At 36.6% G+C, this 60,948-nt stretch overlaps 2 protein-coding genes across 2 annotated transcripts; both read right to left on the reverse strand.

The window, feature by feature from the left end:
- Positions 1–7,990: 7,990 nt before the first annotated feature.
- On the reverse strand, positions 7,991–10,911 carry LOC137722389 (uncharacterized). The gene is made up of 8 exons (XM_068461380.1): positions 10,681–10,911; positions 10,493–10,570; positions 10,334–10,402; positions 9,971–10,045; positions 9,824–9,892; positions 8,850–9,458; positions 8,629–8,700; positions 7,991–8,436 (listed from the first exon to the last, which is right to left on the reverse strand). Exons 1-8 carry the CDS (start codon positions 10,792–10,794, stop codon positions 8,203–8,205), a joined length of 1,320 nt encoding a protein of 439 aa, XP_068317481.1. The 5' UTR covers positions 10,795–10,911; the 3' UTR covers positions 7,991–8,202.
- Positions 10,912–18,766: 7,855 nt separating this feature from the next.
- Positions 18,767–60,015, reverse strand: LOC137722422 (uncharacterized). Its single transcript, XM_068461419.1, has 64 exons — positions 59,816–60,015; positions 58,325–58,428; positions 56,758–56,892; positions 56,621–56,671; positions 56,141–56,235; positions 55,936–56,053; positions 55,297–55,398; positions 54,619–54,807; positions 54,368–54,528; positions 53,745–53,915; positions 53,281–53,373; positions 52,836–53,160; positions 52,628–52,732; positions 52,459–52,554; positions 51,921–51,988; positions 50,409–50,529; positions 50,112–50,330; positions 49,804–50,007; positions 49,537–49,646; positions 49,028–49,124; positions 48,835–48,933; positions 48,171–48,335; positions 48,023–48,097; positions 47,401–47,820; positions 46,972–47,319; positions 46,754–46,885; positions 45,938–46,051; positions 45,670–45,854; positions 45,420–45,528; positions 45,075–45,218; positions 44,611–44,904; positions 42,427–43,077; positions 42,134–42,325; positions 38,245–38,348; positions 36,827–37,116; positions 36,635–36,719; positions 36,134–36,469; positions 35,463–35,822; positions 34,862–35,351; positions 34,148–34,311; positions 32,462–32,624; positions 32,068–32,337; positions 31,650–31,844; positions 31,157–31,199; positions 30,495–30,619; positions 29,840–30,340; positions 28,100–28,864; positions 27,915–27,988; positions 27,459–27,807; positions 27,279–27,377; positions 27,055–27,210; positions 26,521–26,702; positions 24,861–25,364; positions 24,002–24,179; positions 23,768–23,904; positions 22,990–23,116; positions 22,611–22,832; positions 22,171–22,530; positions 21,659–21,817; positions 21,278–21,559; positions 20,989–21,201; positions 20,816–20,868; positions 20,063–20,171; positions 18,767–19,507 (listed from the first exon to the last, which is right to left on the reverse strand). Exons 1-64 carry the CDS (start codon positions 59,910–59,912, stop codon positions 19,160–19,162), a joined length of 13,032 nt encoding a protein of 4,343 aa, XP_068317520.1. The 5' UTR covers positions 59,913–60,015; the 3' UTR covers positions 18,767–19,159.
- Positions 60,016–60,948: the final 933 nt, after the last annotated feature.

A 60,948-nucleotide genomic window follows, 5' to 3' on the forward strand; every position in this document is an offset into this window, starting at 1 on the left:
TTTGTAGTAACAAATACTATCTAAATGTGCCAAGAAATGAGGAAAAAAAAATGAAAGGATCTAAAATGTCGACGTAGAATTTCGTTTAGCCCAACAAGGGCATTTTTGTCCTTCTGCAAAATAAGAAAAAATTACGCTGAAAATCGAAACATGTTGTGACAATAAGGAATATGAAATACGAAATTTAAATAGTGAAATTTTGAGACGAAATTTCAAACTGATACCTATGATATTTGGCAAGAAATTTGGTAGATATAGACATATATGCATCATTATTTTCTCATAAAATATTTTTTTTCAGATCATTAGTTAGCATATAAATTCACATATCTACTAGTATTATAATAATTATTAACCTCCAATAAATTAATGGATTCTGATTAATTTCAATTTTATCCCCCATCGGTGAACATTAAATACATATCACTTTGCACCACTGTATATACCCTTATGTTACAAATATCTTATTTAAGTGTGATTGTGTAAATCCTAGATTAGATTTGATGCTAGTTATTCTTCCCTATCAGGACTTGTATTCCTTGGAGGAGAAGAATTTCTTCTCTCTTATTACTATAAATAAAGGCAATGTGTAGGGGGAATAACACATCCTCTGCACAACCCTACAAACACATATTTCTCTATATTTTCTTAGTTCCGCCAGCCCTTCTTTCCTTGTCAGTTAAATAGGCCACAACAAGTTATTAGCACGCTCCTACGACTGCGCTTAGGAATCTGATGTGGAAGTTTTCTACATCAAACAAGTTCACCAATATCATCATGCAATCATGTTCTTTCAAAACAATGGTTTTTATCTCAATATTTTTGCAGCTCTGATAGCATGAACATTCACCTTAATGAATGACCCAACTTTACATTTTTTGAATTTTAGATTCTACATAAATTGCACATGCATTATATCCATAATTGTTAAATTATGTGAATTGATATTAGCTTGAATTGCATCCTATATATGTTCATTCATTAAATTATTTAATTGAATATGCATTGAATTAATTGAAAAAAAAATCAAATTTTTTTTAGGGTGACCTGAGCCTACACCAGAGTTAGAAGCTCCATGCCTTTGGAACCTAGACCCACGACGTCGTCCACCTGCCAAACTCCGACGCCCTTCACACGCATAGCCTGCAGCCATGCCTTACCATCCCCGACGACCTGTAGTCATCATCGACTTTGACTTTAACCAAGATTCATATGAATCTCCATGGATTCAAAAACCCCAAATTCGAATTCGAGGGTTTTTGGTTTATGGACATCAAAATTTCCCTTTTATTTCTCTATCACACCATCGAATTCCATGTCAAACCTTTGACTCGCACCGAGTTCTTTTGACCAGAACACGGCCGCCTGAAGAGGCGCCGCCGGCCTTCGTCCCAAGTGACCACACCTAGTGATGCTATGATGTTCTTTTGGCTGAAACCCAAGCCCAATTGGGCTGGCCTTCTCAAATTGCAATGGAAATTTGTTCAGACTGGACTCGTTTGATGCGGCCCAAGTCCACGGCTCAACCCAAGGCACGATACTAGCTTGTAGGGCTATGGTGCCCTTGCGCCCGCGATGCACCATATCCCAACCTTATGTTGGTGCATTCGTGTTCCACATGCATGCGATCCCAACCTGCAACTGGTAGATCGGTGCACCTGCACCGCGCTGCATTTGATCAGCGCCCATCTAGGCCTCTGTTTTTGGACCTGGTTCTTGCAACCCGTTTACTGCTACTAGGCTCATAGCCCAAAATTTTGTTTGGGGCCTAATCAGCTCGTGTCTATCTAAGCCCAGTTTTTAGGCTTGGACCATGGTACAAATTTGATTAGCCCACTCGTGAGCTTTGGCCCCTTATTTTGGGCACTGAATTTAATTGCCTAATTATTTTTTAGGCCTTATGGGTTTTATAATTTTTCACCCACACTTTAATCTTTGGCCCGAAGTTCAAATAATTAATTCAATTATTATAATAGACCTTGAAGATCTATTTGCATATTTTTTTTGTTGCACATTTCTGTACATATATTTGTGTTTTGTCTGCAGGAACATATGAACCTGAAGTTTCTAGAAACATGCCTTTTTTAAAAACCTAAAGTTTTCCTTAAAAACATCACCCATGAAAACCTGAAGCTTTTTTTATGTAAAGTTAAACCAATACATGTCTACTAGGACCTGAATGCTCTATTCATATATGAATGGATTAATTTTTTTTTTTTCTCCATTACACTAACCACATCTTGTCCATTTATTTTGTGATAGGAACATGTCAAATTTGAACAAACTCAACTTCACCGCTTTAGAGGTCATTGGAAGGAACTACCTCAGGTAGGTCCAAGATGTGAAGCTTCACCCTACCGTAAAGAATTTGCAGCCCGCCATTAGAGATGAGATGGACAACCTAGTTGGCAAAGCTGAGAAAGCCACTACCATGATCTTCATCTGAAGATACATTCATGATGCATTGCAAACCAAGTACCTTGCTGATGAGGATCCACGAGCACTCTGTGTTGCTTTGGCTGATCGTTTTGATCACCAAAAAGACATCTACTTGCCTAAATCAAGGCATGACTGGCAACATTTTCGCTTCCAAGACTTTTAGTCTGTGAATGAATATAATTATGAAGTTTGATAAATCCGATCACTTCTCAAGTTCTGTAACTAGACCTTGACATAGAGGATTTCCTGGAAAAGACCTATTTGACCTTCTCTTCTACTAATATTGTCTCGCAGCAATAATATATGGCTCAGAAGTTCACTAAGTTTTCGGATTTGATCTCTGTTTTACTTCTCGCTAAAAAGTAGAATCAACTGTTGATGAAAAATCATCAAGCTCGACCTACTAAGGTGACTGCTATGCCTGAAGCACATTATAGCACAAAACAACGCTCAAAATGCCAACATAGGCGTGGTAGGGGCTGCCAGAAGCCACCCCTTCAAGGTCAAAAGAGCTAAGGTCCATAACCAAGCCCATAAGCGCCCTGACCTCGCTCCCAAGGCCCTAAACTTCAAGAATAAGAGCAAAGCACCTGAAGCCATGGATGTGAACATGTGTTATCACTGTGGTTCAAAGGACCATTGGTCCCGTGTTTGCCGTTTATGAGTCCATATTTTACTATATATTTTACCCTATTCTTAGTTATAATTTATTGGTTATTTTGATAGAATTTTGATACTTTGTTATATATTTTCAATGTGACACTCAACTTCCTCTATAGCAAAAAGTGATCAACGGATGTTTTTTGGAGTGATTCCAATTAGAGGATGTTCGTAAGTCTTTCAAGATGATTGTATCAAAGTTTCAGATTTTTCTACCAAGCCGTTTGACCGTGGCAATGAAATAAAGACCTAGCGCACAACTTTCTCAGATTGACATTTATGGACGTTTTGGATATTTTGAAGGTCAAGATGGCATATTTTGAGGAAGATTCTTTCTGAACATTTGTTAGGGACGTCTCAAACTTTAAAATGAGACCTTTTGGGACCAAATAGGAGTTGATTTAGTTGGTCAAAGGTCTAATTTTCTGAGAAATCTGAATTTCAGTTTAAATAGGAAACCTTTTATTTCCTAGTTATTTTATTCTATTATGTTTCCTAGTTTTTAGAAGACCTTTTCTAGGTAGGATTTTATTTTGTAGTAGTATAAATAAGGCTTTTTAGCCATTAGGAACATGGGGGAGGCATTAATTTGGAGAACTAGCTAGGCTTTGACATTTTGTATTTCAAGGTGTTTTCTATCCTTTTTCTATTTCAATAAAATTCCTTTTGTTTTATGGTTGTTCGTAACTAATTTTTGTTTGCTAGGGTGATGCCTTGAGCCTTAGCATGAATATGTAGTCTTTATTTAATTGCTTATGATATTATGCATGCATACTTTGAATTATTAATCACTGTATTTAAACTATCTCTATATCTTAATGCTTAGCTACCATTAGGATGTTTAGATAAGTAATCGGATGCAATTCGATCGGAATGCCACCGGAGGATTGAGTATTGCTTCTTGTGATTGATAGTTGTAAGTTCACCTACGGCGAATGCCACGTCTTAAAGCGTAATGAGTCATGCATGTTTATATTTGATATGAATGCCACAGACGGATTGCATGTTTGATATACTTCTAGCTTGAATGCCACAAGTAGAATATGCATTAGGAAAACCCAACCTTCAAAGTTGCATGGGTAATTCATAAGTTATTTGGTTTTCAAAACGTTTTCTTTACTTTGCTAATTTCTTTAATCATTTTAATTAAATTCATTTTTATTATTTTTAAATTCAAAATCAGCCTTTTCCAATCTTTGTTTTCAAATAATTAATTAAGATTTGGTATTTACATAAATTATTCATTCAATCCCTGTGGAAAACGATCTTGTTTGAGCCATTTATACTACAACTACCTTATTTTCTTGCAGGTATTTTTAAGTGTTTTTATCCCTACTTTGGCATATGGTAAAAATCCTTATCAGCCATGCTCCCCAAGAGGTTGTAGCTGAATATCATTCTCATCGTAAGAAGTTTGAATCAAACTTTGTGCAAGTGAATGAACCAGAAAGTACCAAGATGGAGGTTTTTGACTTTCAGGCAATGTTCTAAAAAACAACCTAGGCTGCCGCCTAGGCGCTGGGCAGGGATCCGAGGTGTTTTCTTGCAAATTGGTTGGAAAAATCGGCTGGGCTCTAGGTGGGCTAGGCAGGGTACGTGGTGCTAGGCAGTTAGACGATTTTTTTTTTTTTTTGAAATTAAAAAAAAAAAAAAAATCTTATCTAAGTCTAAGTTGGGAACTTGGAGCATGTTGGAAATAAGAAATTAATGAGTAAAGAAGAGACCGATGCATTTTACCTTTGTGCATCGACAAACCGTGATGGCTGAAATAGGTGAGCTGGGATCAGGTATGAGGTTTGTGTTGATGTGAGAGAGGGTGGAGATAAATGAGAAACTTATTTCGATTTCTAGAAAGAGCGAAGCTTCTGATTTTCTTGGGAGATGTCTCCCAAGAAACCTCAGACCAAGTTAGAAGTAAGGCTTGTAATTGCCTGATGTACGAAAAATAGAACCAACCTTCTGAGATTTGATATATTGAATTTCAGCTTGCAGCCGCTTTGCTGCTTCATCATTTTTTTGTTTCTCCTTTAAAAGTTAGACCTGGTTTTCTTGTTTAATTAGAACCAACATTCACTTATCAACACAAAAGCAGCATGTGACTTTAATTAGAAATGAGAGAGAGACCTAAGGTTTCTCAATTTAATCATAAATGAGGGAAGGGCATTCAAATGCATGACACGTGTGCGCATCTTAAGCCTCTGTGCTACCCCGCAATGGTCTGAATTAGACAGAGGGAAAGCCGTTTGGGCTCTGTGCCCGAGGTCATCAAAAGCTGAAATGAGAGTGGGTGTAGCTGTTAGGATTTTTCAAATCTCAAATGAAGCTACTACACCAGCTTATATTATACCTGTTGCAAATGATTGACATAGGTGTGGCCTTCTGTGTGTTGGTCAGCACGTCGTCATCAGTTTTCAGATCACGAGTTCGATTCTTCGCAGTGGTTGTTTTATGTTTCTTTTTCATTCTTTTTCCCGAGTATATTTTTCACGCCTGTCATCTTACAATACTCCTCACTATGGTTATATGGCATATATGCTTAATGTGTTTTTAAATTTTGGACTTGTTGGATACTCTTTTTTTGCATTTTATCATTTTTTTATTATTTTATCCATGGATTTCATACAAGTACAATTTTTTGTAAGTGTCAATATGCAGTTATTTACAAGAAATTTACCTAAATCTGCTTAGGCCACCTAGACCCCGCCGCCCGATTAGCGCCTAACGTTTTTTAGAACCTTGCTTTCAGGAGGATACCAATCCTATGGAAGATTAGAATCTTAGACATGAACTATTTCTAGTTAAATTTTTAGAATAATGGGTCGAATTCCACATAATGGCCGAACCCCCCCTTGTTTTTTGGTTTAATTTTGCACAATTTTCCTTTATGTTTGGATTATTTGTTGGTGATTTATTTTTTGATATTAAGTTTTAATTAATTACCATCCTTGAATACTTAAATCATTTTGAATGGATATTTTTTTTAGAACTTTTATGCATGTGACCGATTCAAATTAATTTTTATTTCTAGGTATGACTAGTGGGAAAGTTAGTTGCTTGACAGATAATGCAACCATGCACACCATTTTGCGTGAATGCATCTATTTCACTAACTTCATACCTAAGAATGCACCTTTAATAACCCTCTCCGGACTATCCAACCTAATCAAAGGATACGGTTACGCACGTATAATGTTGTCTAATGGTACAATCTTGACCATTGATGAGGCACTTTATTCTCCACATTCCGGAAGAACGTTGTTGAGTTTCAAGGACATTAGAGATAATAATGACCACGTTGAAACCTATGTAGAAAATGGAGTTGAATTTCCATGCATCACTTCCTACAAATATGGCCAAAAGCGTATTCTAGAGAAGATAGAACGTATCTCGAGTGGTCAATATACTACGACCATACGCCTATAGAAAGCCATATGTATGCATATTTTTACGGGATGCCTTATTCATATTTATGGCAGTGAATAGTATTATGTTGACGTAAATTATTGATTTACCATTTTATGATTTTGTTTACGTTATTTGCTCATCGTTACTGCACTGGTGTTAGTACTCACTCGGGCCAGGGCCAGGCTTTCACATGTATGTTCACATCGAACCGTACGCTCACTTTGGATCCATTGTAGGTGTCAATCTTGTCCTAAATTGTTCTTGGCATTTAGGACTTGTATGTGATGCGCATAGCACCAGTCTTCACGTGATTGTAGTGCTAGAACATATATCATTATTACATCCGGGTTAGTTCATGTCAGAATACCTTTGCATGAACTTGTGTGTCAACATATGTCGATGAGCACTCGATATGATATGTTTATGTAAGCGAGATTATGTGATTACCGGAGGTTAGATGTCTATTTAAGAAATATTATGACCTATGGAATTCTTGAAATATTGCAGACTACGGTAATCATTTTCTTACTATACGTAGTATGTATATTTTGGAAACTATACTTGTTTTACGGTGAGGGGTTATTGCGTTTTAAAAAGATTTTTACAAAACTTTATTTTTAGGCCCACTCACCCTTATTTTTCGCCCCCTCAGAATTTAGTGGCAATGTTTGTGTCAACGAAGATTTCTGGCAAACGCTGATATCGGAGACTACTCCCGATGGTATAATTCTTATTCTAATTTTATTGTACTTTACTTATGCTCTAACATCACTAGTCAAATGGGTTCATTCCCGCTCACAAGTGCACTCTTTCATTTAGGCACCTTTAGGTTAAATTTACTCACATTTTCCACATCAGTACACTTTATGGCTTCGTCACCCTCTTGCTGTCGGCCATCACATCTTTATTCAGAGTCCAAGTGGACATTCCGGGTCGAGGTGTGTCACAACCCATTAAGATATTGGGTATATCATGAAAACGAACGAACACAGAAAACACGACACGAATGTCAAGTCTACTTAAAACACCCCAACTTTTCAAATCAGTCTCAACCTTTCTAACATTCCAAACTAACCTACCGTAAAATTGGCATCTGTCATGTCTGAAGTTAGTTTCATCATATTCTTAAGGAAATAATGGAAAATAAAAATAAAAACTAAAAAAATTTAAAAAAAAAAAAAAAAAAAGCTGGCCTAATTTTATTTTTTTATACAACAGTCTATTTACACAAAGGCATAAAAGAATAAATTGGTATCAAACTCCTTGCCTATAGGATTCAAATCTAAAATTTGGCACTTACAGGTGAAGAGATATAAGTGAACATTTGGTTGGATTCCCATTATCTTGTTCACTACCAAGGATTCTTGGTCACTCGCCCTTGAATTTTTTATCCTCTTAACACTTATGTTTAACCTTGTTCGTTATTTCTGTTTGATTTATTCAATCCTATGGCAAAAAATAAAGAGTGCATGTGAGAACCCAAAAAGAATGAAAATCATATCCCTAAATTAAAATACATTTCCTGGTCATTGAATAACGTAATCAACAGAAAATTATTGTCTTCTGACCTTATGCATTCCCTTATTCCATTCTAGCCATTCGAACAATACAACTCAAGAGACAATTAATGGACAAAATTAAGAGATAGAAAAGGGAGTGTGGAAACCACTCCTCTGAGTGAGTCTTTTACCCTTGATTTCAACACTCTGCCATGGGAAACACAGACCCAATTCTTTCTCCAAAGCTATAGCATTTGATGTTGACTTGGTATGGACCCAGCTCAATACGGTTGTCCTCCCCACCCATGTAGAAACACAAGGTGTACAATGCAAGTTCAAATTCTGGGCTCACTCCAACTAATGTGCTTGATACCGCTTTCAAAACACCATTCCACTCGAACTGGATCGTAAGCAACTGGGTTTCAGAGTCTGGCTGCCATTTAGTAAACATAAGTTTCCAATGTCAGAGTAGTAAAAAGACTCAGATTCTAGCAAGGCAGTTGTCAAAACAAATAGAAAACGATGAGACGATGCTGAAACAGTACGGAAGTAATTTAAGAAACAAATACTATTGTTTCCACTATCTCGTAGCCTTGCAGGCGGAATATAGGATAGATTTACTTACAGTTTGTCCGCGTCTACGGGGAAAAATATAACCTTGATAGTCTACCCTTCCTTTTGCTTCTTCAAGGTAAAACTGGTAAGATATGGTAAAGGTACTTAGCATTTTCTAAGGGTAAATAAAAGTCATCAACTGGTTTGTCAACTAACATCATATTCATCTTGACATAATAAGATATGACAGGAATAAAAGTTATAGGCAAAGAATAAGTCATAAAAGACAACCTGAAGCCAATTGTGGAAGCCAGAAACCTCTTCTTCACCACGTTGTTTAATTTCTCCGACAAAAACATGCTCAAAAGCCGAGGAGGAAGCAGATGTACCACCACGGCCGTAAAGATCAAACCAGAGAGTGGACAATGTTCTTTTGAATTCCTGATAGCTCTCAGATACAATGCCCTTACGTGAGAGATACTTGTGAAGATATTTAATGGGGGCAGTTCTGCTGATTTCTTCTATGAATGCAGCTTGCTCTTGCTTCTCCTCGGATGTGATAACTTCTTTGCAACCCGCATTTGGGTTGTAGTTATCTAAAAGAGAACAGAAACGAGAAAAGGTAGGCCTCCGAAATATATCTTCACTCAGCCAGGTAAATAAGCTTGCTTCTGCCAAGTCTTCTCGTTGGTGGACCTTCTTCCCTCCACCACAGTCAATTTCATAGTCCTTTCCAGGCACTAGACGGTTTAAATCAAGTTCCCAGAGTTTATTGCAAGCTTGTGACAGATCAGAAAGCTCTTCTCCAGAAGGTTCTATGTTAGCACCTACTTCAGCCTCATCGGAGTATTCTTGCTCAGTGGCAGGCCGCTTATATCCATTCCACTGGCCCATCTGAATCTGTTGATTTTTATATCTAGTGAGAATTACATAGTGTGGCAGTACAAATTCATTTCATGTTACTTAGAACTAGTAAGGCAAGGTTAACTAACTTCGTCAGATTGATTTATTACAAGGATATTCTATAAGATTAAACAGAATCTGTGAAATCAAGTATTTGATCAAACTGTTTCAATGTTATGGTTCCAAATTTTCTAAAAAAACAGCAAGTTAAGCTAAGAAGCCAATCTATTGACAAAACAAACTATAACCCAACATCGAAAAGTTAAAGACCAAACTTTTGACAGTGCTGTCCCCAAATATGAAATGCAACTAAGATCTTCAGGTGACCTTTTTAATGTTTGGTAAACTCAAAGAAAACAAACCTTGTGTGGTTGTTGCCTTGGAGGCTTCTTGCCGACAGTCTCCCAACGATCCTGATTTTCCTCTTCGTCCTTCACCATGGATAATCAAATATAACGAAAATAGCCCCACTAAATTATAATTAAACAGATAATTTTAATAAGACAAACCTTCCTGCGCGAGTAGTTTTGGTTATAACCATGTTGTCCACCATCATTATTCGTTTCATATCCTTCATGCGAAGCCTGCATTTGAGATATCATTGAGAATAGGACATATCAAGCCTTAATCACGAAGTCTTACTTTATTGCCACATCAGATGGTTTACAAAATGCGATTCAAAAAGATGGTTTCCCTAGCATTCTCCGATTATGAAACTACGAATAAAGTCCTCTCATTATATATCCGTAGAATTTCCGATGCAGAAGTCTATATGTTTTTTTTTTTTTTTTTTTTCCCTTACGCTTCAGATGTTTACTTTTCTAGAAAATGTTGTCTTGAGATTTAAAACAATGATGAAAAACAAAATTCACCTTGTGAGGTCTCCTTGAAGGTTCCGAATCCACATTGTATCCCCCTGTGTTCCCCAAATGACTCTGTTCCTGCAACATCACACAAGCAAATCACATCAATTACACACCAAACAAACCGCGATAATCCAAAACCCCAATCCAGTCCAATCCAATCCAAACCTGTCTATTCCATTGATTTTGGTTTAACCCATGTGGGCGATCACGATCACCCTCATCCTGCTCCTCCCCGGACACAACCTGCGAATTTTAGCACGCACCAGCAGCAAACTTCAACTCTCTGACTCTTAATCAAAATTAAGAAATTCAAAAGGGTTTTGTTTTGAAGAATACAAGGGGTGGTAGCTAACCTGCGCCCAAGTGGATCTGGACTGTTCCTCCCGGTCCCGTGGACCGGGTTCTTCGTCCCTGTTGTCATCGTGACCGATCGCCACGTCGATCAGACCCTTGATCAGACCCTCCATTGAATACTAGAGAGAGAAAGGTTTTCAGAGAAATACTAGAGAGAGAAAGGTTTTCAGAGAGACAGAGAGAGATCCGAAAAGTTGAAGAAGATGACGAAGGTCGTTGAGACTGAAGGAGTGGCGCGTAATGGCAAACTTTATAAATAAGGAAATTGTAAAGTTTGATCGATTTGATTGGATTGGATCGCGTTTGACGTTTTTGCCAATTATTTAATGCATTGGATATATAGTTCAAATAATAAACAAATTTTTAAATGCCACTCCAATAAAATATTTCTCAAATCATTATTCAGAGAGATTTTAAAGTGCATTCAGAACATAGGATGTTACAGTTTATGATGTTATATAAGTGGAATGAATTTTTTTTTATTTAACTATCCCTTTATTTTATAATAACATATAACGTATGTTCTCGTATTCTAAACAAATTGAAAAATCTCTGCATTATCCATAACAAACTTAGTTACAAAAAATGGAAATGCTCCTTCAATACAACGATATTGGAAGGACTTGTGCTAAGTTACACTATAGACTAGCAATAATTTTAAAATATATATATATCAGTAGACCGTAACATAGCATTATAACGAAATTATAAAAATAAAGGATACAAAATTTTTTTTTTTTTTGCTTTTATGATAAAAAAATATGTGGTCTACAGGAATTACCTAACTCACACGATGAGTCATCAATGATTTGACCAAACACACTATTCTGCGAGTTGAATTTAAAATTTTCACTAATAAATAAATAAAAAATTAATAAATTGTAATACTGATGACAAGTTATATACTTAATTGAATTAGAGATTTTGTCAATTCAGTACTATGATATGATAATATTTCTCTACATTTATAAGTAAGATATTTTAGATTCAAATATCGTTGAATGAAAAAAAAAAAAGCCTTTTGAACCTTTTATATTCTTTAATAAAGGGCAATTCTTTTAAAATTGTTTTATTTTTTGCCGACACATTTCCACCATACGAGTGTTGACACGTGCGTGGTGTAGAAATAAACACATTCTCTTTTTCCAGATCGAAGTCGAAGTGCTTCTGCAATATACTTTTAGCCACTACGATCTACGACAACGTGTTGGGTCCTCTTATAATGAACTCTGTCATATATTCGGAGCCTTCATTTTATTTTTCAATTTGTTTTTTTATTTTTTTAACCAATGATAGTATCTACATTAAATAGGAGTATGATTGGCCTTATAATAAGCTAATAATAGTATGGTTCAAATTCATATTTGATGAAAACGAACCTAAGATCTCTCATTTATAAATAAAGAGAAATATCACTAAATCGTAATACTAAATTGCTTTTTTTTTGTTAAAGTCTTTATTTTGGTCATCATCATCTTTTTACTTTTTTTTTTTTTTAAGGATTTATTTATCATTGTTTAAAGATATTCTTAAAATTATTCATTAATTTGGAAACTGTTTAACTATGCATATAGGGTGGAGCAAATCAACGAGAAATTTTTTGGGGTTTTGGTAACATTAGCTGAGCTGGTGTTCCCAGTCCTTAAGAATTTTACACCTGTTTGTCTATTTTTTTACATTTGATGAAAATGACTCCTATGTCATTTATTAACTAGGGTATACTCTTATAAATATATGCTTTTAAATTCCTACCGTCTAATAGATCAAACAAATAATATCTCATTACTATCTTACGTTCTCTATCGAGTCTCAATGATTTTAAATCCAGATCCTACTTCTTTTGTAGAAAGACAATCTTAAGGAGAAACGGATAAAATTTAGGGAAGTTTAACGAAAAACTCCCGGAACTGTTCACTTTAACTAAAAACCACATTTTTACACTAAAAAGTCAATCCTAGTACTATTCATTTTACCCTTTATTTTGTCCTTATCGTTAAAACTCAAAGTTTTCAAGCTATTTTCATTAATTTTCCTTAAAAATTATGGATCGCTTTTTGGTTCTTCCAAAGACTAAAATTGCAGGATTCAGCGGTTTACAAGTTTTGTTTTTGTTTTTGCTGTGTATCAAACAACAGTTACAAATTTGGTCATTACCAAAAGTGAGATACAAAGTGAATAAGCAAAAGAAGAAAGAAAACATTGAAGCAAATGAGCATGAATCTAATAGGTATAATTTTCATATCCATAGTTTATGTAGGAAGTTGTGGTGTTGTATTTTAGCCGACCGGCACTACAAGAACCGGCACTACAAGAAAATATCATTTTGCCAACGAATATGAGTGTTTACACCACATCAATCAATACCTCTGTGTAACCAATTGAATATGGGGTCAACTTTAACTAAAAGCTAGTATTATATTCTGTAAGAGTAACAGTTTTGAGAAGATCAGCTTAAACGCGTCCCCCTAGTTATAACAGTAGAGCAATTTTTTTAGGTATTACTGCAAGAAAAGTTCACCTTCTCCTGATTTACTTTCGTTTTGAAATGTTACTTTATGGTGCCTCTATAACTTATTTTTGGATTGTTGGAATAACATTTGAACTTGGTAAATGTTGCAATTTTCCATATGTAGCTGTTTTTGCTTCATTAATCGGTAGTTGGTAATTATTTCGCTTGTGGTTAACTTATGTAATTTCCACTTTGCTATTTTATAAAAATTAAAATATTAACTATAGATATTTTTTAATACAATCGATATTTTACCGTAACCCTACTTTGATTGAAAAAGTGGAGTTGGCAATACGATAGGATGAAGCAAAAAATCCTATCCATATGGCAAATCAGGGCCGGCTGAAGTACACACCCACCTAGGCCCCCAATTTTTTTTTCTTAAAACACACACACACACACACACACACACAGATATATATATATATATATATATATATATATCTAATAGTTATAAAAAAATAAAATCATAGGCAATAATAATTTTTCACAATTTTTCTTTTTTTTGTACATTTGTTTCTTTTCTCTCACCCACATGTAACTATAGTTTTACACCTAAAAGGAAATTACTATCCTATTCATTCTAGTATTTTCCTTAGCCGTCATATGTAGTCCTTGTAATCCAACCGTTCATTCATTTATTGAACGTAATAAGTAACTTTGTAACAATAAACAATAAAAAAAAACTAGAATTTGACGTACTGGGTAGTGAGACTAGCGACTCTTCTTTCGGTCAAATCGGTCCGACTTAGTGACGACTGGTAGGCGATATCCTTCCTCTCTTATAGGTCAGGTCACTGCTTTTCTTGTCCAGCTTCCCTTTCCTCTTCTTTTTACTTTAATTTAATTTGTAAGCTTGTTTATAAATGGAATTAGGATTTTTGAATCTGTGCCCCCTCTAGGGATCTAGGATTTGAAAATTTTTAAGGATTTAGAGATTCAGTCTTTTAGGTGTTTATGATTACTATAAGGATTTAGGATTTGAAAGATTTTAGGGCTTTTTCTAACTCAATCTTTTAGGCGTTTATGGATTCAATTTTAGGGTTTTATTTTGAAATATTGTTAAGTTGGAAACATAAAAAATAAAAACTAATGATTATCAATGTCATCATCCATTCACAGATTGAGTGTGTTAGCGATGCAAGGCACAGCGGATAGAAATGAAATAAAATGAAAAATAGAATTGATAGGTAGGGTCTATTATCTCTTGGTGCGAGGAGAGGCATCAAACCCCTATAAACTTTGGTTCTAGTACCAGCCTACAACGTAGGCCCTAGAAAGAACAAAGCAGCAGACTCTTAAACATGAGAAGGGTAGAAATATGAGATAGAAATCTCTCTGAATATTTCATTCACCATCTAAAATGTTCAACTCCTTCATCTTACAACAAGAAATGGTTTTTATAACCATTTTGTAACTTACATTTAGAAATGGTTTTTCCAAATAGTTTCTAGTGATGAATAGGCTTGGAAGAGTAATCCAAGCTCAGAATCAAACTCACCAACTATTTTTTTCCAAGGTTTTCTCATGATGTCATGAGCAACAAAATCTTCCCAAACATAATCATGATACAAATGCGAAACTTTTACCTCTTGATGAAACTGGACATGGAAGTCTTCATCCCTTGTAGTCAAAATGTTACTATGGTACTCATCATAAATTGGTGGATAGTACCAATCAACAAACTTCTCATAGACTTCTAAATCTTCATCACAGACAAAATTATAATCAACTTTGTCGGTACATTCCATATGTTCAACTTGTGTTTCAAATCCAGTGTTAAGAAGTTTTTCAACCTCAAAACATAAACCACAACAAATGTCACAAGAACCTTCTGGACAACTATCAAACTTTGGAGGAAGATCAAGATTTACGAAGTTGTCACCTGAAAATTCCAAAGCAACCATTTCTTTGATTTCCGTTTGTAAAACATACCTAGTCTCAACTATTGGCAGCAGTGACATGCTTTAGTAAAATGAGAATATTGTTTTGCACAAATAACAGATTGGAAAACCGCTTGAAGATTTAGAAACTAGACTGGAAAGGCTTTCTACTGATATATGGCTTGATGGTTAAGTAATTTTTAATGAACTTGAAACCTTGCCCGCAACACAGATGATATGCTGGCTTTGCGCAGCACCAACGCTATGTGGTGTTTTGCCAATATCAGTTCACACAAAACTCTGTTTGATGCACAGTTTATTGCATTAGAATTTAGACTCCCTGAGCCTTCCGATGATGTATAACTCTCAAAATAAAAGGAAAGGAAACTGAACCAGAATTGACGACCAATAGAGATGATGTGCCAGTCTGAAGAATGTCTCAAGCTCTGATAACCAATTGATGCAGGGCGCAGCGGATAGAAAACAAGAAATGGTTTTTATAACCATTTTGTAACTTACATTCAGAAATTAAAAAGACAATAAACATAAAAACACCTAAAATTGAAAATTACATAAACAAACGCTATTACCAGCCATAAAAACGCCCTAAGGCCTTGTAATTAACCTTATCAGCCATTTGTATTAAAACCCTCTTTATTTCAGCACATGAATTCATCTTTCAATAATTTATGTGCTCCATTCCACATGCATCTGCTCTTTTCTTGTTTTGAATCAGTTAGCTACATTTTTAATTGAAAAAGAATTAGTTGAAAATTAGATTTATAAACTTATTTAGTACATTTGTGTCTAAAAAGAAAGACTTGTAATATTTAAGTAATGTTTACATATCTTTCTTCTTTTGATATTAATTTTTAATGATATTTGATGTAGAGGTAGATTTTTTCAAGTATTTAGCGAATATTTTTTTTTTTTGTACATACCAATGTACAAAGGTGGAATTTAGAAAACTCTACTGCCCACTTTAAAGCTCGCCTAGAACCCCAAATTCTCAAGGCCAGCCCTAAGGATAGAATGCCTCACGGGCCCAAATCTGTAGACTTGGTTTTACTATTTCAAATAGAAATATATAAGGTTATTAGGTGTACTCAACATATCAACATAGAGATGCGCGCATATGCATATTAGGAATTGAACTTTTACATTAGGAATGAATATATTAAGTTATTGATTAGGTGCATTCAACACATTAACGTACAAATTAAACGTGCATCGAACTTTACATAAGATTATTGATTAAGCGTATTCAACATATCAACGTAGATAAGCAAATATATAAGGTTATTAGGTGTACTCAACATATCAACATAGAGATGCGCGCATATGCATATTAGGAATTGAACTTTTACATTAGGAATGAATATATTAAGTTATTGATTAGGTGCATTCAACACATTAACGTACAAATTAAACGTGCATCGAACTTTACATAAGATTATTGATTAAGCGTATTCAACATATCAACGTAGATAAGCAAATATATAAGGTTATTAGGTGTACTCAACATATCAACATAGAGATGCGCGCATATGCATATTAGGAATTGAACTTTTACATTAGGAATGAATATATTAAGTTATTGATTAGGTGCATTCAACATATTAACGTACAAATTAAACGTGCATCGCACATATACATTTCGTAGATCTAGTAGTATTATAACAATTACTGTTCTTCTATAAATTAGTAGATTCAGATTAAATTTTAAATCTACCCCTCATTGGTCAATATTAAATACATAGTCTTTTGGATCACTATATATACCTTGGTCATTACTGTATATATATTTCATGCATTAGAAATGTATTGTTTGGTTTTGGTAAAGTTGGAGGTAAATTCTAGTCGGTCGTTGATTTACCAAAAAACTAGATAGAGAGTTGCCATCTCGACTCAGATTCTGGTAAATCAATGATTCGATTAGAACTTAATTCCATAAAACTTCATTTTCATGACGAAGTTGCTTAGCGAATTCGAGTTCAAGAAGCTAGGACATGAGTTCCAACCTTACACGTGGTGAGATTAGTCACCTACTATAAATTATATTCTTCTAGTAAATTGAAAATTTTACAACAATTCTAGCTGAGAGCTTGTATATTTTCAACATAACTTGTTACTTCTATTGATGAAATTTAATATTTTTCGAGTAAATATATGAAAACTCCATCCCCTGTGATTAGATAATTGAAGCTTAGAGCTTATGCGTTTAAAAACACTTAGTAGTACAATTTAGTTGTATTCATCTTCACTTCTTAGTAAGAAGTTTTATGTTTAAATTTTACAGATGACGAGTTTGAAACCAATTTATACCCCACCTCTCCCCAAATTGTTTTTTCAGACATTCTAAAACAATTATTATTTTTTTTTTATTTTGTTATAATTTCTGCGAATAATAACTACACATTTATAACTTTCTTTTACATTTGATTGCTTTCTGCCACTGTGGTAAAATGTCATTTGCCAATATACAAGGTTATTGATTAGGTGTATTCAACATATCAATGTAGATATATTAAGAATTGAACTTTTACGTTAGGAATGAATATGTTGAACTTCCTAACGAATATGTTAGGTTATTAATTAGATGTATTCTATATATTAACAGTGCATCGCTAGGTTATTAATTAGATGTAGGTTATTAATTAGATGTAGAGATTAAATGTGCATCGCTGTTTCTTAGAAACTATTTTTTAAGGTCAAATCAAATCGGATAAGGTATTCGGAAGATAGTCACTGTGCTAAAAAAAACTCAGATTTAAACTCCTATGGTGTACTCCGTTAGCAAATTTAGTCCAAAAGTGATTTTTTCCATTAACTATCTGTTAATACATGGGTAAAATTGTACAGCAAGAATTGAAAGGCTTGAAAGACTGGCCTTTTGCAGGACATGCTCAATGTTCCAGTCCTCTATATCATTGGAGCTTTTTCATGGCAGACTTTAATGTGTGGTCTGCTTGGAATTCCTCCATCAAATGGAGTCATCCCATAGTCTCCAATGCATACAAAGAGTTTAGCTACTCTTAAACACCAGGTAATCACACAAAACCTTTTCTTTATCTAACTGTATGAAATGCAGACACCTTTGGTTTACCAGGAGACCTCATCTCGAGTATGACAAGAACATAAATTTTGATTTTCAAGTTTTTTGATATTTTTTGATATATTAAACCTGTGGCTTTGATTTGCAATGGCAAGAAGACTAGGCCGTAGAGTGATCATCGTGCTTTAATTAAAACAATTTTTTATGGGAAATTATATGGATGCACCAACGAGATTGATGATTTATTGCCGGTTGAGGTGAAGGAGCAACGTCTCAGTAACCTGCTCCAAGTTTTTTTAGCACAGGAACTATCTTCCGAATACCTTATGACCACATAGATTATTTATCCAATTTTGCCTTTAAAAAATTCTTTAGTGAACATATCAATTTTATGGATCTACTAATACTATGACAATTAATACCCTTCTTTAAATTAGTGTTTCTGATTGAACCCTTTGGACAAACCATAAAATATTTGAGTTGGCACTTTCCATTAGTTAATGACGATAACTTGACTTTCACGACCAAGTTGCTTCAGCATGAAGGTGAATCTACCACACCCGATTTGAAAGACTGAACATTCATAGATGAGATCGCTCCCTGCAAAAGCTTGTGACGGAACAAATGATGGCTTAACCAAAAAGTACGTGACAGGTCTGAATCCATAGTTAATTCTACCACATTCGTTTTTCTACAGAGGTCGAATTGCTGAGTCACTTGACTCATAAGCAGAAAGACTAAAGCGAAAAAATTTCTTTCGACTCCACCAGAATCCAATCGCGGTATCATACAATAGTCGGTTCCCTTCCCAGGAGAGAGATTCATCATCACCTTGAGCGAGACATCAACCGGTAATTGTTTACAGAGAGATGAACGTGAAACAAATTGCACCCAACGCTATACGAGAGACGATATGCTGTACAGTAACACTGTACAAGACAGACGATATGCTGTACAGTAACACCGCATACGAGAGACCTTTTCTAGCTAGAAAAATTTTGGAAAAGGTCCTTACAATATAAACACACATTTCAGTTCTCTTTTAGAGATCGCAAAAGAGGCTGCGGATCGTCGAGGATCCTCATAGGTTTCCAGTCAGATTCTTCCTTGGTTTGCCTTAGAGCCACAAAGTGAAGCGCGTCGCTTTGGACTTGATAAATGTGACACGCCCACGGGTAAGAATCTGGAGCAGACCAAACCTTTTGCGCTTCGAATTCCGTCTCTTCAGCAAGTGACTCGGACACGCAATACACTTTGTCAAGTTCCGGCTCCCTAAAACCAGCCATAGCAATGCATCCGGGAGACACATATCCCTCCGGAGCCCGAGGATGCCAAATCGATACCGGTGCTGCATAGTCATCCGTGCAGTTCCTCCATACCTGCATATGCACGTATATGTTAACCATTATATAATAGATGACCGTAGAAAGGTCATTAATATATGACAAAAAAGAGCCATCATATAAAACTTCAAGCGAAACAGGACTCATCATGGTTCAATATCGAATGTAATTAAGGCAGGCCGCGCTGACCGGGGTGATAGATTATATTGAGCAAACTTAACCATGATCCAGTTCACGATTAGAAGTTTAAAACAAGTTTGAAAATGAGTGAATGGTTTATGATGAAAATTTCCAAAATCCCCTACTTTCGTTCCAATCGTTATTATGTGAGAAATGAAACGCTCTAGACTATTCCACACGTGATATGCCTGACATATGAAAAGAAAACATACAACTTTCTCCTGATGATGATTAAGTTGACCATCAATAGCTACAATTTGTATGAAGGAAGTTTTTCAGTACAATGAGAGAGATGCTATTAAGGCAAACCACAGATATAACACACACAAAAATACGACCTCAAAAGTTCTATTAATCCTCACAGACTATCCTAACTAGGTTATAACTCTATTAGTGATTATAAATTCTTACCAGGTCATAACCAACCGGAAGTGCAAACAATCTATCAATCTTGCGATAAACAGCAGCAACGTTTGGAGGATGGCTGCCAATGCGAGCAATATCACCAATCGAGACATAGCTGAAGAAAATAAAACCACTCATCAATTTTCCCAATGACAACTAGTAGCATCTGGTGGTGAAATGCATAATTTCAGGAGACTGAAATGTTGAACTAGCATATGAAACACGGTTCTACTTTCTTTAGAATACGGGGTAAAGGATCATCTTAACACAAACACTTGAGACATGTTTTTCATTTTCGTAAATCACATATATTAAAGGCTAAAGAGAACCACATATGGCCATTTTCGTCTTTTCCTGATTTTTCTCCTTTAATTGGGGAAGATTCGGATGGAGCCCTCGGGGTGGGGCATTAAACCGGTGATATACCATAGCTTTAGCTCAGCTAGAGAAACGTCTAGGAACAGCACTTTTCAACATGCCAGTTGGTCCCCTTAGGTTGAGCAAGAATGTGACGGAGCTTCTTGAACTTCATGAAGTTCAATAACAAATAGCTTTTAAAAGTATCCTAGCTAAAAACAGAAACAGCGCTCTAACTGTTGCTACAGAGCATTCACATGAACAGTCCTACTCCAAACTAAGTAGGCTCTTTGACTGATACATAGAAAGATGCATTTGTAGTCCGAGACAAAAAAAATATAAAATGCAATGAACATTAATGTTATCAGGAAAAATAGAAAGTAGAAAATCGATAATAATTACCCGTCTGGACAGATGGGTCTCCAAATGCTACATATTACACCATCTTCAGGAACCTAATTATATAAAACAATGATTCATCTTAGACTGCAAAACCATAAGGTGCCAAATCTTGACCAGATAACAAGAAAGTACTAAAAATGGAAACAAGGTAAGCAACGTGAACAGTAAATCACCTGTTTTCTGCACAACGTGCATCGACTTCTGGATTCTTGTTCGCTGCTCCAAATCTTCGAAAAGTTAATACTGTGTTTAACAAATCTACCATCCAATGCAGAATTGTATGATGTGATGTCTCTCAGCCTAGTAATTGCCTTGGTCGGTATACGGTGCTCTCTCCCATCAGCTTCAGACCCAGAAAAATACACATGTCGCTGGCTTGATGGAACCTGGGAATGGTGAACCATATTAGAATTGTGTATATGTTACCTCTTAAAAGAACGAATCTTTATGTACAGTATTAACCTTCAGAATTAGGCAGTTCATGTCCGACTGAGATGCTTTCCACATCTTCCGTACTACGGAACAGATCCTAACAGCTTGGGGTTCATTTCCCTCAATTTCTTCAACACTGCACTTTATCACCTGGACAAAATTTTCTGATCTTCTAAAATTTTTGAGGTGGAGGATCAAGTGAGATGGTTGATTGCAGCCTGCTTTTGCCAACTCCACAGCCATGAGCTCTTCCCAAGGTACATCCCACATGATCTTGCAAGGTTTCTTATCCATTTTGTCTGGAGCCAAACACTAGAAAGCAAAGAAAGAAGATTGAATGTCAAGCAGACAAAAACATTGGGCACATACAACAGAAAAACCTATAGGCCATTGCAAGACCACTTGACTAACCTGAAGCAGCATGACTCGCTTATTTGTAACTAAAACAATCCGTTGGTAAGGCACAACAAAATGATCTTCATAATAATCAGACCAAGCAAACTTTGATGGTTCCTTGAATAGTTCAGTACAACCAAAGTGCCGATGTGCTTCAGCAAGGTATAAAATCATCTGCCGAAAAGAAACAAAGAAAGTAAAAATAAATAGGACTTGTACATTAAGATAATAGCGACTTCTTTTTGGTGGAGCAGTGTGACAGTGTCAAACAAAATTACCCAAGACTCGCAAACAGTTGCAGTAAAAGGCTAATAACTAACAAATACTTTTGATTCGTATTTGAATCTTTGATACATGTATTTCAAGCATCTCAGCAATGTGCCAATTGAAGTGAAAGACTTAAAATCACAATACTGAATTTTTTACCATCTCCTCCTTATGCATCCCGTATCCTATTCACTCACACTCCCAGGAAAACCAAAGTAAATAGTTTATTTGATCACTATAGTTAAGAAGTAACAAATTACCTGCCCAACAGCTTCTCTCTCACAATACTCTCTAAGTACAGCATCAGCATGGATTGCTCGGGGATTTCTAATTCTCTGAAAGGTTGTCTTGCTATTGAAAACCTCTAAGCATTTGGAACAACTTGCTCCAATTCCATCAACAGTCAAGGAGAAGAAGTCCAATGCCCCACTGACTGGTTGTACTATCACTCCTAGAAAAGCACGCCCAAGCCCATGAACTAGTCCTAAAACACCATTCTGTCTTGCGCTCTCTACAGGCTTTTTCAGCACTCCAGACACTCCAAAGGCAACACCTTGCACAAGTGCTTCTGTACCTTGCATAATTCCATCACCCACCCCAGTTATTCTCCTTGACGTCACCTGAAACCATTTCAAAAACAGCCTTTCATCATAACATTGCATTACTAATTTTTATTTCTTGGTTAATATGAAAACATTACCTGCTTTGAACGCAGTTGCAGAAATTGTCCATCAGTCGACAGCTCAGCAAACCCATTACTAAGAGAAGCCAATGTTGAACTTGTCATACCAAGTACATCGACTGAAAATATCAAATGTAGAGGATTATGGATCAGATCTCTCCAAATACGGTTACCAATGGCAGAAGCAATGGAACTCTTCCGCATGAATCTGTCTTTGTGCATCACCCTTCTCAAATGCACCTGCAGCAACGACATATTACTGTAATGACTATAGCCTCACCTCAATATTATGATGGATTGGAAACATGTTCTGTCGTTTACACATGAAGACTGTTTACAAGTTTGAGAAACTGGAGAGCAAATCATAGCATCTGAATAGAGAACCACCCAGACTCACCTGAATCTTGAATGCATTTCCGACAGCTGATAGTATGGGGCTCCACACTCCTAGAACCCCATGAGGTCTTTGGGCTGGTGCTGTTTCCAATGACACCTTCAGCCTAACTTCTGAAACATCTATTAGGCTGGAAAGAGAAGGAAAGAAAAACAGAAAAAAAGAGAGTAAGGAAATAGAACTATTATCCCAAAATTAAATCACAAAAAATTATTCCTGATAGTTCACAACTCATGTGGGTGATAATACAACAAATCCTATATGTAATTGCAAAAAGAATTGGCTGTGCTCAGACAGGTAACAAATATTTGGGTGATAATACAACGGGAACATGGAGGGAGGGAGGTAATTGCAAAAAGAATAGGCTGTGCTCAGACAGTTAACAAATATTTGGGTGATAATACAACGGGAACATGGAGGGAGGGAGGGAGGGGCACCCAATGGGTCTCGGGGAATGGAACTAGAAGGGTATCGATGTTTAGTTGTATACTTATATCTTTCTAAATCATATGGCTAATATTAAAAGAAAAGGAAACGGAATGAATGCTATATCAAATGACATATGAACCAATTTTGATTAATAAAAAGAAGGCCCAATGCCTTAGCATATGAACTTAACCACCAAATAAGGACAAAGCAGTGGTGGTCAATTTTTTTCCCCATTACAATTTCTTTTTTTGTTTGGTGAAGGAAAAACAGTTCTCTTCAGCGCTCATAACTATATTGCTGCAAATCCACTGAATTGCAGTTTCTGCACACAAGCAGAAGTTGTCATACTTACTCAATGCGTATTTCTGGATCAACTTCTGTGACACTAGAACTTTTAGGCAAACGATCCAACTGTAGATTATTGTAGAAATCCACCAAAGCCCAAATTATTGGTTCATGAATATTAAGCCTCCAACACTTATCGGTTACCTATCATGTCATCGCAAAAATTTGGGTCAGAGCTTAGTTACTTCTCACTGTTACAATTGATAACAAACATTTTAGGCATCGTGTAAAAAGGCATTACCCGTATATAAACATAAGGGTACACCTGTACGCCATCACTATTTTCCTTGCGCACTGTAATAGTCATTTTGAACACTGGATAATGCATGTCAGAGTTCATTTCTGGAGCCAACAGCACTGGCATCAATGTTAGAGGGAGCTGGTTGTCCAGCTGCAGAAGACCCAATATGAGCTTGAACCTAGAAGAGTGAAACACAAACGTTTGGTGTGTAAAGCATATTATTTAATAAGAAAAGCTATATTGGAGTGAGGATGGATCTGAAAACACGGAGTTCGAAGGATCAAAAATTGGACACAGAAAAGAATCAAACAAATGACAGTCGCATATGCAGAGAGTTCTGTAAAGTTAAAACAAGTGTTTAGCTTAAAAGAACTTGGGTTCTGAGTCTCTTGACAGAAGATTAAGAAGCAAAAGTTGTTTCATGGACCACGATACTCTACAATAACTTTATTGAATATAAACACTAGAACTTGGTTTGCTGTAAATTTGAATGAAAACTTATTTTCGGTTTTTAATTCAAACTTCCATACTTACGACACCACCTTTACAGCCACAATTCAATTAACATTTAGTTGTTTTAATTCTATTTAATAGTCATTACACTACTACCAATATGCAAATCACATGACTCTTTTAGGCATGCAAATGAAACAATGCTTCATATTTCTAGTATGTTTTTAACGGTTTCATAAGTGAGGTGATTACAAATCACTAGTCCTCTTTAATGTCATTAATAGCTCAATCTATAGGATAACATAAGTGATAAGAAAAGTCGAAATTTCAGAACTTCACATAACATTACAGCTGAAAGACATCCATAAGAAAATGCTAGAGGAGTATAAGAAGGTTATGCTCTCACCTGGCTGTTGTACCACCATCATAACCGGTCGAATATGATACGAAGACTCTCTCAAAATAAAAGTAGGAGACCTCTTTTGGTCTATGGTCAACAATAGAGATCCCTACAACTCCAAACTCAATTATAAGCTCAACAGGTGAGGCACTATTACTTTGATTGGTGTTTTGCATATGAGAATGCCCCCAATTTCCAGCAATTTGCAAATCCAAATTTGTCCCCGAAGTTGTTGTGTCTGTGAACCTAGCTACCTTGATATCACCAACTTCCATAACATGAAATTGTAATCCAAGTCCCTCATCTGCATAACATATCCCAGTCCTTTCCAAATCAAGTTCCCAAGGCCCATTGCTAGCACTGTCAACCTCAGCTTCTATGATTTTTTGGCCATAAGGGTCTTCCCAAGAAAAATTCGTTGTTGAAAGAGGTGCTAGGCGAATCCAGGCATCCTCACCAAAAGCAGACTGGCGAATTCTAATTGTTTTGCTGACTGTCCTGTTCTCAATTCTGCTCAAATGAAGCTTTAATAGGTTAGTCACCTATAAAACTCTCATATATATATAATATTATATATATATATATATATATATATATTATACACACACTACACACACATGGCCCATTTCTTATAAGGGATGCCCTTTTACTATTGATTAAAACAGATCTCAAGTGGGCCCAACCATCACTGCGATTAAAAATTCAACAAAATTGCAAATCATTTAGCCATCTAACTACAACACAACAAATAAATGAGTAAAACGTGTGTGATAACACTACGACATTTTATTACGATGATCAAATAGTAAACAATTTTCGATTCATAGAAGTTTTTGCAGGGGCTTATCCCCCACTGGGGATCTAAAAACTAAAGTTCGAATCACTTGATCATATTGCAGAGAGGCCCGGTCGGTTAACAGGTGTGTGTATCAATGTGCACGTATGCATGTTAACCTCCTTAAGAGTGATCAAAACAGATTAATTGTTGAAAGGGATCATTGGTAGGGGTATTCGGCATTCCACAATGTGGGTCAATAATGAGAATAGTCTAGCTTGTAAATCCCATTCAAACAACCATCCCTACAGAGGATCAGACAAATCCTGTTTGACCATTTGACGATCGTAAAGATCAATATTTCATCGATCGATAGCCTTTTAGCCAATATTTGACAATATAGTAATATACATACATGTCTGTTCTTTAATACACACCATATTTCATCGATAAGAGAATATACATATGCAAAGAGAATATATGGCGGGGGATATGGCACCACTTTTTTTACACAACTTCCGACACATTTTTGTGGGCCCACTTCACAATGTATTTCAACGATCTCAACCGTCTTTTAGGTCTTCCCTCAAAGATCATATCTAACAAAAATCACCCAAATCTGAAACCATATTTCTTTTGTATGCAATAATTCTTTATAGAACGGTATTCGTCCATTTTCTTCACTACAAATGACTGTTTTAATGGTTTTGAATTTGTCTAATTTTTTGCGAAGATGATCTATAAATGATGTTCTAAAAAATAGATGGTTCAGATCGTTAAAATCCATTTCGGAATAGGCCCCACATTATATGTGTGTGTGTATATATATATTATATAATATTATATATATTTAATATTTACCAGCATATAACAAAAACATGGTATAAGTACCTGATGGGACCACGGGTTGATCCGAGGCGGAATACAACGATGAAACGCGAACCTTCTTCATAGCCCCGAATCTCTGTTCTCAAAAATCTCCGAGTACCATCATGCTTTCTCAAAACAAGATAAATGGTATCCTCCTTTACAATTTGAACAGGGAATGACCAGTCGGTATCTTCTAGTCGAACCTAACAATGGAACCAAAAAATAGAAATAAGTTTTTCAGAGTGCATAAGATTAAAGCTCGGATCATTCATCTACGTAGATAATTGAAACAAAAACTGTCCAGCATGATTCCAAATATGATATATAATTTATACTATATTTGATCACATGGGACTTGTCAGGGGTCATATTTGATCACATGGGACTTGTCAGGGGTCACATGTCCCTTACTAGGTGAAGTATCGTATTGTGAGTAGGTTCTTTAGATCCTTTTAGGGTAAAACGCACCCTGATTTTCCAAAACAATGGATACAGATACAAGGACCATTGTTAAATATGTTTCCTATAAAGAATTACCGCATACACTCCACTAACCTGAAGTTTATCATGTCCTTCTGACTCACGATGTACAAACGAGACCCTTGAATCAGATGCTCGAAGAATCTTTGGTTCATCCTCACTGCATAACTTAATGGATATGTCCCGACCAAGTCTATTGGTAAAAGTCATATACGGTCGGACAGAAATTACCTGGAAAGAGAGCAAAGGGTAAATAACCAGTCTTAAGATTTATTGCAATCTCTAAAAATTAAAATTACCTTTGTGGGAACAGATTGATATAGGCATGGTTTTGTTGTAATAAAAATCCGCATACAATTGCCTTCACTATCATAAGCATAGAGATCCAAAGACCCATCCTAACAAACAAGGAAAGAGAAAATCTTAACGAGATTTGTTTACCAATAATGGATCCATATAAAAAAGACATAGACATCTACCATGTCACCAAGGGGAGAAAGATCTTTGGCAGGTCCAAACTGCTCCTTGCCAGATTGATCAATGGACAATGCAAGGCCCAACAATTTAAATTTCAAAGGTGAAGCAATTGTATGACCTTCATATATTTCCTCTTCAGTTATTTCCTCCAGGATAGTTTCATCGTCCTTTTTAGAATGAAATGGATTACCAACCTTTCGTGTATGTTTCTTTCCTTTGATATCTAAAAGCCTAAGTTTGAGAGGGGGACACCTAGAAATTGAATACCAATAAGGAGCATAGAGCCTAATGATCTTAGCTCGCAGTGGCCGTTCTTTGTCAGAATTCTGTTCAAGAACAATTTGAACAATCCTGCAGAAACAATTATCACGGAACTATCAGACTATAAAAGAAAGGCACTTCAAGAAATGTAAAGACTAAGATACACAATATAATTTATGATGCAGATTATTTGAAACCTTCCAGATATCGAACTTCTCAAACTTATAGTTTTCGGCGGAACTTCATGAGGATGGGAAAAAAGAACAGCTTCCTGCAAAAGAAATAAATGAAAGGGTGGGATATATAATAAAATTTATGTCAAAGAAAAATAGAATCATACAAAAGAAAAAAAAAAGGGATTAGTTTGGTCTTAAAGGCTCACATTTATAGGCAGCCACCCTCTTTGTGGAAGCAGTGAAAAGAACAAAGGGTTTCTTATGTCAGCACTATAAACATTGACACTTTTTCCTGGAAAGAATACCCCTCTAGAGCAGGCAAAAAAGTTACCACTATCTTGCATCTCAAAAACAGAAAATTCAGCTGCAAGCGGAAGAAAATTGGAGATAGATAGTGGGGACTTGATTACAAGAGTCCAATCCTGGATTGGATCAGAACGAATATCTTTGGAAATTTCTGTTGCTTGTACACTCATACAAAACCACAACTTATGAGAACCGCTTGGAGAACTACCACTTATCTGAGTGCAATACAACAGTTCCTCTGACTCAGTGAGAGAAGACACACTTATCCCAGAGCATACGTTTGACTTACCAGAGTCCTCTGTTTGTTCAGACCCATCCACCACTGAACTCCAAGAATATTCACTACTATTGCGGAGAGAGGGCCTTAAACGCAATACATACATTCCAGGTTGTGCTAACCCAGATAGAGGAAGTGATACCGTATCTCCAGGTTTCAAAAGTCCAACATATATTTCCTGATGTGTATCATTTTGTTTTCTATTCCTGATCCATCTCCTTTGCCTTCCATAGTTTCCAGATCTTAATGGATCATATGACTCGGGCCATTTTAAACTCTCAACATCCGGAGCATAAACCCAACCGTCAGCAGTGTTAACAGATTCCATATCCAAATGCCAATCATCAAACCATTCCCAGCCGAGTGGTAACTCAACAGCAGGAACTCCCTGCATTACCAACAATAATCAGAAACAATCTAATAGCTCCAGAATTACTAAACCTGTCTAGTAATGCGACAGACCACAAAAAAAAGGTTTAGTCATCACCCAAATTAAAATACAGCGAATGGCCACAAACATTTGTTACTTCTCATCCAAAAAGAAAGCCGTGCCTCAAAAAGGAAGACTCTGCTCCTTCATTTTCATATCAGTCTGTGTCGTACAAAGCTGTGAGTGGGTTTCTTCTAGAGTTTAGATTGGAGTGGCTTCGACCAAGAAAGTGTAGTTCACCAAAGTTTTTTTTTTTGTAGGGAGTTAGACTTTGTAGATCTGTAGTTCTGGCTACTGCTTGGACTGTTTTGAGTAAATGTATTAAACAATCTCCAAGCTGGTATACCATTCCACGGTATAGGGGGTTTGTTTTCCAGGTGATCAGGTATCCTTAAGTTTGAGGTCTATGAGTGTAATGGTACTGGGCTGAGTGTTAGAGCATTAGGGCGTATTTCTTCTATTTTGATATTTATTTTGGGCCTACAGGCGACATTCCACTTGACCATGTTTATAATGTGATTCGGTTAAAAGTTGAACCTTGTTTAATTTACTTTTCCGTCAGGCTCTGATGTTCAGATGTCAGCATGCCGATTTTGGGCGAATATCGACATCGGGGTGTGACAGAAGATGGGAAAGGAGGTTTTACAAGTTTTATAAAAGGTTTCATCGCATTAATTTCTCTTTTTATAAATGTTCTTATATCCTAAGTCCCTAACAAAAGAATCACAAATGTTTCTTCAATCCATATAGTATCACTAATTTAGGGACATCGTAGCTACCAATTTTGGATGATAATATGTAACAAAAGTAATATACAACAAAACCATGAAAATCAACATGAAACATATGCCAAGCATGGAAAACTTCAGTCGGAGAGATTTACGAGTTATCAACACAAGAACACATGCCAAGGACATCAACTAATTTCTTTACCTGATGAGATCCTGCACTTTCAACGATTTCTTGACTTGGTTGAACCGTGGTGCAAATCCAACCAGTACCAGGGCTGTATTTTTCAGTTTCAAAGAACTCATCGGTCTGAAGTTTCTTAAGATGTACTTGACCTTCAAGGGCACTGGTGTTGTTTTTTAACGTTGCGTCTTCCATGGGAACTTTTGACACAAGGCACAAATCAAGTACAAAATCCGTACTGTTACGTACGGAAACAAGAGACCTAATATTCACATATCGATTGCCATCTTTCACATGTACTTCACTAGCAACAACGTCATTCCCTAACCGCCAACAAGCAGCTGGTGCAGCATAATTAAGCCTCACTGTAGTCCAAGGCCCTTCCCTGCTTGGACTGATCTGAATAAAACCAGATTTTCTGCCACTGTCATCAGTTTGATGATCACTTATCTCAGCTTCAGATATCGGTGACAAAAGCACCGCACATCTGATTTTTCCACAGGACTTTTCACCATTATATCCCTGAACCACAACAATTCACATAAATATTACAAGGTTGATCTACTTGTTAGTAAATTCTTGATAAATTTCTACCCCTAGAACGAGGTACATGTTCTGACACAAAACAGATACAGTAGGAAAAATGATATTTCTAAAACATGGACGTGAACTCTACCGCAGAATCTGTTGAGGACAATTCAACCCAGGTCCATTTGTTCACGCTATCATATGGGTATGAATTATCATGGATGATCCATGCAATCTGCTTTAAGGGGGCTGAAAATAATCCAAGACGGACCCCTAAAATCAAAAATGAAAAGTTAAACCCATCTTGCCCAAAATTGATAGGATAGACAAAAATGCGTATTTCTTAAGTACTTAAAAAACAAAATTAAAAAACAATTTAAGGAGTGCGGAAAATTCATTTACTTTACAGAAAATACATATATATTTAGGTCAAAGTTGAAAAAAAAAAAAAAGATGCACAACAGATAGGAACTAAACAAAAATAAACTATAGTATACAACAGGATTCACAATTTTTTACACGAGGACAGTGGGTAGGATCAAGGCGGTGTAATGAAATCTGAAATACTATGCTTAGTTGGCATTTCTACATCTTCCGTTTCTGAGGTTTCTTTCAGTTTCTTAGTAACAATGGGTGACGGTATTCTGCCTAAATAGTAGACACAGGTAACAAATAAGAGAATAGGATTCACAATGAGAATTTCAATATTATACAGATATGGCATGCAGATAAATAACAAATGCAGAAGGTGATTCCCCATTGTGTATTAACTAGAAAGACCACAGATCAAATAAATAATAAATGAACTACCTTTCCCCAGCTCCGTCACAATTAATTCCACCGAGTAGTAGTCCTGCACAAATTTGGATAGAATAGCTTGAGTGGGAACAGAGACAATGAAGATGAAATGGGATAACCAAGAAGATTACTTATATGGTCATACAACCTCCAAACAATGATATATAAAAATAAACCAAATGGGTTGATACTGTTTAATGAATCATATACATCTACAGGCAGCATTACTATCTATCATTTGAAATTTATGAAGCCGAAATTCAGCAAGTGAAGATTAGAAAATTCACTTAGCATGTCCTAAAAATACATTTTAATTAAAAGATGTTACACAAATTTCATAGCACAAGAATAATTAACGTTTAGAGGCCCAGTAATCATCCTTTTGGTCAAAATCGTAAAATTAAAGTTCAGGTAAAACAGATGTGAAATCCAATGTGCAAAGAATACATGCAAAAGCAGAGCAGTAGTAATTGGGAAAACATGCTAAAAAAAATATTCTACATACTGGATCGTCGACTTTAAAGAAAAAAATTTCATTCCACTTGACCAACTCAAGCTCTGAAGACAAGTGATCTGAACTGCTTCCGCAAGTACGTGCACTTTGTTGATGGCTCAGTGATCCACTAGGGAGGTTCGCATCAGGACTAAGGCGAATTGCTACGGTATACTGGGGGGATGCTAACCCTCCAACCTGTGGGAACTGCATTTGCAGGTAGAATTAAAATTCATATATTTTTTGTTATAAAATAATAGAAAAAAATTGTAAGCAACTTTATTTATTTATTTATTTTCTGAGAAAGACCCTTTTATTATGAAAAGACAATAAAACAATAAGCCAAAAAAAGTGGACAAGATAACCACTGGTAAAGAGAACGAATGTAAGGAATCAAAAGAAACTGAATCCATGAGGAATGAGAGAGTACCTGCCCGTCCACTATGATAAGAGTAACCATTGTTCGAACTTTACGGAAATGTTTTCCTTGCAAGTGAGAGTCCAGCATATTCTTGGAAACAGGAACTTTCACGGGCCTCATATCCCCAGGCGTCATCTTAATTATGTTTGCGAGTCCCCTTAATTCTGTAGCTCGAATAAAGATATCCTGACCAAGTTTGTTTTGTGGAATTATATAGAAGTTTCTCTTTTGATGAACGTCAATAGCAGATCTTCCATCATCTGTTGGCGAGGATGCTTCCTACTCGATATCATGTTAAAAGAAAAAGAAAAGGTGAAACTGTAAGCAATAACCGTTAAATGCAGACAGGAGAAAGGGTGTACAAGGAAAACTTCATTTAGTGATGGAGGCAGAAGAAATTTACTCTTTTTCTATCATATTCATGCACATGAATAAGACTGTTCCAGCTTGCATAAGCTTGAATAATCATATTAGCATTAGAGACAGAAACATTCAAGTTCAGATCCCTAGTAGAGGTAAGGCGTAACTGGGAAGCTGTAGTTGTAGCACTCGGATCATATTGGTACCTGTATGTGGGCCGATATTAGTAAATAACTACTGATGTTTCTGAAATGAAATTTTAACCAAATATGAGCACAACTGCATCAAAAGTGATGTGGAAAAAAGAACACAAAGTTTACACAAGATGAGATATAAAATCTTTTCTCTAACCTTTCAACTAGTGGAAACTTCCTAAGCACCAAAGCTAAAAACATTTTTAACTTTTCTTATTTCTTCTCCACTCTACATTATCAATTAGATATTGGCCTAGAAGATGCCTGATATTTTATACTTTTCGCCTAGATGCCTGATATTTTATACTTTTCGCCTAGAAGATGCCTGACATTTTGTGTATCAAAGTCAGACATTTGGGTAGCAAACCCATGTTTTCAAGAGGTTCTATGTTTGATCGTCATTCCCAATTTCTTTGTTGGTTTTCGGGCTGCACGGTGGGTCAGCTCCTGCACCTATATATTTCTCTCTTTGTCCATATGTCTAGCTCTCCAGGTGCAGTAGGGGCTCCTCGTGGGCGAGGGTAGAAGCCTGACATACACAGTTGGACAGTTCCTCAACAACTTAAGCTTTTGGAGCATGTAAATGAGCAGTTTCCATGAAAATTACCATTGAATTGATAATTCACCCACCGCGACCTCATTTAATCCAAGCATGGTCGACAATAACTAAAACATATATCAATCGCCATATTGTGATATCTGGTATAATTAGGGCGGGATACAAAGTCTTAATGAATTATCTCTCATAACCCACAACCATTGACAGCACCAATGTATTAAAAGCGTGAGGCGTGGGTGAGGCGTCCAAGGATAGCCCAGCCTAGGCATGAGACGAAGCCTCACGGGACCTAAATTTTTTAATATATACACTAAACATACACATATATTATATTAAAAAAAAAAAAAAAGAACATTATTAATCAATAATCAACCTGAGCACACACATATATATACATATATTATATTATATATATATATATATATATATAAAATGGAGGATGAAAAGTACAATGAGCACACATATAACAATGCACGTAGACAGCACACACATCCATTATATAAAAAAATAAAAATCAGAAAAAAAGGTAAAGAGACGATAGAGCAAGGAAGAGGGTATGAGGCAGTTAAAACCCTAACAAAATTTGGGCTTGGGAGTAAAAATAAAAAAATAAAAAAAACCCTAAGGTGCTCCAAGGGGGCTCCGGCGACGCCTTCTGCCCACTCCCTCAAAACAAAGGCAGCAACCCTCAAGCCCAGCCTCACAGGGCGCCTAGGCGCGCCCTAAGGCGAGCCTTTTAAAACATTGGACAGCACCCACAAAAAGATCCATAACCTTGAGAACCCACGGCCCTTTATTTGATCCTTACAAAATTTCCAACTTTTCCACACCACCCATTATGTATGCTCGACTTTTCTAGCTTCCTAGGTTCCACATCGATTCCTTTTAAAAATTGAATTCAGAACTGATAAGCTACCTAATGCATCCTAGATGTTTTCATAGAATTTTTTAATACTGAGGTAGAAAAGAAAATTACCGTAAGACACCATCTACTGGCTCAATGAGAGGCTCCCAAACTTCAAACTTATCGTTATATGATCTAGCAGCCAAAGAGAAGCTCACAGTAGAATTCAAGTAGTTGGTTCTTCCATGCAAACTGAACCCAATTCCACTTAAAGAGACATTAAACAATGGAACCATCTGTCATATTCCATGAGACAAAATCATTAGAGAACTTGCTGTAACTAACAGAAAATTAAAGTAACAGTAGGACTTGAGCTTTCAACATAACAACCACCAAAGACAGCATATATTTTTCTTTTCTTCAAAGAAAAAGAAGATGGAAAGCTTAATATTATGTACTTGTGTTCCATGTTCATAAATAATTAAATGCACAGTAAGAAGTTATTATAAGAAGAGACGACTCAACCGAGAAAATAGCAGAATTGTCCATAAGGTTAACTTTATGAACATAACAGAATTGTACATAAGAGTAAGTTTTCTCAATTTCTTGACACAACATCGCTAGATAAGATTAGGGGCCCATCCATCCCTTGAGCTTGCTTCACATTTTCTTTATTTAGAAATATGGCGTCCAGTTATCACTTATTACGGATGGATAATTGATATGTAAAGAGAAAAAGTAATTATTAAAATTTAGATGAAGGTTCCCTAATCCTCCCTTTCATTATTCATTTACAAATCACTACGTTTTATACTCCATATGTGCTATTTTAGTATGAATTCTTACCAAGCCACTATAGTCATCAAAAAGTGCAGCAGAAAAAGTTCTGAATTCTGCATCAATTACAGTATCATCTGAACCACTTGGTACATTTGACTCGGCCAGCTTTAAAGCAAACCTTCTTGGAGGTTTTTTGAACCCACCACGAACTATAAAGGTCCCCAACTCATTTCCAGCTGACCAGATACTAAAAGAATCTCTTGTAAGCTTGGCATCAGATGTATCCCATACACTTTCGTCCAAAAATTGATCTCCAGTGACCATATCACTGCGTATGCATCTTAATGAGCTGAAATCAGATTGCTTTGGTGTTCCCTTGCATGCAATACAACCAAGGGAAACAAACCCTGGAGGAGCCTGAGGAAGCCAGAAAGATATACTCTCCGTTCCCCTTTGTTTCTTAACTTGCCCAACAAGCTGGAAATCAAGAGGGGCTTTGAAGATCTTGTCATCTCCTGTTTCATGAAGAACAATGCAGGTATTTGGGGGCTCGTACCTAAGTTTAGTAACCATCAAACTTATGTTACTTAAGATACAACAGATAAAGACATACACAAAATCATAATGTTATAAAGATAAGATATCCCTCAACACCATTATCATATACCCGTTGATTGCAACATCACCAAAATATATCATCCCCTGAGGGACAACTGGACGCCATATAGACAGTTTCTTCCTTGAGTTTGATCCCTGATTCCACCATATCAATTGGAAACTAGCAACAGCTTCGTAATGCCGCCCAGAGCTTACGGTTGCCAACCTTTCTGATTGGACGTCATGACTTTGAGCAGAAGTATCTTGGACATCAAAACGATTAGATGATTTCTCAAGTGCTTCTGAAAATCCAAATATCATGTGACGCAAATCATAGGCTGTACCCATTACACTAGACGTATTTGGAGCTGCTGGCAAAAAGGTGCCAACAGAATTATCCACACGCCAGAATGCTAAATTTGACTGATACCTGCATTTTAAAATGGAACAAAAAATCACGTTTCAATCATTTTTACCAATGTAAACAGACCAATTTAGTTGGAGATCTAACAGAAAGTGAATTTGGACCCAAAATCTAATAACAGATTCATGACAATGCGTTAAAAGTTTGAAGCCAATAAAAAATGTATTCCACTACCTATTCGTATGGAATAGACATAAACCATCAAATATGTTCAAGTATTGCCAAATTTGGTACTTTTGAACCTCAGTGTAAACTATTGGCAACTTTAGTGTAATCTGAAATTATTAGAAGTGAGAGAGTTTGAAAGCACGACATACGGATTGTTGGTACTGATTGCAATGCAATCCCTTAAGGAAGAAGAAGAAACTAATGAAGCCAAGATACAAAAAGCAGAAGACAGTGGTGGCTGTGTTCTTCCAGGGGAAACGACACAACCCAATGCAACATATTCATTAGGTGCTTCAGGAAACCAAATGGAACAATTAGCTCCGTCAGAAAGGACATCATTTGGTATTGAATCAGAATCATTTACGCTATCAACAGACGAGCCCTCAGAAGGTAAAGGTGGCCAAATCAGCTTAAAAGATAGGGGCTTCTTGACTCTAGCAAAATTGGTATTTACAGCAAGAACTGCTTTTGTAGGCGGCTTGTCCCTGTCATAAGAAAATGGTATTATCAACATCCAAAACTATAAAAAATGAAAACCCGTTGCAATTTTAGTAATACTGATATTTAAAGAGCACCATGAGGTACAACTAAGATATGACACTAAAACCATTAATATCAAAAGAAGCCGTTTTAAAACAGCATCCACTAACAATGGTGTCAGATAATCGCCAAGAACTGCAAAACCAGGAGGTGCACGAGGCCTCCAAAAAGCATATATTTGATCACTGTAGGGATCTGAAAATGTGAAGGAAGCAGGAAATACGTCATCAGCATGTAACTTTAGCAAGTCAAATCCTTCTTACAATATAGAAAAATAAACAAAATAAAACACTCTGGCCTACTTTGTATCGTTCCAATTTTGTCAAACTGCGAGCAAACCACTGTCATTTTCTTTGATGTTGTCCTTAAAAAAGCCAAGATATCCTCCTCAACTGCTATAAAAAGTCTGAGGATGCTGAATGAAAAATTCATAAATACATCTGAAACACTTAGATGTATATTGGTCTTTCCAGAAGCATTTGAATATTTTACAGAGGTGTCGAAAGGCTCCAGAATCGTGATTCCATTACTCTCCATAGTTAAACCAAGCACATTTGCATTCATCTCCATGGTATCACCCTTCATAACAAGCCTGGAGGCAGAAAGAGCATGTATAACGTCACTTTTCCATTACATTTCTGTAATATTTTAAGCATTCAGAGCATGGAAACTGATGCAAAAGTGATATAGGCTATTAAGTGAATCTCAGGATAAATGCACGTCTCAGCAGACTCATATGCATAGAGAGAGAGAGAGAGAGAGATATGTAGGTATGTATGTATGTATATTTCAGAAACATTAAAATATTTGTCTGAAGTTCAATCAATAAAACACAGTTTATAATCCATCAATTAAACATGAAAATTTCATAGAGCAGTATACCATTGTAAATATCTCTTGATAATTTTATTTTTTTTTTCCGGACAAATGCCCCTCCCCAAAAAATAAAAAATAAAATAGAGAAAACGAAGAAAACGAAAGGAAAAGACAGAAGGTAAAAGGAAAAGGAAATCCTTGGGACCCATTTGAGAAACTATCCATAGTTATTCCTAACTAGAAGATGAGCACACACTTTGTGTGTGAACAATTTCATTTTCTTTTTTGTTTTTGATTAAGGACTGTGATTAGTTTTTAAAATTTTTAAAAAGAGTATGAGACAACGATGATGGGATCTCTTAATAAGGGCATATTTTTCTTAATATTACATAATTACCATTTTGCCCTCCTTATGTAAATATTGTGCATCAAAAGGGAGGGTAAAATAGGAAAATGGGGATATGATTGTTATTTTCTCAAAAGATACAAAATTACTATTTTGCCCTTCTTATGTAAGTATTGTGTATCAAAAGTAAGGGCAAATTTGGAAAAAATGGCAAAAAGTTGACAAGGAGGGTTCTCTTAATAGAACAGATAATATTTCTAGCTACAGAAAAAATGGCAAAACACATAAATAACATCAAACATTCATAAAATCTGCACACGAATTATACAAGTATGTCTAAAGTTCTAAACAACGATAAAAATAAAAAAATTGACCTACAGAATCCATCCAACTGTGCATGCAAAAGTTGGTTAGAGAGCACAAGTATCCATAGTTATTTCTAATAATATTTCTAGCTACAGGAAAAATGGCAAAACACTTAAATAACATCATTCATAAACTCTGCACACAATTTATACTAGTACGTCTAAACATGATAGCAATAATAAAAAAATTGACCTGCAGAATCCATCCAACTGTGCATGCAAAAGTTGGTTAGAGAGCACAAGTGATTCCCCAACATCTTCAGAAGTATTATAGAATGTCAGCTCTGGGCCAACCAACTGCAGCAAAATATTTTAGTTACAAAATAAATTTAGCAGTTCCAGAAAATGAGCCTGAAATTGGGAAAAAAACAAAGGCTTATTTTTTGCTATGCCCCCCGGAACTCGATGATAATCTCATTTTCTCCTCATTTTCTCCTCTGAAACGCAAAATGCGTCACTAAACCCCCTGGAACCTCATTTTCGTCCCATGTTGCTTGATTCTGTCATCTATGTCTTAAAATCTGTTAAATCCTCTTCCGTGGCTTAGCAGGCTCGAATTATTTGATGATGTGTTTACCATGTGTGAAAACAATAACAAAAAAATTTAAATGAACAAATTACAAAATATCTAAAAAATTATTTTCCTCCCACGATCCCACCCTTTCTCCTCTTCTGTGACTAAAACCCCACCCACCATCTCTGCCCATCAGTGCAATTCCAGCACTGTACCCATCCACCCAATTTTTTTAGAAGAAACGATAGATTTTTATTTAAACAATACAAGGAATTACAACAAGTGGATAAGAAATCCACCAACTAGCAAAACTAGCTAAGACCTCTCACGTAGGACTACTTTACAATTAACTAAAGCTGAACCAAATTCATTTTACGGCTGCTAACACATCCATCACTATATAGGAAAGAGAACAATCCCTCGATGCCCAGTACCTTACTCTACCCCATAGTTCCTCTACTCCCACTCCCTTATAATCGTAAAAAATTCTTCTAATACGCTTCAACCAAATGTTCCAAAAAACTGCCAACACCAAACAGCCCCACAAAGGTTTAGCTTTCTTCTCCTTTCCTAAAGACTCGAACTGGGTGCTTAGAAGCTCAAAACAACCCTTTGGGTTACAACCCTTTGGAATAACCCAACTAGCTCTAACTTCCTTGAACAATTTCCGCCACAGCTGTACCGAGTAAGAACAATGGAGTAAAACATGATTAACACTCTCCTCAAATTTACACAAACTGCACCACTGGGTAGAAATGCAAATAAAAGGCCTCGCTTTTGAACTTGATCACAGGTGTTGACCTTCCCAATAGCCACTAATCATGCAAGAACTTTGAATTTTGGAGGAGCTTTTGATTTTCAAATTTGAGAATAGGATGCAAAATGTTGCACACTTTCATTATTGCACAAGAAAGAAAGAGCTACACGATCTGCAAGTGAACAATCCTGATCTGTCTAGTTTCCACCACCTATTATCCACTCTTGATTGAAAAAAAACGAACATCTTCCACCTTCTCTAATAACCCAGCTGCCTCTGCTTTCTCCAGCTGATTCAATTTTTTTCTGAAATCAAAATTCCAACTCAACGATTGAACAGAGCAAATCCACAAAACTTGAAATTCTTTGATCATTCTTTCTCGATAACAAGAGTAATCTAGGATATCGCTCTTTCAATGGTCCATCCTCCAACCAGCCATCCTATAAAAACCTCACCCTCTCCCCATTGCCCACCTCAAACTTGCAACACTCTAGGAAAGAAGGACCTGATGAAATATCTATCCATGGACTACGACTTGAACCACGCAAGAAGGGTTTGCGTCTGACCTGTTAGCCTCCTGAAGAAGTTGAGGGTCCACCATAAAACCAATTGGCAATATGGAGAGTAGCCCAACTTACTCATAAGCCCATGCAAGGTCCCTCATTCCATCAATGTGAGATTCATTCCCAACACGGCCCCATGTGTGGCGAATTTTCAAGCCTAACAAGTGGACAACACAACGGGGGGACATGGAGCAATTGTGGCCATTTGGCTCCACACGTGGGACAATATGCTCTGATCCCATGAAGAAGTTGAGGTTCTACCATAAAACCAATTGGCAATATGGGGTGCAGCCCAACTTACTTATAAGCCCATGCAAGGTCCCTCCTTCCATCAATGTGAGATTCATTCTCAACACCTCCGACGCTGTACTTGCTCCTTATCACCTTGTGCCAAAGAGAATTTGATTCCTATAGGAATCTCCACAACCACTAAGCAAGTAAAGCATTATTCCGTAAACCCCCTTCCTCCTTACTTTTGATCACTACCTCCCGCTTAACTACATTGGTTTTCTTTCCTTCCTATGCCTCTTCCCAAAGAAACCCCTTCATTAGTTTTTTTCAACTGACCAATCACCCCACAAGGAATTTTGAACAAAGACATAATAATTTGGAAAACTTCCCAGAACAACTTGAATCAAAGTTAATTTACCCCCTCTAGATAAGAATGCCTTCTTTCACAAGCATCACCCGTTGAATGAAAAGTCTCCATAAACCAGAGATGTTGAGGCAACCCCTCTACTGCTATCTAGCCTCCATAACTGACTACCTTCTTAGCATTCATCAAAAGGCTTGCCCACCACTCTAGAAGATATGTTTGGCTGGCCTTTAAAAAAAGATCCCAACTGTGCAATCCCTCCAGCCTCCCCAAAGTTTTGACATCTGAACATAGCCTTATTACTTTGAAACAGATAATGTTTTGTTTCCCTTCCAGGCAACTCCAGTAATGAAAATTCAATCTTCTTCCAAGGTTGATGAACCACCTGTCTCTCACATACCACCACACACAAGAGTTTGTATTCGGAACTTGGAAGCTTTGTTTCCCCCCAGATAAAATTTCAGTTAAGAAACCTTCCAAACTCCTCCACCCTGCAGCAGTCTAACAAAACCATTGACCTTGGTTTTGAAGAGTCCCAGGAAAGACCCATTGTTGTTGATGAAGCTTTTCATCCAAAACTAGTAGTTATGGCTTCTAAACTTTCTGAAAAAGCTTTAGTCTCTAGCCTCCACAACAACTTTCAGTTGGTCGATTAGCCGCGAAATACATCCCAAATTAGCAGATAACTGGTAGCTTCTAAACATGTTTCTCTCAGTAATTCGCTCGCTTTCTATGAACGACTCCTATCTCCAGAGTTCAGAATGATAACCTTCTGTCCAATTTTGAAATCTCTTGCTAAATGTCTATATCTTGCATTCCCTGCGAAACTAATCGCTCTAGCCCTCTCCCTTCCTCCCCACTCCTTCACTGAACTCCTAGAACTAAAGTGCATGTCTCTCTCTCTATTCCTCCTTTTCCCAGTTGGCCTAGTATTTCAGACATATTTCCTAAGCACATATGAAGGCGAAGAAAACCTCCCTTCTTCGTGTCTGCACTACCAGGCCACTTTCCCACTCTCAAATGCCAAAATTTGAGAATGACAGTTGGCAAACTTGATGAAGATAGACGATTGTCAAGTCGTCACTTTCATCCATGGAAGACGGTTTTAGTAAGAGGTGGTCATATGTGGATTAGTCAAGTCATCTTAATCCATGGAAGGCGGTTTTAGTAAGAGGTGGTCATATGTGGATCAATTGATGCCATCGTTTCGTCTATTAGGGTTTGATTGCGATGGACAAAGAGAAGCTTAGATTTTTGGGGGGGTGGTTGGGAGTAGATCTAATTTCTGGTATTGAATTGGGAATTTAGATCACTTTGCTGTGTTTGGTTATGTAAGGATATTGAAATGGATAGAGGGGGAGAGAAGTCAGGTTGGGCAGAGTAGGGGTTGTTTGCTTCTTTAATCAATTTTGTATACGTGGCAATAATGGGTTACCGCATCAGCAACCAAATGGGTCCCATTAATGCCACATACAAGATTTTTAACAGATTTTTTGCCAGAAATGACAAACTGCATGCTTGTTGAAAATCTAGTTTCAGGGTGTTAAGTGACGCATTTCGCATTTCAGGGGGGAGGGGGGAAGTGAGACTAACATTAAGTTCCACAAAGCATAGCAAAATATAAGCCAAAAAGAAATAAAATGAAGCAAACACCTGCAACTCAATAACAATCTCTGTCGACCTGTCGGCCACAATACTTTGAGGTGGCACATTATTGACACCTTCTGTTGAGGAATTCATATTAGAATCTTCATTCCCTCCCACTAAGGAGACCTGATCTTCCTTCAAAGCTGAATAGCTACTGTTGGATCCCATAGAAACGCATGAATCTAGGTACAACCCATTCTACACCCACAGAAGTCACATTAGTAATTCAAATATCATAAAAAAATTTTAGGTACTAGCATGTGGATAAACAAGAAAAGATGATATTGTAATGGGAGAACCTTGATGACAACATTTCTGAATTGCAACCTCTTCCCATCTCCTATATATATTATTGGCTCTGTACTAGACCTAGAGAGATTAAAACCCTGCCTATCCTTCAAATATAGTGTACCACCATTGCCATCATAAACAAAATGATCATGCCTTCCATCATCAGCTATTAAAGGTCTTAGAGGAGAAAGAGAGAATTCAGAAGAGGGTTGCTTGTAAGTTGACTGATCCAAAATCACTGCATCCATTCCATGGACGGAGTTCTTTACTTCTTCACTTGACAGAGTATTGCTGATTGTAGGAACAAAAAACTCAACGACACCCAGCAGAAAGTCAAGTGCAACAAGCAGTTGTGGCCTTTGGATGCATAAAGAAACAACTGTTGACAGCTGAGAAAATTGTGCATCAAGAATGAGCATCGAAGGAACTAATGTCAAATCATTCAGTTCCGTATCATGTGCTCTGGAGATTTGTTGAGCACCATCATGAGTCACAAAATCTAGGGGACTTGAACCAACACATTCAGGCTTTCCTACTGCCAACCTAAACTCTGGTTCAGTACCCTCACGATCATCAAGCACAGCAAACCCCTTTAGTGTTGCTGATAGGAAGCCTTCCCCTAGTGTATTTGATTTGTACAGTAACCATGCACCACTGACCTGTACGAGGAAAGGAGGTGGTGGCATTATAAACCGAGAAGATATATATGTACATATAACATCTATTCTTTTCTTAAAATGGGGATATCAACCATGGTTACACACACATTGTACTATGATGACATAACTCCCTTGATTCCAATGACCATACACGTTAGAGAACCTCATACCAGTTTCGACAAGAAAGCAATATATCTAAATGGTAGACGGTACTTTGAATAAACTTGAAGAATCCAATACGGTCCTATTAAGTTCCAGTCTGCAAATTTAATATATCCTACAGTTACTATTATGAATTATGAAAAAATCAACAGTTCAACCATGTCCACAGTTGATTATTACCTGTGTATTAACATCACCAAATGCTTTTTAAATAAAACAGTATTACTTTATTGAGAACTCTATATAGGAAGAGATAGCAGTGGCTGGCTACTAGCTTTACTTTTTCCATTAACCCTGCTAATGCTAGTAGTTAGCTTTAGGAGCCATTTTCAAGCTGTAGAATAGTGAAATAGCATTGCTTTAGTAGTTGTGTACAACGAAGCAGGCAAGGAAGAGAAACTAAGGGGTTTACAGGTTGATTACCTTGACCGTTTTACATATCCACTCCCTTCACATTAGTGGAGTTTTTTTCTTTTTTTCTTTTTTTTTTTTTTTTTTTGAAATTAGTGGATAGTTAATTAACTGACTTTGGTTGAACATTGTGGTGGGTTGAAACGAATATTGGGTATCACATCTATATGTGACACTACTTCTATAGGGGAGTGACTTACATCCACCATTTTTATCTCGCTATGCACCCCTACTTATTTTTGGCCTTCAGATTGAAGAAATCATAGAAGAATCAAGGGACATACGTACAGGTGTGCAGAAATCATTCCCCATTTTAACTGCATGGAAGAATATTAGGTATAATGGTTGGTTAAGATTGTTGATGAATGAAGACCCTGTTGGTCATATTAAAATAAGGGAGACTAAGTTGGATTTTAATTTTCATCTTTCTTAATGAAGAAATCCTGTTTGCCAAAATAAAGTGTAAATCACTTAAACAAGGAATGTCCACATACTGTATACTGGACCAGAAAATTTGAACAGAAGACATTTATATAAATGCAAGGCTTCGAAAATGAATTTCAATAAAGATGGATGTATTGATCAATCAATGATATTAAGGGGACTTGCAGGGGCCAGCTCAATATGTTAAAACCGAAGAGTAAGATATTGGGCAGCATTATGGGCTTCAGTTTCAAATGAATTTAAGAATTACTCTCTTTCTCACATACTGTGGGATATGTTAGCAGTGGTAAAATGATTTTGGTTGAGGTTGTCCTACTTGTAATCTGATCCTCTGGAGAGATTTTCTTGTTCTGTTCTTGGTGGATTTCTTATCCACTTCTGTGTATTACACTTTTCTTTTTTAATAAACTGTTATAGTTTCTTCTCAAAAAAAAAAATACCTCCAATTTTCAAGAGACCGAATATAGATGCAAATATTGTAATCAGTTAAAAAAATCTACCAAATTAAGAAACTACCTGTACAGTGGCTAGAGATGCATCCCTGGCTACTCCAGTATGCAAGCACAATTCAACCAAATCAATAACAACAGAGACTTTCATCATAACCCAAGCTCCCTCATTTGCATTTCGAGATTCGACACCAACAGGGTCCTGAGGAGTGATGTGCTCTTCAACATCAACTGATGATGATATCATAGACTCATGGTTCAGAGGAGGTATAATATGTGGAGTTTCAGAAATGTTAGACTGTGCACAATCAGTGATAATCTGATATTCCCTGTTTGACAAAGCTGCTTTCAATTTCTCCATCTGTAAAGCATGAATTATAAACCTTTAGAATGTGACTTCTCTTATAATGCGTTTTTCAGAAACACACCCTATACTTACACCAGCAACTTTAACAAATAATGTACAAGGGTGCACGGAATAGAAAAAAAACTTGGATTCACACACTGGTTGATGAATAAGTCATGCATTACCTTGATTACGACCTCAACACTTGGTATTTGATGCAGCAAATCTCGAAGTGACCTTCGAATCACAACAGAAACTCCCTTCACATCTTGAATTATACTTTCACCCAACTCTGCTTTAGTGCCAACATTTAGATTGATGTCCTCAACCTACATCCCCCCATCGATGAAGATTAATTAACATGAAGAGAGTAATAAAAAATTACGATGCCAAGCACTCCAGGGTTTTAAAAATCCATTTCAATTGGAACCTCCATATCCTTTTCCAGCCACTACCCCTCAAAACAAATAAATAAAAATTGAGGATAGAGTTTAGAAGGTAAAAGAAAAACATCAAATGTACACAATCACCTGAACTGTTAACACTTCCATATGAACAGCATTAATTTCACTTCTACTTCCACCAAACCATTTAAAGGTGTTCCGGACAGTAATATGAACAATGTCAAGCTTCAAGTAGCTGAAATAGAAAAATTCAGAGAATTAAAGAACGTACATCAGAAATATCAAATAAAGATATGAATTATATTGGTGCACCAAAGGAGCCTAAATTCAAAATCTAAAACTAAAATACAGAGTCTAAATTCCAAAGTAAGCATACTCAGGACTGTCGGTTTTCCGAGGCATCAAAATAATAGGCTTCCTAAGAGATACATCCAACTTCAGTGCAGGTGATCCCTCAAAATCACTAGTTGTAAACAATTTCTCTGAATTTGTGACTTGATCTTTTAGCTTGACAACACCTTTTGAATTGTTGGGAACAAGACCCATGAAGTAACTAGCCACCTACAAATGATTTTACAGACATAAGAGAAGTGGAAACGAACTAGAGTGCATAACGAACAAAAGAGAAGTTAAATGTAAATTACCTCCTGTATAAACCTATTCAAATAAACAATGCGTACTTCTGAAAGCTGCCCATAAAGGCTAAACTCATAACCTTCATAATCTTCCTCGTCAACACTGAATGAAGTAAGCACCAACTGCATCATAATGAAAATAGGTGTAAAAATATCGATGATAGCCAATAAAAACAATTGAAATAGGAGAATAACAAAACAGCATAAGAAAAGAACATCCGGCAGAGCCGCGAACACAAGTATATATTACTGTCAAAATAAGAAACCCTATAATTCTTTATATATTTACTTAATGTTAACTATATTGCTATTCAAATTTCTCTATCAATGCTTACAAAACAGCAGCGCGCAACAAGAAGTCAGAATATTGTTAACAATCTGATCTTCCCAGTATCAACATTCCCTTTTTCCCATCTCCCTCAATAAAATCTCGCATCAAAATTATTTATTTCTTCCCCAATCATCCCCTTGTCGTCATTGTATTTCCAGTCACTCAATTCCAACAATTTGATCATATTCATTTTCCTCCTCACATTTACCATCTTATCAACTTTTTGGTATTCACATCGCCCAATTTTTCCCAAGCCAGTTCATCATTTCCCTCCACAAGATTTCCTTGAAACAAGCTATTCATATTTTGATCTTAACTTGCCCTCTCCCATCGACCAACAATTCCTCCCAATTTAAAATTCATCAAGGAACACTTTTTAAATTTTATTTGGTCCATTGACCTATTCAATAACCATCCAACAAAATACACAAGATTACGAAGAAATAAATCTTAAATTTAGAAACCTCCAGAGGGATAAAGAGAGAATGGAATACCTCAACAAATGAACTGCCTCCTGGATTTCTCATGTCACATGCCCAGAAATACATATGGCTGCTAGGAAGACTCTCATCACTTATTCTAAGATTTCCAAGGGCTGCCTTAATACTAAAAGAGGATGGAAATACCTGAAATACAAGGAAGTTTAGTAAGCACGAATCAGGTAAGTTCAATAAAAATGGAAACTCTTCCAAAGATGGGAACTTGAAAAAACCTTAATATCGGTAACCAAATTATCTTGTGACAAAACAGCAAGCTTGCTTTCATCTTCATTCATTAATATAATTTGAGCACGAGCCATATTTAATGTTAAATTAAAAACGACCCTGGACTTTCCCTTTCCCAGCAATCCTTTAATAGATGGCTCACTGATGGTCACTGGTCGTGGATCATCAACTGCATCATCTCTGGAGATGTCATGTTTCACAATAGCTGCTGAAGAACTGTCACTGAAAGATTCACAGCTTTCATCCTCAATGGTAATAGCATTAACAAATTCCATGATGGCAAGAATTGTTGGTCGACGACAGAAAAATGATAGGGTAGCCAGGGTGACCGAGACCTAAACATCAATTTAAAGAATAATTATTCAAACCACAATGCAAGGGATTGATGTCCAAATTTAATGCAGAATAACACTCACCTGCATGTCTATGTTATGGTACAGAGGAGAATTTTGGTCATAGATAACTATTTGAGCTTTCACAAAACTATCCAACTGATCATCGAGTTCAATGTCCTTCTCAGTTGCTTGAAGACCATTGCCAGGGAGTAAACCAGCAATACGGGTAAAACGAGGGGATTTCAACAATAAAGTTTCGGGGTCAACCAAATTTTCTGGTGCCTCGTAGAATTCATCTCCTTCATTCAGGATTACATCACTGCCATCCAAATTTTGATTCCCAGTGGCACCAGGGGTTAAATTTGTTTCTGCATTGCCGATAAATGATCTTGCAAGATAGCAAGGCTGAGGCATTCTGTGACCAGAAACTAAATCTTCAATCTCCAAAGATTTCAAAACAGTTCCGATGAACATGTCACTTGCTCTAACCGATAGCTCAACCTGTATCCAAAAATACAACTCTCTGGAGTTGGCAAAACCGATTGAAAACAGTACAACAACAACAACCAAGCCTTATCCCACTAAGTGGGGTCAGCTGGACGAATCCTAGAAAGCCACTGCACTCGGTTTTGCGCCGATTGAAAAACAGCAAAATAAAACATTAAAATAAAAACCGATTTGTCTAAATCAATTGATTTATTACCTGGCCACCTATTGCTCGAAATTCAAATAAACGCCTTTCTTCAGTTAGGAGCACTTTCATAAAATTCTGGTCATGCTAGAGAAAGTAGCTCTTAGTTAGATCTGTCCCTTACAAGGAAACTTTTGTCAAGTATATAGTTGAGGCTTACCTGACAACTATAACTGAAGCAGACCTTGAGTTCATCAAGAACACCAGTAATAAATGCTCTCTCCATTTTTGATATATCAACCAGATCCTCACTGGAATTAAGCTCGATTACTGAATCCTCAGACTCCGATGAAGTTTCAGTTAGACCAGTCACAGGAGCAGAACCCTGCATATAAGATTACTTAAAGACATTGTTTATGCTTTTCCTTACAGTTGAAAGTGCTGCAATTTGTGGGAGTACTCCCTAAGAAATACCAAACAAGTTTCATAAAGTAACACTTATAAGAGAGATTGCCTAGCAGGAAAGTAATGACCAGAAAATGCTATATTCGAGGACAGAAACAACCTCCGTAATTATGTCAGTACCAGTAATTCTGTGAATAAGTTATTCGGTAAAGAAAATCAGGAAAATAGGAACACAAATCAAACTAGATAAAGAGAGGAGGACGAAAACACTGCAACAAACGTCAAAACACCTATCTGTGACTGCAGAATCCAGGTCTTTGTGAACGACAATCCCAACAACCTAAACGACATTGGGCTGAGACCTACAAGAGAATTCTGATTCTAGCAGTATGGACCTTATATTGTGCAGGTTAAAGGTTTATGGCGGATGGTAAAAATCATAAAATACTAATTTCAATCAGCAACCACACAAGAATTACCGATGAACGATAGACAGCCCCCTGCAACCGGCTCTGCCAAGTTTTCTTCAAATCATCAGAGTCACATTGCAATATTAGTGCATTTGCATCCTCCACCACCTATATAAAAACATCAAATAAGTATAGTCAACAAAACAATTTTATAGGGGGCAACCGAACTAATTTTCTTAAACTATAAAGATGGAGCTACAACTTTGGCATTTGCTCGTGCAGCATCACAGACAGCCAATACAAGATCAGCACCACCAACAGACTCTGGAGGAACCTGATATATGTGTTTTCCACTTAACCTGCAATAAGCATATGGTTCCAAGAATCAGTTACAGTAAGAACAAATTCTACCAAACAATATTTCATTTAACATAAACTATTACATTAAATAAGGCATTGCTTATGAATTATGATGTATAGACATGAAATACTGAAAACTATTTCATAATTTACTAGTGCAACAATCTAAATAGCAGTAAATTTATGTGTCTAGAAAGTTAGAAACAAATAGAGGTAGTGGCAAAACAGGACAAAGACCAGTAACAAGTCTAAGATAATTTGGAAAACTAAGGTGCATTAAAAATACCCCTAATAAAAGGAAAAGGATTAACAGCATCTCTATACGCAAATATGTCTATTTTTGTTTTTCCTAACATACCTTACTTTTAGATAGATAGACAGATAATATCAAGGAAAAGTTGGCATCAGAACCTGATATACTGTTTGTACGATTTCGAGCTAGGGCTCTCAAGTACATAAAGGAAAGGCCCAACTAAGCATAGGTAGCGCCGCTGCCACACTGCTTCCCTATTTCCAAGACCCTTCACATTAAAATAAATAAATGAGTGTAGATATTCAAACATGGCACTATAGAATAGACATGAAACTTTTTAGAAAGTGTTCGTTTGTTTCGGGGATGAGTGGGAAAAAAAGAAGGGATAGATTGATTGATTGAAAGACAGCACGAGAGAGAAAAACCTTCCGTGTCAGAAGACACAACCACCCCTCAAAGTCAGCCTCATTCCAAGGGTAAAGAAGATCTGAGTCCTCACCATCCTCCTTCTCAAACATCTTGACAATTTGCATCAATCGATGATACCTAGCTGGAGAGAAGTGAAACCCTAATGATGGCAGCCGTACAGCGACTCTTGTTGACACGTAGGATGGGCGCTCTAATCTAATCTGGATAAAGTGACAAAATAAAAATAAAAACATCAGAAACAATCTTTTCACATTCAACAGAAAAACATGCTTCCATTTTAAGCTAAAAAGGTCCCAGCGTATACCTGTTGAAGCTTTACATTGACCCCGCACTTATCAAACAAAGGCAACAAACTAACACCATTTGTAACACCATTTGAGTTGGCAGAACTAGAAGACTTCTTTGAAGGAGATTGGCTCCAACAGTAGTCACCATCAACCAGAAAAGCAGATACGTCGCTTAAAACTAAATTAAACTGCAGATACAAATCTAGCTCCTCTTGTGATCCATCTTCACAGCTATCCTGCATCCATTTTAAGCTTGATGTAAATTTTTAGAAGAAACAAACTTTCCCAAGTCAAGCATGAGCTTTGTTGTTAACCTTGGTACCAATAACCAACTTTCCCAAGTCAAGCATGAGCTTTGTTGGATGTGTGTTGTCAGGACAAAAATCAGTAGGAATTGTAATCTTGGGGGCTGCAATATCCAAGTCCAACAAAAACCTAACAGAAGATAATAAATGATAAAGAATATAAAACATACATTAATAAAATAAACATAAAGAAGCTAAAGCATCACGTACTTTTATTAAGAAAATTATTAGAAATCACAAATAGATGGGAAGTCCATCAAAATAATCATCAAGCAAGAAATTCAAAAATCCCTGAAACGCATATGAGGTTCTCTAAAAGTTCTAAAATACATTAACCAGAAGCCAAATGAGTGTACAAATCTAATTCTACTCCATAGTGATCCCACTTACAACACCTTTGCATAAAAATAAAAGAAGAAACTATATTGATTTCCAAGCATACAGTCCAATCCATGTAGGTCAATAGCACACACTATCAAAGAAGAATTGCCTTTTGTTGGCTCCGATGCCCAAATCATTTTCCACTAGAAAGCTATAGCAACTATGAGGCCAACCCCACAGCAGTCTAAAACCTATCCCACGTGACACAAGTATATATATACATACACACACACGGGGGTTAGGATCAAGGGACATCCATTTTTTGGCACACATTTGTAGGACCCACTCCTAACATTTTTTCTAGTATCCAATGAAGAAAGTTGAGGTTCCACCATAAAACCAATTGGCAATATGGGGAGTAGCCCAACTTACTTGTAAGCCCAAGCAAGGTTCCTTCTCCCATAAATGTAGGATTCATTCTCAACAAGCCCCCCCTCATGTGTGGTGAATTTTTGAGCCTAACATGCGGACAACACAACGGGGTGACAAGGAGCATGTGTGGCCATTTAGCTTCACACATGGGACAACCTGCTCTAATACTATGAAGAAAGTTGAGGTTCCACCATAAACCAATTGGCAATATGGGGAATAGCCCAACTTACTTATAAGCCCATGCAAGGTCCCTTCTCCCATCCATGTAGGATTCATTCTCAACATCCAAACCGTCTATATTTTAATTCATCATTCATAGATCATCCTTCATAAAAAATTAGACAAATCCAAAACCATTAAGACATTCGTTTGTAGTGAAGAAAATGAACGACTACAGTTTTTCAAAGAAACACTAAAATGACTATCATTATATCCAACGGTCATACGTTTCGTGATTTTTGGTAGACGTGACCCTTGAGGGAAGACCTAAAAGATAGGCGGTTCAGACTGTTGAAAGACATTACAACGTGGGCTTTACAAAATGGGTGTCAAAATGTGTCTCCTGGTCCTAACCCTATATTTATATATATATATATGTCCACCTAAGAAGGGCCCCTACTATACTGTATATCTGGGTATATATAATCAGCACTTCCAGAGCCCTTTACAATTGCACAACTATCCCACACTTGAAATGATCAATACAAAATTTAACAGGAAGAACTCAAGTTACTCCATAAAAAGAAACGAAGAACCTAATTAAAAAACCTGGAATGGTCCTTCAATGCTCTATTCACTTGTTGCTGAGCTGTGCGCTTGACTCCATTGATTGTCATCTGGTACAAAATGAACAAGACAGTTTGTATGTCATTAATCCCAAACTTGACCACCATGCAAAGCATGCAAATTCTGTACTTCATTTAGCATCCTCACAATATTATGTACATTTTCTTTATCTTTGCATTATGACACCAAGGGAAAGTCAGAAGTGACATGGCATAAAAACATGCTAAAGAATTTGTCCAATGCATGCATGTTTCCCTTGAATATTTAATATTTTTTCCCTAATTTCTTCCACGTATGTGCTCTAAAAGTCTCCCAGTATTTAACCCCATGAATTACATGGCAATCTAATAATTCAGATTTAATACTTTTGGAAGTTCAAACAACAATCGTCAAATAGAAGGAACACACATACACACACAATGACTGGAACATTTTAACATGTCCAACAGCAGAAAGCAGGGATACTAGTTTAAACAACTATTTAAGCATATTTCAAAAATTAGCACAAGCTAGATAGAACCTGCACTGCAGCTGCAGTTTCCAATGCTATTGTCTGACTGACAGCAGTATTACTTCGAAAGAATTTGATAATTTGACCAATTACGTCCTTTAGATACTGCCAAATAGATCAAATCGGTAAAAAATCACAACTTAGAGGAAGAAATAATTCAGGCGTAGCAGAAATCTACCGTCACGTAACAAGGAGAAGCTTTAGCAACCAAGCTCCAGTCCACATTTTTGTTTAAAGGCCTATAACAGAATGTGCCAACTAAAGAATCATAGGCACTCGCACTCTGCAGGGAAGTAGATGATATGTGGTTTTACTAATCATGTAGGGAACTAAGCCACAAATGTTGATGGGAAAATGACAAAGAACACATCGGGATAAAGGCCTACCTCCGCAAGGAGACCACTCGGCGTGGATAACTTGTATGATCCTAATTTAATGTCAAAAACTTTTGTCTCTGGATAAAGCTTTATAAAGCAATCCAAACCTTCACATGATAATTCAGCAAGACACTCCAGGGACTCATCAATAAGCTTAGTAGCATTATGTTTCATGCAAATGCTCAAGGATGTCTGAAGGGCATCCACCTTGCCATTACTTAAAACTGAGAGACTATCATCACTTTCCTTATACCCAATGATGCTATTTAACTGCTTCCAGTCTTCCTCACTGAAACTAAATGGCTCACTCTCATCTATCTCAGACTGACTCCCCCTGGAACAGTAGATAGAATGAAGGCAAAGAAAGACTAATATCAAGCTACGGTAATATGCAAATAAGTAGGGTCTCGAACAAGGAACAACCTAGTTTCAAATTTTAAGGTAAAATTATTACCATCCCAACGACCACCAAGATTTCTTTGCTTTCTGTTTCCTCAAGTCAAGATCTGACTCTAATGACTGCTCTACAAACTTATGAGCCAACATCCTGCACGAATGATACCACAATACCATCAAAGTCCATCTGACATAAAACCATTTCAAGTAACATACAGTGTCATATCTAAGCAAATAAACTTAAAGCCACCAAAGCAGTTAAAAATGTTGTATAGAAACAAGACAGTTTCAACAAGTACCAATAATTATCAGAAGAGTATCACTAAGCATACCGCATTTTAATACCACTTGACAAGTGATTTAAATAATCAATATCCAAGAAGATGATTCCACTAAATGACACGGCACATACACTTCACTTGCCACATGATGTGCTACTAGAATATGGTACAAACACGTGCTGTGTGTAGCAGTATGACCATCAGAAACTAATAAATAATACATTTACGCAGAAAAGAATACCTCCACTGGAGTATGAGTTCAATATCAAGCCCACGATCTAGCTCCTCGATATCTTGGTTGTCGTCGACTACTACCCGACTAGGATCAGATCTAAGAAGTGAAGCATATAGAGAGATATATCTTTTACGCAAGCTTGCATACTTCAGAACATGGTCCCAGGACAATCTCCCACTGCCGCAAAGATATTACTTTAAGCAAATATAAAAATATAATTCTAACTTTTGTTTCAGAGCATACAAATGAAGTTCACTGTCAGTTTCATTACGTGAACAAAAATTGCACAAATTAGAATGCATTGAAAAATATAAATAGGTAGTGTTATTGGCACTCCAAAAATCTCAATGTGCACTCCTCCTAAGTGTATTTTGTTCCTAAGTATAGAAGTTTGGAGTGCACAATGAGATTTTTGGAGTGCCAATAACAATACCCAAAAAGAAAAACTAAATTAGCTGGTTAGATAGGAAGCCCTTTTCTTTATTCTTTCAAATAAGTATTCCAATATTGTGGGAGAAAATGTCGGCTTTTTAGCCTATGGCCAAGAAATCTATCAGAAACACAAGTTACACAAACAATTCATATGGGAGGATAATTAAAAAAAAAATTAAAAGAACAGAAGCTGATACCTTGCCTTCTTCATTTGGTCAGCAACAACTCTATAAGCATACTTCCACCAAGATCTAGGGTCAGATTTTACAGAAACGTGTGGACGATAATGAGCATATTTCAATCGCTGATTAAATGCAGCAAAATTATCTGCTAACTTTAGCGCATCCCTGTATCCATCCTGAAATAAATAATACTCAACAGCTTTTAAGCGAATCAAATTACCTCCCAGCACCAAATCTGAAATGATCGAAGTAAGATGGAAATTAACCTTTGGCAAACAGAGAGTCACATCATCCAAATTAACTGCTGCTTTGTGTAAAGGCTGGCCACTATCAGCAAATTCATTTGGACGTAGTTTTGAGTACTTGGCATTTCCAGACACAGGTTCCAGTATATAAGTGTGCCTTTTGGCTAATCTATCCGCTGGTTTACCATATTCAGTACCAAATCTAAAAACCTGAAGTGCCAAAATTTTTTTTGGAGTAATTGGAAAACATTTTATTAAAAAAGAAAAGTGTAATACACAGAAGTGGATAAGAAATCCACCAAGAACAGAACAAGAAATCTCTCCAGAGGATCAGATTACAAGTAGGACAACCTCAACCAAAATCATTTTACAACTGCTAACATATCCCACAGTATGTGAGAAAGAGAGTAATTCTTAAATTCATTTGAAACTGAAGCCCAGAAGGCTGCCCAATATCTTACTCTTCCCCACATATCTGCTACCCCCACACCAGTATAATCGTCAAAAATTCTTTTGTTACGCTCCAACCAAATGTTCCAAAAAACTGCCGACACCAGACAACCCCACAAAGCTTTAGCTTTCCTCCCAATTCCTAGAGCCTCAAAATTAGTATAATAAAAGTGTATGCACATGTACATGCAGGTTCGTCTGCTCTATTTAATATTTATTAGTATTAAAAGGGATTCCTTGAGCATATACCTGGACCCACTCTGATGGAAGCAAATCCTCCCATGGTTTGTTAACATGCCATGGAGCAATATCAGAATCCAAATAAAGTGCAAGCTGATCAAGTTGAACAGACTGCAAACAATGCCAGATCATAGTGTGAACAAACATGGTAGGGACCAACATATTGATGAAGCCAAGTGATTCACAAGTATAAGAAATTTTTTCTAAAATAGACGGTTTTAATCAGTCATTGAAACGATCCCAGGAATGTAAGAAATCAATATAAAAAAAACCAAACAAAACATGAAAATACAGCAACATTGCATAACATTTGTGGAAGTTTGGATGGAGTGGCATAAGAGAATATTACATAACTTCGGCATCATACGGGCTGCTATGGCTTCAGAGTTGGGACTATTCTGTTTCTGTTATTTTGTTTATTTTCTTGTTACATTGTATCTTCTTTGTTTGTTTTATTGTCTACAGATTTTTTAGCTTAGAACAGGAGGTCAGTGGAAATCCCTTTCTATGTAATGCCTTCTCTCATTTTCCATTGACGAAAGTCCTTTTTTCTTACAAAAGCATATGTACTTATAACATTTTAAACGTGGAAGAGTAACTGAATATTGTGTGGCAATTATAATTTCATATGACATGATAATAAGAAACCTTCTGTATACGGTCTAGAGAACCCCCAGTGACAAATGTTTCCATTCCGTTGTTATCAACGGTCACAGCGGAAAGACTTTCCAAGGTTATGCCTGCTGAAAACGGATGGCCCGGATTGCTACAGCATAAAAGACATAAAGCATAAGCCCAAGACATAGGAATTAAAAATAACAGAACACTCAAAGAGGCTTTTTGTTTCTTTTACCTTTCAAAATCCTCATATCTGATGTGAATATTTGATATTGAAAGTTTCAAATTTCCAATTATTGTACTGATCAGGGATCCCAACCATGATGTATTCTTCAAAGAAAAACAAATTATAAATAGTAGAATTATAAAACATAAAGAACATAGAAGTTCCAAATACATGGAAGATAAAGTTAATTCAATATTGAGCATAATCATAATCAAGTAAATATTGAATTTCAAACAAACGTGTAGGAGCAAGGACAACTAAGATAAAGGTAAAGCCATATTCTGAAATGGAAGAAAAAATGGATATGTGTACAGCGTACATTATACATACGCAGAGGTAAAGCCATATTCTCAAGTGCAAGATAAATTGGATATGTGTACGCTGTACAGTGTACATTATACATATGTAGGTACACGTGCAAACCTACTAATATAAGATTTTAATAATGGAAAAATTCAGTCATGGCACTTGGATTATGGTCAATCCTACCATTTCTGACTTTAGTTGCTGCGCCCTCTCTAACAGCTTCATTTCCATTTCCTATTTACAAGGGAAAAATACAAAATGGTCACTCAGCTATTGGCAAAGAACACTATTCATTCCACAAACTGATTACTATGTCTCACCCGAATTCGGTTTTTCTTAGCTTCCTGTACAGCATCCTCAGTGGATCCTTCAACTTGAGTTTCAGGTTCAGCTAATAGAAAGATGCGGTCCAGAGAAACTAAAACTGGATCCTGGCCAAGCCTGCTCCATGGAACCTTGGTTCAAGAAAATAAAATAACCTCATTGGAGAAAGGCACTTAATTACAAATATCATATGTGAAAAATATTCCACACAAACAAAATATTGCCAGTAACTTCGAAAATGAAAAAAGCTTGTAATAAGGAAGTAAATAGGAGGTGAAAATTGCAATCATCCAACAATATGTTCATCCCAAAGTTATAATACATCATCCATTAACATAACATCTTTTGTCACTTTTGAAATTATGCACCAATCCCTTCACCATTTTCGCCAAAGAGAACAGAAGAAAACACAAATTGAAGAAAAAATATTAATGATGTAGATAGCTATCTATAGAATACTATCTGTAAATTATTACAGTGGAGGATTTTCAAAAACAATTAGTTAAAAATAATATCACTGCAAGTAAAATCAATTAAACAGGAAAACAAAAAGCAATTCAAGCCTGCAATGAATGGAAGAAAAACAGCACGAAAAAATTACACACATATATTCGCACCAAATATATACTGCAGAAAATATTGAATTCCACTGACATCACATCTTCCAAACCAAAAGACTTCGAATTCCCAATTGATGACATTCCCGCACGACTAATAATAACAACTACAATTCAAGTCATTCGGTACCCTTACAGCTCCAAAGAAACTCTTTTCCTGTACCTCATTTAACTAGGAAACCTTATGAGAACAATCTTTTGAATTATATACTGCATCGAGCATCTTGACATCTCTGCTTACATTTCCAAATTGTTCCTTGAAAGCTAATGAATGGCATCAAATAACCTTGTTTTATTTTTAAATAAGCTAACAATTTTTTACTTAGCAAAATTACATCACGGTGGACCACTGACCCACTTCAGTAAACAAGACAAAACACACAACATGGAAACCTATATACAACCGTTTCCACTTCCAAAATGGTCCCCATTCCCAACATATATGGCATCCTGCATCTTTCCACTACAGAAGAATAGCAGAAAGGGGTTATCCTCGACTCTTTCATGACTGAAGCCCATAGTGAGAACCAATACTTAACCTTATCAAAAAGCTTATCCAACCCAAATTAGTCAAAAAAAAACCTCTAAAATCCCACATCCCCACTATACTTGACACCCTTTCCTCCCTGAATTACTGCAAAGCTTTCACACAGTAGCCACCAAGATTACTTATATACACAGGTCCATTTTTATTATGAGACCAAGGCAATGATAAAAATTCCACATATCAGCAAATTTATCTCGTAAAGCCACCAAATGATATATCCATGAGTTCAATTTTATTATGAGATAAATCCAAGGCAATTACATGAGACTTCCAAACATAATACAGACAATTATGAGAATGAAGCCAAACTTCTCCCCTCTTGTCCAATAGGGAGCTGATGGACATTCCAATAAACAAAGAAAATCAACATAATCATAAACATTAATGTTAGTCCCGCACCTTAAGTTTCACTGATCCAAGAAATCCTGCCTTAACCTTCACTGGTAATTTTAGTGCATTGAGTGCCTCAGGCTTCAACTGCATATTTTTTAGCTCCACATCACCTGATTCACATTATAGCAAGATGTACTTAATAAGGTTCTCAAGCTTTACCATAATATTTTTTTTTTCCTTTTTGAAACAAAAAGATGAAAGTGTAATACATAAGAGAAACTGTACAGTAAAGTGGATGAGTAATCCACCATGAGTATAGAAGCGAACGTTAAATCAACAAACTACACCTAGCTTAAGAAACCATAATTAGTCATGACAATATAGCTTTCCAAGCTAGAATAGATCGGATAGTGATCTGCTCCTAAAAATAGGAGATACAGAAGCCCAAAGCACTGGCCAAAACCTGACCATAAGGCGGGCCCTGGAAAGTTTTAACATAAGCAGAAGGGATTCGCAAATCCTTCGGATTATCTCCCGCATGTCCTCCACTTCCAACCCCCTAACATCTTCAAAGATCCGCTGATTCCTTTATGACCAAGGGAAAACTGGAAGAGAACAAGACAGAGGACAGGGTTTCTTCTGGCCCAGAAGACCTAACTTGCAATCACTCAGAAATGAATAAACAGCCATTCTCAAAGTAAACTACAGCCAAGAAGCACACACGACAAAAACAAGACTCTAAGACACAGTACAACTTCCCACACGACAGTGTAACTGGAAAACCATAGTCTCTGAACAGTGGAACTATCGAAGCCCATTAAGCATGCCCAAGATTAGACTCTGTGTCAATTAGATATTTAATTTTGTTATCGTTACTCATATTTCTGCCCAAAAAATTAAATGTGCATTTATATGCATATATATGCGTCTGTGTATTTTATATGCAGTGCCATTTCATTGAGGACTTATCCTGAAGAGTGAACTGCGCCGCCCTGTATCCGAACTCTACATCCCTCAGGCCCCCTTCATTTTCACTACAATGGTAACCAAACTGAAAACCATGTAGCCATCTAAGTTTAGTAAAGTGAATAGATGGACATTGTGCTTCTTAGTCCTCACAAACACTGAAATGCTCATCGTTATACCCAAATGGCTAAACCATTTCTGATGTGACTAATTTTCTTCGGCAACGAAATGGACAGTTGGTACAATGTCATTGACACTTAGAAATCCATTTCCCATTTTTCCCTATTGGCAGTGGCAAGTTGGCAACCGACCCCAAGCATCTAGTAGAGTGTCACTGCACTACACTACAAAACCCTCCCCTAAAACCCTAAATATACCCTAGCATTCAATCGACACCACTCGAAACGCATCGTTTGCGTTTCGAGCAATTCCCAATTCAATCCACAGAAACCAAAAATTCAGTAAATTAAACCAATCAAAGCACAAGAGTAAAACATTTGTAAAAGAAAGAGAAGAATCAGGAAAACCAAGTAGGAGAAGCAGCAGCAGCGGGAAAAGGAAGCTTCTTGTCGAAGGAAGGAAGGAACAAACCTTGCCAGACGCTGATCTTGAGGGCCTCCTTGTTGAGCCCCCTGACGTAGTTCCCCAAGTACCTCTGGAGGAGGTTCGCCACCTGATCCTCCAACATCTTCTCTTCCTTCCAGAATCCAAATCGCTATCTCATTCCTCCGCGATTTCTAATTTCCGACTGAAATAGGAAGAGGTTTCCAGACCACGCTACCTACGTACCCAACTGGAAGGTGCGGCCCGGATCAGAGATTCTCTGTTGCGCGGAACATCTTTTTATCGTGGTCCTACCAGTGCGATGTCGCCGTGTGTATGGAAGGGATCTATGATCTTACGTGGCGGGAAGGCAAATGGTTTTGGAGGTGGATTGTCAGTTGGGTTCTGGTCTTCGGCGGTGGATGCTTTATTAAAGTGACGTCGTTTGGCTGGTCTATATGGTCTGTGCGGCGGGTCTCTTTAGACACTGCCACGTGCAATAAAAGGCCCCAAGCGTTAAAAAGATTACCTGCCACCTGGCCCTCTCACCTGCTGACCGATGCGAAACCCAATGTTTTATTTTATGTTTTGGGTCAAATTAAAAAAAAAAAAAAAAAAAAAAAAAAAGGTGAGAATTCTTTATGGCTTTGTAGATGGCTCTTTGCACAAGCAAAAGACCATTCCCTCGTACCTTCATTCCTTTGTTCCTTTAGCTCATTGACTTCTTAACTCCTTGGATTTGGATGATTGAATAGAATCTCCAAGGTTTAATGGACTTATTTTGTTGTTTGTTGGAAAATCATTCTCACGGCAATTTATCATCTCACATGAAAATCTTTTCTCAAGAAAATGTAACTTAAGCGATTTGGAACTGAAAACATATAGTTTACAATGCTCATTCAATAGATTTTGCAATGGTCTTGTTTTGTTGTTTTTATGATATGCAGGTTTAATGGACTTGTTTTGTTATGTTGTCCAAAGGCATTCTCACGGCAATTCATCATCTCACAACATCTATATTTAGTTCTCATCCACTAATTTTTTTTAAATTTATGCTTCACACTACCTCCAAATTTGGTTTGTAATATTATTTTTGTTTTGACTACCTCTAAATTATCTCTACTAATAGAATGTCAGAACCCCAATTTGGGTTCAACAGTGCTTAGCTATGTTTCTATGCT

This window comes from Pyrus communis, chromosome 17, assembly GCF_963583255.1.
Source record: "Pyrus communis chromosome 17, drPyrComm1.1, whole genome shotgun sequence".
NCBI classification, from domain to species: Eukaryota; Viridiplantae; Streptophyta; class Magnoliopsida; order Rosales; family Rosaceae; genus Pyrus; species Pyrus communis.

Coding starts and splice junctions, on each gene's coding strand:
- LOC137722389 (XM_068461380.1), bottom strand. CDS start 10,794: ATGGAGGGTCTGATCAAGGGTCTGATCGACGTGGCGATCGGTCACGAT. Junction 10,046..10,333: donor CTTCAAGGAGACCTCACAAG/GTGAATTTTGTT, acceptor TCTCAAATGCAG/GCTTCGCATGAAGGATATGA. Junction 9,893..9,970: donor AAAACTACTCGCGCAGGAAG/GTTTGTCTTATT, acceptor TCCATGGTGAAG/GACGAAGAGGAAAATCAGGA.
- LOC137722422 (XM_068461419.1), bottom strand. CDS start 59,912: ATGTTGGAGGATCAGGTGGCGAACCTCCTCCAGAGGTACTTGGGGAAC. Junction 27,378..27,458: donor TTTCTCCCCTTGGTGACATG/GTAGATGTCTAT, acceptor CTTGTTTGTTAG/GATGGGTCTTTGGATCTCTA. Junction 23,117..23,767: donor GATCCAGAAATACGCATTGA/GTAAGTATGACA, acceptor TTCTCTTTCCAG/CCTAATAGATGTTTCAGAAG.